Below are 60,948 nucleotides of genomic sequence, written 5' to 3'. Positions count from 1 at the left end.
AAAAAAGGAAGAAGATTATATAAAGTACAAAAGTTAGTATTAAATAGAAATATTAATGAGAGAAACCGAAGGGAAGACATAATAATGATCAGATTAAGAGCAGGTCATACTTATTTAAATGACAATTTATACTTCACATTTATACTATGATAAATGTGAAGGATGTGGAGAGATAGAAAATGTAGAACACGTATTGATGAACTGTAAAACAAATGAACCTGAAAGGGAGAAATTGAGAAGAGTAGTTGAAAGGACAGGCCAAGAATGGAGTCTTAAAAGATTATTGGGAAATAAAGGAAATATAAAGGATATTTATAGATTAAGGAAAGCATTATTTATTTATCTTCAGAATACAAAATTAAAAAATAGAATTTAATAGTAAAACAGTGTTGCTACACACTCATGAACAGTAGGTGGCGGTATGCAAGTTTAAGTTGCTTGCGATCCGCCATGATAGAAAAGAAGAAGAAGAAGTTGGTGGCCAACCACCAGAAATAAATTCTAAAAGAAGAAGAAGAGGCGCTCTGACTGGCGGGTTGGTTCGATTTACCGCGACAAACTTCCGCTCTGTTATCTAACACACAATTCCAACTCACCCACTTGGACGTTCTTAGATATTTTACGCCAATACATTCGAACTAAAAGCTTTCTGAGATGTGTGGAAGAACCGCTTGCACTCTCGCTCCTGACGAAGTGAGCCGAGCCTGCTCTTACAGGACCCGGGGCGGACAGCGGAGACAGCCCCGCTGGAGGGATGGAGACGCGGATAAATACAGACCATCTTACAACAAGAGTCCTCAGTCCATGAGCCCGGTTCTGGTATCGCAGAGACATTTCGATAAGGTGACTTAGGCTTTCATGATGGTCCATATCTGTGCAATATTGTACCAAGCGTTACACCTAACATTAGCTAATAAACAACTTGACCAATTCAGTAAGTTTGGGTTTTCCTGCTTTTAGCAGATTTACAGTCTGTGTTGTTTTTGTTTGATGCATTGAAACATGGAACTAGAAATGAAGAGATTCGAGTAATGTTCACCGAGGTCACCACTGTTGTTTTGGAGGTAACGATTGTATCATCAACTGGATCCACATGAGCTGTGTACCTCTGCAGCTCCTCCATGGGCCTGCTCCTTATCCAGCCGTATAATATAGAATATTCCGTAAGAGGCCAAAAGCTTGAAATGTTTGTGAATTAATGTCTGAGAACCCTCTGAAGCCCTCAAGAAATAAAATGTTCCATATCAAATATATATTTAAACACGTTTAAAATTACACACATACAATGGTGTCAAAAGTACACACATTTGTTACATAAGTAGAAGTAGCCTATAGATACTGCAGTTTAAAAACACTGTTAAAGTTGAAGTATCAACATGACCTCTTTACTGAAGTAAAAGTGAAAACGTATGTGCTCCAAAAACTATTTGAAGTATAAAGTTAGTGTTTGCGTTATATGACTCATCCAATGACACTAGTTTTCACTAGATGTAGATGGAGCCAATGATCTGCATTGGATGGCACACATGATGTGAAATAAATATTTATAAACATTAAACCGAAGCCAAGAGTGATGAGTAACGTTTGTTTTAAAAATATAAAGAATAGAAAGTACAGATAATTCTGTTAAAATGTAATAGTAGAAGTCAGAAGTAGGAAGAAAAATAAGTAATGGAGTAAAGTATAGATACCTAAAAAGTGTTCTTAAGTACAGTAACAAAGTATTTGTACTTCGTTACTTAACACGTCTGCACATATATCCGTTTACTATATAAGGGTGCCGTCCATGATCTGTGCAATCCTTGTGTATTTCCTCAGAGTGCTCCTGTGGATGAATGTGTTTTAGCTTCAATGCGTTGGGGTCTGATACCTGCATGGTTCAAGGAGAGCGACCCAAATAAGATGCAGTACAGTACCAACAACTGCCGGAGTGAGAATATTCTTGAGAAGAAGTCCTACAAGGTATGTGCTATTTAAGAGGTTGTCCTTTTCTGTTTATGATTTTGGTCTAACTTTGTACTTACTTTGTTGCCTCACCCTCTTTCCAAGGACCCCCTCTTAAAGGGACAGCGCTGTGTCATCCTGGCTGATGGATTTTATGAGTGGCAGAGGAGGGAAAAGCAGAAGCAACCTTTCTTCATATACTTTCCTCAGAGAACCAGCCCAAGCCAGGAGAAAGAAGAGGATCAGCAACTCTTGTCTCCAACTCACAATAAGGAAAAATCAGAATCAGGCGTAATCTCCCCCGGCTTTTCAGAGGTTTGCATTCCTTTCCTCTGTAGCAAAAGCTTAAACGTGTTATACGTGTGCTCAATTTGGAAGAAAACAGTAGGTTTTGGCCTTCATGTGAGCATCAAACTAATCCGAACAGGTTTGGTTGATGTGTTTGAAAGGAAAGTGAAGCTCCCCCTGAGTGGACAGGGTGGAAGCTGCTGACGATGGCAGGAGTCTTTGACTGTTGGTCACCACTAACAGGTGGAGATCCTCTTTACACATACAGCGTCATCACAGTGAATGCTTCCCCAAATCTGCAAAACATTCATGACAGGTAAGAGTGACCGCTTAGAAAAGAAAATATTTGTATACTTAAATAGGATTTCCTTAAAGGAATTTGTTTTTAGTTTTTTTAGAACGTTATGCTACGTTCACAGCGAGCGCAGTTTGGGCAGCAGAAAAGCGCCTACTACTTAATTTTTGAAGCTTGTACACAATAAAGTCAGACATGTGTCAAGAGCATCCTTGATGCTTCAGAAGAGCGCTCAGTTAAGTGTGTCCAGATGTATCTGGTGCTTCTGCTGCTCCTCTGTTTACTGGCACAGAGCGGCTTTGCTACATTTGCTGCCTGAAGCTGGTTAAAAGCTGGTTTTAATCAATTTTCTTCAGCAAGAAAGTCCACCTCAAAACATCACCTGTGCGGTCAGTTCATCAAGATTATGATCCTGCCTTAAAATATTATTTTGCTGAGCCTCTCAGATCCTCGCATACAGGCGGTGTGCTGTCAATGGGAATTCCCAGCAGTTACTGTTCGTCACAGCTGGAAGTCCTTTAGGTATGTGGCTCAAACTGCAGGCACCAGAATAATAAAAGCAACCATATTTTGCCTACATAAACTGTTTAATTGGAGTGGTCATATCTATCTGCATCAGCAGTGCTGTGATTGTCTCCCTGCCAGCTCTTAGATAAGATTTTCTGATTGGTTGATGTGGCGCGTCGAGCAGCAAAAGTTAAAATTCTCAAACTCCAGCATCTGCTGCTTGTGAAGCGCCATCACTACCCGATCTGTCCCGGAAGCACGATCCGTCCTGCGCATACGCAAACAGAATAACTTCCGGGTAGGCAGTACTTGGTTTTTCTTACTTTTTAAAATTCTTTTGCCTTTTTCCGGCGGGGGGTTCCTTTTGAATACTTTTGTATTTGCATAAATATTGCATCTTCTAAAAACAGAGAAAAGCAATACACTTAAATAGCCTTTCAAACATTTTTCGATGTTGTTTCTGATCCTGTTCGAAGATGACGTCACTCAATACAATAGAAAGAATGTAAAACGTATCCATTTCTTCCAGAAAAGTCTTCAATATTTTTTATACAATATAGTTTAGCATCCTTTAATGTTTTATGTATATAAATAAGTATTTTCAGTACTGTTACTACGGATCTTATTATTCTCATGGGCATGCGCAGGACGGATTGGGTAGTGACAAGCACGACATGCGCCTCAGATGCTTCAAGAATTGCTGCTCCTGCTGTTCGAGATGCGGTTCAGGAGCTTTTGATGCACCTTGATTCACTTCAACCATACAATTTGCACGTAAACCTGCTGCTTCAATTGGGGCGGTGTGAACGTAGCATTAGAAGTAGGGGAAAATAAAATGGAGTATGGAAAAGCATGTTGGCTTCATTACTAAAAGATTAAAAATAATATAAAATAAAAAGTTGACTAATTGCTTTGAATACACCAACACATTTCTTTTTAGATAATACTTCTATTTTTGATCATTTTGAAATGATCACAGATCGATTTTTACAGTAGGCGGCAAAGATCAACTTTAAATAAATCAGTCTTTTAAAGTTTGATAAGTTGGAGTTATCAAACCCACTTTGAATATTTGCTGTAATCAAAAAAGAAGTTTTCAACACCGTCACATTTACGGTAAATGTAGACTTTCCTTTATGGGATTCTTTTTTATTAATGACTATAGGAGCATCTGATGCTGATAACATATGGACTTTATCTCTGTCATTAGGTGGTTTGTCCATTGTATGGAAGCCTTTTTGCAAAAATGATCACTTATTTAATAACTATGGCTTCAAATTTTGCCATTACTTTTATTCAAAATGGTTTCATTGCTGATCATAGCAATTTATATAGCAGACATGTTTTTTTTGTTAGGATGCCAGCCATCCTTGACGGAGAAGAAGAAGTGAGAAGATGGCTTGATTTTGGAGAGGTGAAGTCTCTTGATGCCATCAAGCTGCTTCAGCCCAAAGACATCCTGACCTTTCATCCCGTTTCTTCTTTTGTCAACAACTCACGCAACAACTCCCCAGAGTGCCTTCAACCAGTGGATCTGAACAGCAAAAAGGTGGTTACAAGCTACCAACCAAGTATAGTCCAATCAATACCTCTCACCAGTTATCTTATAATTTAAAAAATGAATTCATTTCTGTTTTCACTAACTAAAAAGCATCAATATATATATGGAAGCATTCCACTCAGAGGGACATAATCTGAACATTTATTGCTATCCTATTGTGGTGATTATAATTCAGTTTCTCAAAAGATCTAAATCTACAGACCTCTTAGATCAGATGTCTCTAAATCATTATAAAAACTTCATGGGCAGGTTTAATTTTTGAGCATAAATCTTGCCCTACTGAGGCTTTGTGAAGGTAAATCTGTGTTTTGCATGGTCCTATATTGTGTTACAAACATAAAAAAATGTACCAGTTTAATCATGTAGAAGCTATTTGTCAGCTTTATTTTTTTTTAAATGCATGAAAACAATTTTCTGACAAACACCTAGAAAAAGTACACTATATTATTAGCCTGATAAACCAGACTAAATTTGAGATTAAATGTGTGATTAAGTCTGGCCCCGATGAATGAGACATCGGAAGATTGTTGATGAGAACAACCCGTTTTTAAAACCATCACTGTGCCTATGCATTGTGGCCAATGCTCTGACCAATGAGCGCAACTGACTGTGACTGAGGAAGCGCGACAGAAAGCTGGTGGGGGAGTGTAAACAAACAGCCTGTTGGTAAAACAGCGAATACGTCCTTCTAAAAAAACAAATGAGCGTAGAGCCTCTTCCTGCTCACGTTTCAACGAAAACCCCAATTCAAATCCTTCCAAAACTGATTCCAAAATCGTCATCAGAGCCAGCGGTCCTTCACACATGACTATACTGAAAGAGGGCCGCTGCAGAGGGGCTGCCGTTAGCCTCGGAGGTCCGCTGGTTGCCGCAGTCCTCCCAACTTCGGAAATTGTTCTTTTAATTACACATTAAATCTGTAAATTGAGCATTTTTTCTATGGTTAAAACTTTACATGCACAAGTTCACCCTCACAAACAACTACAGGTGCTAGGCTTCAGGTACTTAGAGATTCACTTCCAAACAGAAACCCCACATTCATATCTTCAGGTAACACAGAGTACATGTCAGACTTAATAATATTACTTTAGCGATAGTTTCAAGGTGTTTGCTTTATTGTATATCTCGTACCATGTCTTTTGGTTGTGCTGTTCTTTTTTTTTTTTTTTTCATCTCATTGCAGGTGATGAAGCAGACTGAAAATGTTTTGTCATTGTCTCCTTTCTATCTCTTCTTTCTTTCATCTTTTGTCCTTTTTTTTTTCTTTTTTCTTTTTTTTTTTCTTCTGTTTTTCTGCTCTACTTACATTGCAGTGTCCATATGAACTGTAAAACTCCCTGCATAATTCTAATAAAGCAATGTATATGCATGAAACAAGTGGAGCAGTATGGCAATTGCCATACCGCTACACTTGTGAAAGTAAAATCTGTTGGGCTCCTTTTGGCATCAAGACAATTATTCTTATTGCCACCTTGCCAGACAGGACACTGTTAAAAAAAAAAAATCTGTAAATTGACCATTTAGTGACGCTTTAAAGTATTCTTGCCTCAAATGATCTTAAAACGTACTTTTATTGAACAACAGCAACAGAAAAGAGAACTTTTACCTTTCCATGGAGCGCTCCATTGAAAGCTACTGCTGCAGTGCATGCTACTGTTCAATAGTTGTTGCCATCTTCCTTGTTGTGCTTTCTCTAGGGTCGTGCAGCTTTGTTGTCACGCCCTTAAAACCCCGCCCTCTTTGCATCCAGATATTCAAAACAAATCTCTGCGTTGTGATTGCCCCCCCAGTTCTAGGGCCTGGGGCACTGATTGAGGCTAGACAAACTCGCAGGCAAAAATGATTTTGGCCGCTGGCGTGTGGGGCTAGTTTACTAAACTATTATGTTATTTTCCATGTTTTCCAGATTGTTCATTCTTCTTTGCCTTTTCTAAAAAGTGCTTTGAATCAGTCCTACCTGTCTTAATGCATGCTGGGTAGAAGCCAAGCCTTCTTGCTAAACCAGGTCCTGGAAAAGGACGGTTCTTGCATCTCAAACTCCTGCGACTGGACCTGTCAATCACCTGCAAAAAGTCTGCCCTGTGGCAGGAGGTGGCGAACAAACACACTTCCTCTCCTATACCTTTGTATTGCAGAGGAGCTACTGCGCACGTACAGCTTGTAACACGAGTCAGTGGGCAGAGATTTTTGAGCCCTAGGGCAAAAATACTTCTCCAATCTGACCAAAAATGGAATGACACTTCACTAGTCATTAAATATTAATTATCTTACACATCTAAAAAATATATTTTGATTATATTTCAAAATATTTTACATTTTAATTTAAAATTCACCCAATGACTCTAATCAGTCATTTGGTGTAGGGTGGCGCCCTCTATTGACCAGCCACTCCTGCTCTCAATCCTTTTTTAGAAATCAGTTTTCTGTCATTAATCCATGTGTGGGTAGAATAGGATAACTGTCAATGAATGTATTAACCCCATCCTCATTATCTGGAAGAAGAATGGAGATGAAGGCCCAATCCCAAACCACCCCCAAAGCACTAACCCATATCAAAGGGTCACTGCTAATGAAGTCACATTTGCAGCTGTTGGCATGGCAACACAGTAATTCCCCATGTGCATGGCTGTAAATGGTGCAGGTGTATTTCTTAAAAATAAGTTGGTACATTCAAAACTATTTAATAGAGGACCTTCTCTTTAGGGATTAATGAAGTCTTTTTTTTTTCTTTTTCAGTAATGTCAGTGTGATGAAGATGCAGCAAACCAGCAAAATTTACATTTGAATGTCAATGTTTCCTCGGCCACTTGTTCGCTGTTACACCTGCTGCGAAATTCCAGCGAGCCTGCATTGATACAGACTTGCTATTTAAGGGTTAAACAGTCCACTCACCCTGCCTGCTACAGTATTAGCCATTCAAAATGTCCTCACTTTCCTTGATGTGCCCTTGGCTGGTCCCCTACAATTCATTTTTAAAAATCAATCTTAGTTCTAAAATATTCTTTCTGTCATGATTTGTGGACATTAAGGTCTAAAGAGAACTATTATCTTCAGGCCAGACACTAATTAATTGAAAGGGAGGAGTCAGGGTAAGAAAAATGCACACACCCAGGAGAAGGCCAGTGGCTGGAAGTTGAAGGGAATTTTGCTGGGAATTGCCAGGGAGTAGGCAGCCATTCAGCCGGCGTTGCACTGGGAAGGGCCATTTTGAATGTCTGCTACCATACTTCCATACGTGGGTTGGAGCTTTCCTTAATATGGCGGCCCCTCTGCAGGGATGTGCAAATGCAGGGTAAACTGCTGCGGAGGTATAACCAACATTGCCCAACACTGAAGCATGGTCTGCTCTTTTATTCCACGCCACAAAGGTAGAGGGACAATCAGGAACTAGCTGTGGGTCTTAATATGTCAGAGGAAAAACGCAAGAGGCTCGTTTGTGCAACAACAGAGGGACATGAGGGTGAAAAAGAGTGGGGATACAGGTGGAAAAAGGGTCACACAATGGCGGTCATACAAACAAAACAAGCCGGTTAGGTATGAAACAGGAAATATGCATGGTGTAAAGCGGATGTAGATTTGACCAATCAGAGCCCTCCTGTCTGCGGTCACCTACAATTTTGGAGAGGTGCAGCAGAGTGTCTGCAGAAGGGGTGGGGGCGTATTTGCATTGAATGCAACACACATGACAACCCGTTTCTGAGTATAAACCAGCATTTATTCTGACAATTTAGTGCCAGCTGGTGGTGCTGATCTACTCAATTTTAAAGACAGCACCACCATCTAGTAGGGAAATTCAGAGCACTTCACGCTTTCCTCTGCTCATACAAATAAACCATGTCATCAGTGTTATTTAATGGAAGCCTAACCCCATTAGATAATCTATGGGCTGCAAAGACACCAGAGCATAACAAGGCAGATGAGCTAAAGGCTGGGCTTTTACCTGAACAGTGCAGAAGACTGACTGCATCCATACAGAACCTCATTCATTAAGTCAGTGGTTCCCAAAGTGTGGGGCGCGCCCCCTAGGGGGGGCGCAATGCCATTACAGGGGGGGCGCGGGAAGCGGTATGGATGAATGAAGAAAAAAAAAAACAGTGCTTGCTTGACTGAGCATAATGGACAGTTGTGACACTGCAACCCAGATTTGAGAAGATCTGCAGCAACAAGCAGGCTCACTACAGCCACTGAAAAGATGGGAGGATTAAAGTACAAAGAAAAAAACTCTCAGGGAGCTGTTCAATGTTTTCACTCCATTTTGCACAGAGGCTTTTTTAATGTATTGATGATAGCAAAGTTAAATATTGTTACAAATAAAAAAAAAGAAATATGTTTAAAATAACACAGACAACAAAGAATCCTCTTCTAATCTACATTATAGAACTATGAAAAAAATACTGTTACACAAAAGTGTTCCACTGTAAAGGTGTAGTTTGTTTTGTTGCAACCTTAAGTGTGAAATAAAGTTCAGTGGAGTTTGAAAACAAAATATGTGTATAGGTTTATTATATCTGGTTAAACAATTTTTTTTTTTTTTTTTTTTGGGGGGGGGGGGGGGCGTGGAAGTTTTATTGTAATCCAAAGGGGGGCCCAAAAGAAAATCTTTGGGAACCACTGCATTAAGTAATTTGTACTGTCAGCTGTTTTTTGTTTTCCCCAAAAACTGGTCCAATAATCCTGAACAGTACACATACATTCCTCTCTTACATGAATATTTATTAAAACCTATTTTGTCTGAGTTCATTATTTGCCAGAATCTCAAAATGAAATTTGCACCTTGAATCTATCCTTATATGAATATTTCACTTTCATTGAGATAAAAACTGTGGTTGGACTTTTTAAGTTTTCCTCTGACTAACTAACTCTTGGTTTTTCCAGGAGCCTAAAGCCTCAGCAAGCAGTAAGATGATGATGAGCTGGCTGTCAAGCAGCAGCCCTTCAAAAAGAAAGGACCCTGATGCCAATTAGACCAAAGAAGAGGACGGCAAGGCTAAGGCACAAAGCAAGCCTGTTGGAGGACTTAGGCTGTGGCTCCAGGGAGCCAATAAGAAACCAAGAACAAAATAACCGTATGAACTGAAAACCAAAAGGAAATCCTTCCATCCTTATTTTTCTGCTATAATTGTTCAGTTACGTTTTTTAAATGCATGTTTATACTTGATTTATATCTGGAAATTTGACTCAGATTTAATAAATAAAAATACAAAAAAATTCTGTCTGCTTAATTCAAGATTTTTATTTCTTGAAACGCAAAGACATTTCAAAACAATGTAGATGTGCATTACCATGTTATAATGATGAATGCCAAATATTCCCATGTTTCTTTTAGAGTCTTTCAGTGTTACAGTATGTGTTATTTCAGACTATATTCAATTTCTAGCTCTCAGTATAATACAAACCAACAGTTAACGATCCAATCCGTTAAACAAGAAGCACTTAAACCATTAGCCGTCACAAGTTGGCAAAGTCAGAAATGGAGATTTACAACAGTTTTATCTTACCTAAACCATGACTGAAAGAATCGCAATTATACACAAAGTCTTGTAAAATAAACATGTTTGCTAATAGAGGTTATTTCAGAAAAGCTCTCCTCTAGGTCCATCTGGTAGACTGACGTGCCATATCGGTTCACTCAGTTCCTGTGTTAAATGGTCTATGAACCTTTATTCTGACAGGGAACCGTGGTTTCCATCAAAACATTTATTGTAGCTCAAAAGTGAGCCGTCTCCATAAACTGAAACTACAGGGTATGACAGTAAGGTGGCAAAGTGGAAAAAGAAAACTGTACATACTTGCCAGATGGACTATTGTTACTTGATTCGTAACTACTTGCCAATTTTTTTAATCAACCAACATTTTCATCCTCTAATCTAATTGTTAACCTTCACACAAAAGCACTGCTGAAGTAGGAACGTTTCTTTTGTGATTTAGGTTATATACAATTGTAATAAGTATTTAAAGTAAAGTATGAAGCAGCAGTATTTCCTCTGTTCGGGCTGCAGTGGTGGACTGACAGAGAACATGACCACCAAAATTACAGACATTTTTGATTTAAAAAAACAAACATTTGTCTAATCTAAGTCAAAAGTTCAAAATACAGAAGTAATGCTTCAATTTCCCACTTGAAGTATCAAAATACAAGCAGTTGGGAGCACACAGGGAGTGAACGAGAAGAAATACGAATGAAACAGAAGGAAACGTAGCCCCAACCACAATGGACCAATAAGAGGGCAAAGACTGGGAAGAAGGTAGCATCAGACAAATAAACACCTTATTCTTTCCTCAAAGTGTTCTTTGGACTAAAAGACTATTTGATAGAAAATGTATCTTCATATTTATATATATATATATTATAAGGAAGTGTGTGCAGCATTTTTTGTGTGTAGTAATATACTCTTATGAGTGGGATGCTGCTTGTATGTTGGATGTTGGGGCGTTACACAGTGGGGCGCAGGGGAGGGGATAAATAGACAAGGCAAGGCAGGGTGATGCGGGCGATGACGAGCCCCCTGATGATCCTCAGAGTCCTCAGCAGCTGCAGGGCTCTGCTGAAGGCCTGGCTCGTTCGTTCCTATCCAGCTTTATTGGCTCGGGGAACTCATTGTACAACTCCACTTCTGTCTCCTGAGGTCAGACAGAGCCAGAGGGAGGGGAGAAAACCGCATTAATACATTTAAAAAGAAAAACAACAACCTTGCTTCTAAAAATCTAGTATATGATTCAGCAGCTGCCAGACAGCTAGGGCTCGTTTACAGGTACCTGTTTAAGAGCGTTGCGTGCAATAGTCTGGAAGGCCTGCTCCACATTGATTGCCTCCTTGGCGCTGGTTTCGAAATATGGGATGTTGTTCTTGCTCTGACACCAAGCTTGTGCTCTTTTGGTTGTTACCTAAAAGCACAAAGGAGCTCAAATTAGTTGCTAAAGTTACAATTATTAGGCTTGAACCAACTACAGGAACACTGAATGTTTAATCTTTATCTGAACAGTGAATCCTCTTTGGGATGGTTAGAGGAACTGGACATGTATTACATATTTTGCCTAACGATTACTTTAGTACCCAACCTTTTCAGCTATAAAATAATGAGTTTTCTGTCAGGACCTCCCTTCTCTTACTATCCAGAAGACAGACGCGACTTCTATCAGAAATACTGATATCAATGTTTAACCTTAATCAGTCATGGAGTTGAGCTGGATTTGCAAAAAAATTTGGGTCTATTTGGGAAATCGTTGAGATAACCAAAAGGTAAACAGAAATTGATCATGAATCTTTGGGAGGAGGTTTTCTAGACACGCCCAAAATTTTTCTTCATATTCTTTAAATAAACATTTAATGTTTATCAGGCATTATGGCTTTGAAATACTACAAACAGATAAAAAAAATAATCACTTCCCGACCTGTCTGTTCTCCAGGTCAATCTTGTTTCCCAGCACCACAAAAGGGAAGTTCTCAGGGTCTCGTGGGCTAGCCTGAATCAAGAACTCATCCCTCCAGCTGTCTAAGGTCTTAAAGGTGTTGGGTGCAGTCACATCAAACACCAGAACACAGCAGTCTGCTCCACGGTAGAAAGCCACGCCTAAGGACTGGAACCGCTCTTGACCCGCCGTATCCCAAATCTGAAACACACAACCATTTAAAGCCGTTTTAAAACAAAAAAACTACGATTTTGATATTTGACTTGAACTCAATAATTATGTGGTGTGGTTTGGCGTAGTCTTAACTCCTATATACACCAAACAACCATAAAGTGTATAAAGTTGCTCCAATACCTGCATTGTGACAAGTCTGTCATCTACCATAACTTCTTTTGTCAGGAAATCGGCACCGATTGTGGCTTTGTACTGGTTGCTGAACTTCTTATTCACATATTGGTTCATTAATGAGGTCTTCCCAACTCTACAATAACAAAAAAGGCAGAAAAATACTCAGCAATGTTAACAGAAACAGGAAAAACCGGGGATCGATGAAACCCTGAAGTGGCTTTGTACTTGAGAGGAGGTAATTATAACACTTACCCAGAGTCTCCAAGGATGATGACTTTGAGTAGAACTTTCTTTCTTGACGTCATTTTTTTTCAACAGCTGTTAAAAGAAAAAAAAAAACGCTGGATTGTTAATTATACTAATGATAAATAGAACATTGCATGTCAGGGGGTCAAATATGCCTTTTCTTTAAAGGTAAAGTGAAAGATTTTTATGTAAGGGCGTCCTACATGTTCGTCCCCAGCTAGCTATATTTTTTCGCCGCATGCGCACTGTCAGGTGTAGATGTGTTGTCAGCTATATTTTCATCCAGTCAAGCTCGCCTTTCTCACCGCGGTCAGAAGAGAAAAAACGACCAGAGTATTTTTGGGATATTCTTTAACACGATCGTGTACACTAAAAGCAGAGGTCAGGCTTCCCACTAATGCCTCGGTAGCGAAGTTTCTACTCATCAGGTAAAGTTTGGGATCATATGTGGAGAAATCTATTTCACATCACTGCTAGTAAAACTTATCTACCTCTATATTGTAACTTTCCAGGGAAGATAAGTTTATTTATTTTGTAATTTGCATCATTAGTAGTTATACGGTGGCCACAGATCTTTATTTACCCCGCAAAAATGTCCAAATTTCCAGTGCAGCACACACACACAGATACTCACGTTATGATTTTTTTTAATATACCAGTAGTATCTGCAGGGAAGCTTTTTAAAATATAAATATGGATGAGATGGTATTCATCCAAGGGACCGTCTTATCATAATATCAATATTATTTTATTCTTATACACTTTTCTAAGGTCCATGTTTCTGTGACCATTTTTTCTTTTTGCTGCTGTAACACCAGAAATTCCCCATTGTGGAACAATAAAGGGATTTTCTATTCTATTCAATGGGTGCGTCCACGCAACTCCTCAAGGAGAAATTAACTCAAGCATGCTCTCGCACGCGTTTAATAGGCGTTCCCCTCCACAACACCTTGATTATTGGTAAATATTGTGATGACAAGTTGATATCTTTCTCCTACACTCCTTAGGCATTTAGGGCAATGTCATTTGGTTATAGTGGGAGCATCTGCTGCCAAAAGAGACCCTGTTCAACTTGATTGGTTTTAAACAAGTATATCTAATGTAAGCTCCTAACATATTGGCCAAAAAGTCCTTTGCTATGTGATTATGGCACAAATATTTTATGATGATGATAATAGGTAAACTGTTGGTTCTTTATTAAAGCCAGATTAAATGAAAAAAATAATTGTGGAACAAAATACTGAACCTAATTTACATCCAAGTAGCTCAACAAAACACCAGCCATTGCAGTTTTTAAGTCGCTTGAGTTCAACTTTTCTCTCATTTGTTTAGTTTAGAGCACCTTGATATGTACTTAAGAATAGCTTTGTATCCATTCAAACCCAGGTTTAAAGCCTTGCAGGGCAGCCTAAAGCCCACTTCTCTTATTAAGCCATAAAAAAGAAAGAAAGGGGGGGAAAAAAAAGAAAAAAAATGGAAATTGTCTACATAAAAAACTGAAATATTGTTGTTCTCTACTTCAAAAACAATTTAGATTTTAAAATGAAAAAAAAATTCAATTTTTTTAATATCAAATTCAATGTATAAAATTTTTGCATTAACACCTGGATTTTATTTCTGTATTAAATGCTGTTTTATGTAACAGATTATAATAATAAAAATGTCTCCGGACCTTTACTGGTTGTTAATTTTCTATATTCTGACCCAACTGATATTTAATTGGTTACCCCTGTTTAGATGAACAAACTAATTAATTGAATGCTTCCAATTTTAAAGTAGACATTCTTACCGCTTTCTAAAACATTAACTCAATGATAAATGTCATGTACAACAAAAATCCCACTAGGCAAGAAAAATCTAATTTAAATAATTCTGAAGTATTAACAGGGATATGTTGTAAAGAAAGATGCACAAATCAGGTATTTCCTGGCTGATACCAAAGATAGTTTTTTTTTTCACATTTCAAATTCAGATTTATTTTTTTCCCCAAGAACTATAGAGGTTTAAAAAAATTAAAAACCTAATGTTCTTTGACAGAGGTAGTACTTCTGACCCTAAGAGAAATTTAAGGAATATTAAAATTCACATTAATCAATGTTTCAAAGAACAGCTCATTGCAGTGTGTACTGTTGGTGGATGATTTTAGAGAGCAAAAAGCTGATTTGACTTTGATACATTTAATGATAAAGTGTTAAATAAAAAAAAAAAAACATTTTTCAAAATTTTACCTTCTCAACACAGAATCAGGCTAACCATTCTGATTAAATGTCAAAACATTTCATCTGAAGCTTGTAGAGCAATAGGCTTTAATTCAGGGCTGCAACTAAAGATGACTATTTTGCAAATCGATTATTCTATCGATTTTTTCCCCAAGTAATCGATTAATAATTGGATAACTAAAGATTCCTTAAAGAAGATTTTTATTAACTTAGGCCAGTTGAAACTAAAATGTCCAATTGAGGAGTTATGATTAGAACATACCAACAGACAATTTTTTTTTATCTTAAATGAAAAATATTTATTTATATTTTTACAGTTTTGATACAATTCCTGCTGAAAGGCATGTTTCATAATCTCTACATTGAGTTAACGATTAATCGATTCTTAAATTAGTTGACGATCATTTTAATAAGTGATTAATCACGATTAATCAGATTACTTCTTTCAGCCCTACTTTAATTTTTTGAAATTTGGGGCTCATAAAACAGAATATAGCCATCTTTAATTCCTTATTTTTAAATGTACTAAATTTTGTCCTAATATAATGTACTAACTCATGCCACTTTAGCTTAACAGCATAAAAGCTACATAAAATTCTGTGTGGAAAATGTAACACAACACGAATATAGGTGCTATAAGCTATCATCTCATCAACTCCAAAGGTTTGAAAAGGTCAGAGCAAAACCTTTTAGTCCTGGTTTTGTTTTTTCCTTGGTAACAAATAGAAAGTCTTCGGTCTAGCCAGTTGCGCAATAATATGCTCCTCATAAAGCTGTAATGCTCAAAGTCCAAACTCATAAATGGGTATTTAAAACTATCACAGCGATCAGGTGATGCAGTGAATAAGCCAAAACTGAAAGGACTCACAAATTCAAACAAATAACATCCTAATATTTGATGTGCTAAAGAATTAAATGAACATCCATCCACGAAAGGCCCGCAGGCTAAACTAGCATAGAGCTATCTGAATATAATCTGAACCCCATGACACTGTGTCAGGGACTGATCACATGGTTTAAAACAAACGAGTAACGGAAACATGACTTGCAGGCTGCGTTAAAATTAGTGTAACATTTAGAACATAATAAGTTACTGATATTAATGCCAACTAATATTTCTGATTCTATTTGTTTTGTTGTTGTGCTGATAAACTGTGTTATAAAACTGCTGACTGCACGAAGGAAAAGTTAACTTCCCACTTTCACATAGTTAGCAACTTAAAACAAAGACAATTGACTTGAAAATAAGAAAATAAAGGAAGGCAACTTAAAACTATCTCCAATTCTAAAGAAAATCCGCTTGGAGCCATTCCTTGGTCGATCGCTCAACACAAAATAACCCTCTCGTAAACAATTCGGTAAGGGCTATAACAGGGAAAGGTTAAAATTTATGACAGTTATATAAAGACAACAATGACAAACTGTCACTTACAAATTGATTTAGTTATTACAAACCAACCTCGACGAAGACCTTTTAGATTTAAAGGAAAGGAATTGTTAAAAAGAAAAAAAAAATGATGGTGGACCTTTTTCCTCCGCCTCTGATGGAAGAGCTAGCCTAACGCGCGAGACGGCTAAAAGCTAGGATACATATGTACGAAAAAAAAGGCGTTTAGAATGACGACAGCTGCCCGAAAGCTGGGTTCTACACTAAACCTACCTGTCAAAGTAAGTACTGTCAATGTGAAGGTACAATTACAAAATATGACCGGCGTTTTAGGCACTCACTTTTCCTGTCAGGCTAAGCGGCTAGCTGCTAGCTGAACGGAGATCACTTCACTTCCTCCAAAACAAGCTACGCTCGTGACGACTGACGTCATGCGCTGGTCACGCCTTGTTGCCCTGAAACCAGTAGAGCATACAGGTGCTGGTCATAAAATTAGAATATCATGAAAAAGTAGATTGATTTCAGTAATTCCATTTAAAAAGTGAAACTTGTATATTATATTCATACATTACATACAAACTCATATATTTCAGATGTTTATTTTGTTTAATTTTGATGATTACAAATGACAACAAATGAAAATCTCAAATTCATCATATCAGAAAATTAGAATATTGTGAAAAGGTTCAAAATTGATGGCCCCTGGTGCCACACTCTAATCAGCTAATTAACTCAAACCACCTGCAAAAGCCTTTAAATGGTCTTTCAGTCTAGTTCTATAGGCTACACAATCATGGGGAAGACTGCTGACTTGACAGTTGTCCAAAAGACGACCATCGACACCTTGCACAAGGAGGGCAAGACACAAAAGGTCATCGCTAAAGAGGCTGGCTGTTCACAGAGCTCAGTGTCCAAGCACATTAATAGAGAGGCGAAGGGAAGGAAAAGATGTGGTCGAAAAAAGTGTACAAGCAAGAGAGATAACCGCACCCTGGAGAGGATTGTGAAACAAAACCCCTTCAAAAATGTGGGGGAGATTCACAAAGAGTGGACTGCAGCTGGAGTGAGTGCTTCAAGAACCACCACACACAGACGTATGAAAGACATGGGTTTCTGCTGTCGCATTCCTTGTGTCAAGCCACTCTTGAACCACAGACAGCGTCAGAAGCGTCTTGCCTGGGCTAAAGAGAAACAGGACTGGACTGCTGGTGAGTGGTCCAAAGTCATGTTCTCTGATGAAAGTAAATTTTGCATTTCCTTTGGAAATCAAGGTCCCAGAGTCTGGAGGAAAAGAAGAGAGGCACTTCATCCACGTTGCTTGAAGTCCAGTGTAAAGTTTCCACAGTCAGTGATGGTTTGGGGTGCCATGTCATCTGCTGGTGTTGGTCCATTGTGTTTTCTGAGGTCCAGGGTCAACGCAGCCACATACCAGGAAGTTTTAGAGCACTTCATGCTTCCTGCAGCTGACCAACTTTTTGGAGATGCAGATTTCATTTTCCAACAGGACTTGGCACCTGCACACAGTGCCAAAGCTACCAGTACCTGGTTGAAGGACCATGGTATCCCTGTTCTTAATTGGCCAGCAAACTCTCCTGACCTTAACCCCATAGAAAATCTATGGGGTATTGTGAAGAAGAAGATGCAATACACCAGACCCAACAATTCAGAAGAGCTAAAAGCCACTATTAGAGCAACCTGGGCTATCATAACACCTGAGCAGTGCCACAGACTGATCGACTCCATGCCACGCCGCATTGCTGCAGTAATACAGGCCAAAGGAGGCCCAACTAAATACTGAGTGCTGTACATGCTCATACTTTTCATGTTCATACTTTTCAGTTGGCCAACATTTCTATAAATCCTTTGTTTTTATTGGTCTTCAGTAATATTCTAATTTTCTGATATGATGAATTTGAGATTTTCATTTGTTGTCATTTGTAATCATCAAAATTAAACAAAATAAACATCTGAAATATATGAGTTTGTATGTAATGTATGAATATAATATACAAGTTTCACTTTTTAAATGGAATTACTGAAATCAATCTACTTTTTCATGATATTCTAATTTTATGACCAGCACCTGTACACATGTTGCGTGCAAATCCTACCATACGTGAGCCAGTCAACTCCATAAAAATTAGTGTGCATATGAGCTTCTAATTTTCCATTAAATTAAAATAAATCACTAAGTTATCTATATCAAGCGTATACGAGTAGGGAAATTGTTTATCTTCAAACAGTCACATAAAATAATATTCCCAAATACGTTCTTACAGTTGTGTGTGTGCGACACACACACAACTGTACAATTGGAAAAAACAAATAACTTCTCCACAAGAAAAGTTCCCTCATTTCAAAAAATTGAAGGAAAGGAAATAAATATTTGGTGTATTATGGACTTAGTAGCCTATATCTAACCGCGGAACTTTATCTGTTATTCAATACATATATTTTTTTCAGTTTTTCTTGCGAGTAGTTAAAAAAAAAAGTTTTTCTTCATATTAGGTCTGTGTCAAGGCTTCATAATCTAGTCATACATATTAATTGGTGGGTAATGGGTGGCACAAGAACAGCTTTACTAGACAAATATGAAATAGTGATCTTTATCAAATCTACGGAAGCCTTTGCATTCACCAAAAAAAAAAAATCTGACAGCTTATTACAAGATACCGATCTCATAATTATGAGATAAAATCTCGTAAATATGAGATACCAATCTCGTAATTATGAGATCCTGAAGTCAATATTATGAGATCTTATCTCATAATTACGAGATAAAAGTATAAGATAATATGTTATATTTAAGAGATCAGGAAGGAGATTCATTGCCGAGCTACGCTGCATAAAACGTGAACAATGAGTCGCTTGTCAAATTTAATATTCTTTTATTTTCTTTTAGGTATGCGACACTGGGTAACACTGAGTTTCTTCAATTTGGATGGAATTAGTTTTAGTTTGTCAGCATTGCGCAGTAAGTCCTTAATATTGTTTAGGTGAAAAAGCCCACTCTACTCTGGCTAGCTGGAAGTCGCACTGTTCCTGCAAGAGCAATTAAGCCAGCATGGGATGCTATCTCGTAATTACGAGATTTTATCTCGTAATTATGAGAAAAGATCTTGTAATTATGAGATAATATGTCGTAATTACGAGATACAGATAAAAGATACAGATCTATATATTTATATATATATATATATACTTCTCAAAAAAATAAAGGAACACAATCAGATTATAGCATCAAGTTAATTAAACTTCTGGGATATTGATTTGGTCAGGTAAGTAGCAGAGGTGGTTGTTCATCAGTTTCAGCTGCTTTGGTGTTAATAAAATTAACAACAGGTGCACTAGAGGGGCAACAACGAGACAACCATCCAAACAGGAATGGTTTTACAGGTGGAGGCCACTCACATTTTTTCGCCTCTCATCTCTTCTGACTCTTTTTCACCAGTTTAACAATTGTCTAGGGTCACTGTCACTACTGTTAACATGAGGCGCTACCTGGACCCTACAGAGGTTGCACAGGCAGTCCAACTCCTCCAGGATGGCACATTATTACGTGCCATTGCCAGAAGGTTTGCTGTTTCTTCCAGCACAATCTCCAGAGCATGGAGGAGATTCCAGGAGACAGGCAATTACTGAGCTGGGCAGGGCCGTAGAAGCTCTACAACCCATCAACGGGACCGGTATCTGCTCCTTTGTACAAGCAGGAGCAGGAGGAGCACTGCCAGAGCCCTACAAAATGACCTCCAGCAGGCCACTGGTTTGAATGTCTCTGACCAAACAATCAGAAACAGACTTTACAAGGGTGGTCTAAGGGCCCGACTTCCTCTAGTGGGCCCTGTGCTTACTGCCCGGCACCATGGAGCTCGATTGGCATTTGCCACAGAACAGTGGAATTGGCAAGTCCGCCACTGGCACCCTGTGCTTTTCACAGATGAGAGCAGGTTCACCCTAAGCACATGTGACAGACGTGAAAGGGTCTGGGGAAGCCGTGGAGAACATTATGCTGCCTGTAACATCATTCAGGATGACCGGCTTGGTGGTGGGTCAGTGATGGTCTGGGGAGGCATATCCATGGGGGGACGCACAGACCTATACAGGCTAGACAACGGCACCCTGACTGCCATTAGGTATCGGGATAAAATCCTTGCACACATTGTCAGACCCTATGCTGGTGCAGTGGGTCATCATGGGTTAATCCAGGTGCACGACAATGCCCTGCCTCATGTGGCAAGAGTAAGCAGGCAATTACTGGAGGATGAAGGAATTGATACCATTGATTGGCCCCCACACTCGCCTGACCTAAATCCAATAGAACACCTCTGGGACATTATATTTTGATCCATCCGACGCTGCCAGTTTGCACCTCAGACTGTCCAGTGATGCCCAGGTCCAGACCTGAGAGGAGATACCCCAGGACGCCATCCGTCGTCTCATTAGGAGCATGCCCCGAAATTGTCAGGCATGCATACATACACGTGGGGGCAATACAAATTACTGAATATCATTTTGAGTTGCTGCAATGAAATTTCAGCAAAATGGACTAGCCTGCTGCATAATTTTTTCACTGTAATGTTAGGGGTGTCTTTGAATTCAGCGCTCTGTAGGTTGACTGTCTTCATTTCCATCAAATGATGTGTTTTTTTTTTTGTTTTGTTCCTAACACATCACCCAGTCCATATCGGTATAAATAAAAGCATGATTTTTTTTGCCCCATTGAGATCTGATGTGTTCAAAGTGTTCCTTTAATGTTTTTTGAGCAGTGTATATACACTGCTATGTGACTCAGTGGGAGTGGGGAGTACCAGCATGGTTGACAGTGGCTTCACTATTTTTGGCCTATCAGCAATCCAGTGAATAAGTAGAGATCAGTGATTCATAATTGTCTAGCCTTCCGCAGCGTTCTCCATGCTCTGTCGCTTAACAACTGTAACAGATGACACAAAAAGCAGGAAAAGAATGAATACTCAACTTTTCAGAAGTGTTTTTTTTTTTATTTTATTTTTATTGTAAGGTGAACACTCATGAGACTACAGAGTGGAATAAAGGTGAAGACCACCGGGAGGATGAATAAATAAACGCCAATGTAATGATATAAACCTTAGTCAGTTATATTAACAAACTGCTGTCATTTTGCACATCTCTGATGTTGCTGCTATTTTCAAATATCCATTACTGTGAAAATGTCCATAGCTGTACATTGTTTATTTATTCTCCAGGTGGACAGTTTTATATTGTTAAAACAATTTACAGTACAGTATTTTATTGTTTATTTCTTAACTATTCACTATTATGTTATTCTTATACATTTTTCTAAGGTCCACATTTGTGTTGCCATTTTTTCTCTAATCTTTTTGCTGCTGTAAACACCAGAATTTCCCCATTGTGGGACAATAAAGGGATTTTCTATTCTATTCTATTCTATTCTATTCTATTCTATTCTATAAAATGGGTAGAAAGATATAAGTAAATATTAACATTGTATGTATAAAAAATGTATCTTCAAAATCTCTTATATTCAACAACAAAAAATGCTTAATTGTGTAGAATAGTAATAAAAAATTTAAATCAAATCAGATTTATAGTCCCCACACTGCAGATCTATCAGAATCTGTCCCTAAATTTCAGCCAAACCAATTTACACAGTAACAGATAAAAACCTTTAGATGAATCAAACATTACCCGCTAAATATCTCACTCAATAACCAAGCTATTTTCATTCATTTCAGATCGAACTATCCACATTACTATTATATTCAGTATAATATTAAACTGAACTTCCAATATTCACCACTGTTCGGCAGCAAGTACCTCTTTCCTCTATGCACAGAGCAGCTGGTTTGGTTCGATTCGCAATGAATCCTGGGATAACCAAGGATACATAGAACACACCGGACTAATCCTTGAAACCGAGCTAAAATAAGGACACATCTGTAGGCCACATAGCGAGGAGTCTTGGAATCTGACCAGACCTCAGTGCCGCGCCATGATGAAGTTGTGACCTCAGTGCCTTCGAATCTAGCTTTGGGAGAACGCATCCCATAAATTTGAACACAGCCTAAGTCTAAATGAGCTGATGGTACAGATCATGCTTCCGGTACGGGTTGGGTAGTGACATTGTGACACAGAGCTGCAGCCATGTACATACATGGGAGGGAAGAGGCAGTCCCATTCATGTTTATAACCAATACTAAATCAGCGACATTAAAGATGAAGCCCAACTGGCCACCAAAATATTGACAAGCCCCAGAGATAAGATCTCAGATGGCAATGGCCACCATGTACTAACTTCAGAAAATAAAAAGTGTACCTTTTATCTCCCTGCCGAAACCCGGGATCGAACCAGGGACCTTTAGATCTTCAGTCTAACGCTCTCCCAACTGAGCTATTTCGGCGTACAAAATGCACGGGAAACACACCAATACTAGTTCCTATAGACACTTATGTTTTATTTAGCTGTGTTTTTTTTTTTGTCGGTGACAAAAATTTCCTACTGTCTTTCACTTATGCTTTAAGAGAATGGTAGTAGGTTTCTTCAACTTGACTGCTCCCTCGTTGCTAATACGACGCTGATAAGTGCGCAGTGACGCCATCACGTCCGACCGAATGTAGCGTCATCCTTTCTGATGTAGAGCCGTGCGGCGGCCTTTCTTCACCGACTCTCCGTTGTCCGCTGTAATCTCACTACCTTATCCCCAGGATTCAGGTTCAATTTTTCCCATTAACAATGACTCGAAGGTCGCCGTTGCTCGCCGCGTACTTGCTGTTTGTGCTCGCTTTGAGTTTTGAGGTTTCAGCGGACGGTTTGGTGAACGATGACGTGAAGAGGACGGTAGACCTGAGCACTCATCTCGCTAAGATCACCGCTGAGATCTTGCTGTCCAACCAAGGACAGTCCTCTGTCCAGAGCTTTATATTGGCTGTGGATGCAGAACTGGCGCCTCACATGGCATACATCGGAGCTTCGGTGAGTCCAGCGTTAGCAAAGAAACAGCGCCAAGACGCATTATGTCACCCGCTAGCTAGCGTTAGCTTCTGGTCTCTTAAAAACTAAGGATAGTGTAGATAAAAACACTTTCTACATCTCCCCACTGTTGTATTCCTTGTTTTTTAGCTGCATGCATAAGCGTGGCGACTGAAAGCATGCTAGTATAGTTTAATAACTGGCATGCAAGAAAAGCTAAGAAGCTCAAAGTGGCCAAACCAATTTGGTTATTGTTCTGCAAGTTCAAAAGTCAGTTCACCAAAAAAAAAAAAATAATATTAGTTGCAAGTGTTATGAGTTGTGTATTTACAAATGCATGCCATTTAGAGCAGTTTATTGAGTATAATGTTTTGGCTACACCCTCAGAGAATCAATGGGAGAGGAATTGCTAACAGTGTTAGCCTTTAACTTCCGCAGGGCTCCACGCGCTGTCACTGGCTGAATGACACGTATGCGCTGGGCAGGTCACTTCCGGGTGTGACTTCTCACAGCTCTGCCCCCTTCATTTGTGAATTATTTGCAAGACTTTTTTTTTTTTTATATGATACCAGGAAATTAAGCTGATGCTATTCTTCTATGTGTAATATATATTATATGTATATTTTTTATTGTATTCCAGGTGAAGGGTGATGAAGAGGAAGATGGCACGCTTGAACTCCAACAGACAACAATCCAGGGACAAAGGTATGATCACCCTCAAGTTTGATCTCCTTAAAAAAGCAGTGTGTTCTCCATTGAAGTTCAAATGTCAGATCAGATGTTTATTTACATTTATAAGGAAATATGCATTGTTAAATTCTAGCTTTAATGTTCCACTGGAAATACTGTCTTGTTTTGCGTTACTTTAACGCACAGTACTGTATGTATATATAGCTATATAATATGTTTTGTTTAATATTGTATGTAACTATAGATTCCATATTCTATATATATATATATATATATATATATATCTCAAATTTGACTGCACAATCAACACCAAGTCAAATTCCTTGTAAGTGCAAACCTATTTGGCAATAAACTGATTCTGATTTAGTTCTTGTCTAGATGAAGCATCCATTTGGTTTGCATTTCAATGTTATTGATTTGAGATGAAATTAAAGAATCAAGATAATTCTTGTTTTTATTCTTCTTTTTTTTCTTTTTAGAAAAGCTGAAATGTGATATCAAAATTTGACAGAGAAAATCTATATTAATTAAAACCCGTTTTTACAATGAGCTATAGCTTTCTTTTAGAAAAATTCAGCCGAAATGCTCAATTAAAAGTTTAAAAATTGGGATTTATGATTTGTGTATTCAAACTTAGAACTGGGTTCTAATCCAAAATGTTCTTCATCTATCTTATAACAGTGGAGAGTTCTACAAAGTGATGCTGCCCTCATCTCTGGCTGCTGGGGCTCAGCTGAAAGTGAAGACGGAGATGACATTTAGCCATGTCTTGAGGCCTTTCCCCACACAAATCACCCAGGCAGAGCGTCAGCTGGTCATCTTTCAAGGCAATCACTATATGTACTCCCCGTATCCCACCCGCAGCCAGACCACACGTGTCCGTCTGGCCTCCAAGACTGTGGAAAGCTACACCAAATTTGGCAACCCGAGCAAGACCGATGAGATCATTGAATACGGGCCATTCCGCGACGTCGCTCCATTCAGTGAGGTATGGTCCTGTCCACTTTTGGTCAGCTCCAAAAAAAAAAAAAAACATAAAAGGATGCCACAAAATGGCTGGTTAATTGTGTTTTTTTTCCCCAATCTCTTAGGATGCAATGAAGATCCATTACGAAAATAACACACCCTTCCTCACCATCACTAGCATCACTCGCACCATTGAGGTGTCTCACTGGGGAAACATTGCTGTTGAGGAAACCATCGATCTTAGGCACACAGGAGCCATTCTGAAGGGTCCCTTCTCACGTTACGATTACCAGCGTCAGTCGGACAGCGGCATCTCCTCTGTCAAATCCTTCAAGGTTTAAATAATACGATTTTTTTTGCATCTAGCTGCATAGATCAGAGTAATGTGGCCAATTTTTTATTTCTGTAAAGTGTATTTGAAATCTTTATACTTTGTAGATTTATAAAGTAGGGATTTACTATCAACTTTGCAAGTGTTTTATGTTGTCAATGAGAACAGCTACCATTATTATCAAAAATAGTATCATTAGAAGGTAGATCCTCAAATTGATTATTCATGCTAATGTATTATGGTGACTCCCATCTTTCCTCCTCCACAGACCATCCTTCCTGCCTCAGCTCAAGATGTTTACTACAGAGATGAGATCGGCAACATCTCTACCTCCCACCTGCAGATCCTTGATGACTCTGTGGAGGTGGAGGTCAGACCACGTTTCCCCCTCTTTGGAGGCTGGAAGACTCATTATATCATTGGCTACAACCTGCCAAGCTATGAATACCTCTACACCCTCGGTTGGTTCTGGAAATCATTACTTATATAAGTGCTTAAAACTGAGAAGCTAACTTTTAGTATGATTGTTTTTTCAAGGTGATCAGTATGCACTGAAAATGAGACTCATCGACCACGTGTATGATGACCAGGTCATCGACTACATGACCGTGAAAATCATTCTACCAGAAGGTGCAAAGTAAGTGTTCCTAATCAAATCTGCTTACTAGCTAATTAAGGGGGCAGGGATATGTGGTGACTCGGACGTCTTTATGTTTTTAATGTTGTGTATCATTAGAAACATCCACGTGGACACACCTTACAAAATAGATCGAATGCCGAACCAGCTGCACTACACGTATCTGGACACATTTGGTCGACCGGTTTTAGTCGCTACAAAGAACAACTTGGTGGAGCAGCATATTCAGGACTTTGTGGTAAGATTTTGGGAAGAGAGTTTGATGAGTAACGCTGTTATGGTTTATTATGGTTTAATACAGGTTATGTAAAAAGATATGGAGGGGAGGTCTTTTTAGGTGCAGCTTTGTTTAATTTAATTGATCCAAGAAATAATCCACTATTAGATTAGCTGTAATGGCAACAAGGAAGCCTTTTAACACGGTTGGATGCTTGTTAACAATTGACTAAGTTACTTAGTTAAATCATTTTATGTGTTATTTTTAATCTTAAACATGTTTGTAGATCAATCAAATTAAATAATCTTCTTTATCTGTAGGTTCATTACACTTTCAACAAGATCCTGATGCTGCAGGAGCCTCTGTTAGTTGTGGGGGCTTTCTACATACTCTTCTTCACCGTGATCATTTATGTACGACTGGACTTTGCCATCACAAAGGTATGAATGGGCCTAGAGTGATCATAAGTTATGTTAGTCAAATTCCATTGGTTTGTTTACCATTTGTTCCCAAGAGTCGATTTGATTCAAGCATAGAACCAAATGGGATTCTCACAAGGTGGTGTCATTTTGTTTAAAAAGAAAGCCCAATAGTGTTGCTGTAGTTTCGCTGCATTAAAAATAATCACATATTCATACTGTTTGTAAAAGGTTACAATATCCTCTGAGCATGATGCTGCTATCACTGTGCTCTATAATTTTAGCCGTGTCAGGGACTCGCTACTAAAGCTATAATAATAATATAATAATATTGTAAACAAATCGTTTTACTTGATGACACAAAATATTAGCAGCCTTCCTTTAGCCGGCTGACAGGCAGTGTGCAGCAGCAGGTGCAGGGCGTCACACAATCTTCATGCCGCTGCAGAAAAGTCCAGTCACTCCTGGCCTAATACTGGTATTTCATAAAGGAACTAAATAGTGGGAGCAGTTTGATGGACAAATGTGGATCCATTTACTTCCTAAAACCTCTCTTCTGTTGGACTAATTTTTATGGCCTTGCATTTATTCAGGATCCTGCAGCTGAGGTGCGGATGAAGGTAGCCTCCATCACAGAGCAGGTGCTCACTCTGGTCAACAAACGTCTGGGTCTGTACCGCCACATGGATGAGGTGGTCAACCGCTATAAACAGTCTCGCGACACGGGCGCCCTCAACAGCGGGCGCAAGACCTTGGAGGCTGACCACCGCACTCTCACCAATGAAATCAGCTCTCTGCAGGCCCGCCTCAAGACGGAGGGCTCCGACCTGGCTGAAAAGGTTGGGACCATTATTAAAACTGCCGTTTAAAAGGAAAGTTAACCCAGATCGCTGCTTTGCTTACTAGTTTGTTTTTTTAATTTCAGGTTGGGGAGATCCAGAAGCTGGACGGTCAGGTGAAGGAGCTGGTGTGCCGCTGCTGCTCAGAGGCGGAGCGTCTGGTTGCCGGTAAGGTCAAGAAGGAGACTTACATTGAGAGTGAGAAGACTCTGACCGGCAAGAGACAAGAGCTCATCAACCGCATTGACAGTCTGCTGGATGCTCTCTAAACGTTGCACACACACAGACACCCCTGCTTTTTATGAAACCGATGTGAAATGTGACACTTACTGTTTTTTTCTTTTCAACCATCATTGCATCCAGACATGGACTATCAACATCTCATTTTATGGAAGTGATGAGTTTATCTGGACATGTACCTCTGTGCCTGGGGATAAACTTGTGGTCACTGTGCTGCAGAGCAGCTGACATAACCGTGTTTGTTTCTGATCTTTATTTGAACGACCCCTTAATCTCGGTTTCATTTGCCTCAGATTTCATCTCCATATCATTCGCGGGGAAGCATGCATGGGTTAATGGACTGTATTTGAAAATGGGTCTCACATCTTTACTCACACATACTGTTTTCTGAAACTGATGCGGTGAATACAACATTTTGCCCCGGACTGACATTTTGAATTTAAAGCTCTGAAGCTGCATCAAGGCCAGCATTGTTTTTGACAGTCAACATCCAACTCATATTTTCTACATTTTGTATGATTTTCAATTCTTTTTTTTTTTTTTTTTTTTTTGACTGAGATTAAAGGCTTAAGGAGATTTGAGTGTGTAGAAGAGAACACATGGAAACTGTTATTTTGGGAAAGGGGCATTGATGTGAATCTCAGTTAAATTTGGAAATAAAGTTTGGAGAAACTCATTCTGGTTTAGCTTTTTGTCTTTTTCATTCCTTCCTCTATTGGCACAGTACCTTTGGTTCACCACAAGAGGGCATACTAGCTTCAAGAACAGAGATTTACTCTTATAAGGCCCTTTTGAAAACCTAAAAAATACCTGGAAAATTTCTATTTCCTTTTTTCTGAGAAAGGCATCTTATAGTACGATTATTCCATATTTTCATAGTTTTTTCCTGCATGTTGCAGCTTTTATTTTTTTAAGTCCAACCTCTGTTTTTGTACCTGCAGCCAATTGGGTTAAGTTTTAGGCTAAGGACAAGTGTGAAAAGGGTCAGCTAGAGGTCATTGCTTTCCCTCTGAGATCATCAAAAGTCCCAACATGTCATTTCCTCCTCCATAATAACAGTCGGGCTCCTCTCACAATGACGGAGCTCACGCATTGTGTGCACCATACAATAATCATTCTGAAAACACACGGCGGGGAGAAAACCACAGACAATGTCCGTCAGTGCTGGCCCTTGGTGGCAAAAGGTCACACAATGGCATTTTTGTGTGTGCCTTTGGAATAAGTGGAGGTTTTTAGGAGCGTGACAAGCTCCTACTTTGATAAGCTACTAAGATCACGTCTGCTCTCTATTCTGCCATGACAGAATCAGATCTCTGTAGGATGGACTAGTTCAGGTCTGAAAGGGAAATGCATCTCTCCACATTTCACTTATTTTGAGTAGGTAAATGAGTTTGTCAATGGAATGAGTATGTTTACTCTTAAAGTAGGATAATTGCATAATATGCACATGAAATAAGATAATCCAATTGTGTTTTCTTATTTTAAGTGTAAATTGTCTTTTCCATTGGCAAAGTGTCTCTCTTACCTCCTTTATCCAAGAACAAATGCACTTATTTTAAGAAAAAATTACTTATCTAGATTTCAGTTTTTTTCAGTGAATTGGCCCCTTTACAGCTTTAAGATGCAGAAAGGAACCCTTAATACTGTAACAAGACCACAATGGTGCATAAAGACACTTGAAATCCCTGCAAAAATACATAAACAGATCCAGCTCAAGCACATTAACCCAAGCAAACATGAAATGACCAAAAGAAAACATAAAAGAGAGGGTAAATGAGATGCAAAATGAAAACGGGCTGAAATTACACAAAGTCAAAACAATGTCTGCAAGGAAAATTGTATTAAAGCAACATGTTATGCTGGAAAATGGCTGGGAACAAACCAGGAACAGACTGAAGAGCAACACAGGGCTAAGTTTTGGTGGGTTTGCAGGAGATTCTAAAGCAATAATAATATGAACTACAAAAACTATCTGGCGGTTTGTCTTTTTTTTTTCTACACATATTTCTCACTGACCAGAAAAGACTTTATGCATTAACATGACCAAACATTCTGTTGCTTTACTTTGTCAAAAAGTAGAATTTGGGAAGATCAAACATATAATGTATGATGCCTCACTTATATTTAAATAATGTATTTTTTATGGTATAATGGAGCTAACTTGATAACTAAAGGGGAGACTGCTACAGTTCAGATTGAAATGACATACCCCACAATCACATTTTAGATTATTCCACAGGTTCCAAGCTCAGTTAAATAAAAGTTTGAACACACCTTTGCCCAGAATCTCGGTTTTATTTAGGACTTTACATTATCTTCCTTTAAACCATAAATAAGTAGGGCCAAAATCATCAGCCACCTTGATGCTAATAGTTGCTTATCACTCTTCAGATACGGTAGTTTGTGATAATTTCACTAACACCCCCCACAGAACTTGAGCCAATTCTTCCTTTGCAAATCTTCTATAACATGTTTTCAGGTCTTCAGTGCAAACCACAGATGTTTAATGGGATACAAGTCAGGGCTTTGTGCTGGCTAGTCAATAAAATTTACTCCAGTCGTCTTAAGGTAGCTCATCAACAGAGGTCTGTTTCACAAAATCAAGATAAGGAATTAAACTGGGATTTACAAAATATGCTCTCTTAATTAAGCCATGACTGTTTCACAAAAGCAGTGACATGGGTTACCATGGAGATGTGCAGGTGCTGGTCATAAAATTAGAATATCATGAAAAAGTAGATTGATTTCAGTAATTCCATTTAAAAAGTGAAACTTGTATATTATATTCATACATTACATACAAACTCATATATTTCAGATGTTTATTTTGTTTAATTTTGATGATTACAAATGACAACAAATGAAAATCTCAAATTCATCATATCAGAAAATTAGAATATTGTGAAAAGGTTCAAAATTGATGGCCCCTGGTGCCACACTCTAATCAGCTAATTAACTCAAACCACCTGCAAAAGCCTTTAAATGGTCTTTCAGTCTAGTTCTATAGGCTACACAATCATGGGGAAGACTGCTGACTTGACAGTTGTCCAAAAGACGACCATCGACACCTTGCACAAGGAGGGCAAGACACAAAAGGTCATCGCTAAAGAGGCTGGCTGTTCACAGAGCTCAGTGTCCAAGCACATTAATAGAGAGGCGAAGGGAAGGAAAAGATGTGGTCGAAAAAAGTGTACAAGCAAGAGAGATAACCGCACCCTGGAGAGGATTGTGAAACAAAACCCCTTCAAAAATGTGGGGGAGATTCACAAAGAGTGGACTGCAGCTGGAGTGAGTGCTTCAAGAACCACCACACACAGACGTATGAAAGACATGGGTTTCTGCTGTCGCATTCCTTGTGTCAAGCCACTCTTGAACCACAGACAGCGTCAGAAGCGTCTTGCCTGGGCTAAAGAGAAACAGGACTGGACTGCTGGTGAGTGGTCCAAAGTCATGTTCTCTGATGAAAGTAAATTTTGCATTTCCTTTGGAAATCAAGGTCCCAGAGTCTGGAGGAAAAGAAGAGAGGCACTTCATCCACGTTGCTTGAAGTCCAGTGTAAAGTTTCCACAGTCAGTGATGGTTTGGGGTGCCATGTCATCTGCTGGTGTTGGTCCATTGTGTTTTCTGAGGTCCAGGGTCAACGCAGCCACATACCAGGAAGTTTTAGAGCACTTCATGCTTCCTGCAGCTGACCAACTTTTTGGAGATGCAGATTTCATTTTCCAACAGGACTTGGCACCTGCACACAGTGCCAAAGCTACCAGTACCTGGTTGAAGGACCATGGTATCCCTGTTCTTAATTGGCCAGCAAACTCTCCTGACCTTAACCCCATAGAAAATCTATGGGGTATTGTGAAGAAGAAGATGCAATACACCAGACCCAACAATTCAGAAGAGCTAAAAGCCACTATTAGAGCAACCTGGGCTATCATAACACCTGAGCAGTGCCACAGACTGATCGACTCCATGCCACGCCGCATTGCTGCAGTAATACAGGCCAAAGGAGGCCCAACTAAATACTGAGTGCTGTACATGCTCATACTTTTCATGTTCATACTTTTCAGTTGGCCAACATTTCTATAAATCCTTTGTTTTTATTGGTCTTCAGTAATATTCTAATTTTCTGATATGATGAATTTGAGATATTCATTTGTTGTCATTTGTAATCATCAAAATTAAACAAAATAAACATCTGAAATATATGAGTTTGTATGTAATGTATGAATATAATATACAAGTTTCACTTTTTAAATGGAATTACTGAAATCAATCTACTTTTTCATGATATTCTAATTTTATGACCAGCACCTGTATATCGAGTGGAATTGTAGGAAGAGCCATTAAATGCCAAATTAAGCCTCAATATTTGCTATTTGGAAAACAGCAAAATGTGTCATCTAATAATGCTCGTTTGACAATATTACTTAGTGGTGAAGAACAGACAGAAAGATGTTAGTTGGGGGGTTGTCTGTGTACCCCTCAGAAAGTATGTAGTTGATCCCCTGATAAAATTATATAAAACACTGATCTAGCCTCAAACCGGAACTGTCGCTAGCAATGGAAGTCAAAATTTGATCATCTTATTGCACCTTGCAATTGGTTGCAATTGGCAAGAGTTTATTTTACAGTTCTTAAGCACCTTTGACTTATAATGGATAATAGAGCAGAGAGGTCGTAAAATTCCCCTTATATAATCAAATCCAAAGCTTGAAAGTTATGTTGTTATACTTCAAGTGAAATTAAACACAGTTTTGCCAATAAAGACCATGGTGAAGCCTTATGGGCTACATGACAAACTCTGGAGACTGGAGAGGTCCAGACAGAGTTTGTGAGTTAAAATAATTTGTTTATCCATTTTTGCTAGTTTTAAGTATAATGGTTTCTGTCAAATACGTTGCTGGGTCTGACATATTTGCTTTTAAATGGATGTTTAAGGTCTTTAGTCCATATGTATTTTTATACCTTGCGGTATTTAGCTCTCATGTTGACTCTAGCTAGCTAATTCAACCTGTGAGAAACCCACTGTTGACATCTTTGTGCCCTTTGCAGGCAAAGCCAGGTCTCTCACAGTATAGATCAGGTGTTTATATTAATAGCAATCCCTGGTGGTTGTGTTTTTATATTGCATCGCTAGAAGTCTGCTTGATGCTAAACTGGTACTTACCAATTATGCATTACACTCAATACAAGGAATCAGAGTAAGTTCAGAACAAAACCAACGAAGAAAAAAAGTTACAATAATAATACCAGATATATATTTCTTTATTAATATGGATGCCGTACAATAATGCAAAGGTAGCAAATCGCCTGTTGTGAGAGTTGCATAAAAACACATATTGATGAAAGTAAAAAGAGAAATGAGTGTCAGTGCGAATTACCAGGGTTTGATTATCTGATGGGGAGTTCATCGATGTTGGGTTTTTGTTATTTTCCCCATTGAGAGACAACAAATGTCATCTTTTCAACATTTTTCAGTAGTTGGAAAATGCTGTTGGTACTGGGCCACTGCCATCCATATTGACTTTGGTTAAACCACCTGCAGAGAGCCAAAGAATTAAGAATAGCAATATTCAATATATGATACCATTTTTATGGTAGATAGTTACTAAGCTATTTGATAATGTATAAGTACAGCTAAGGTTTAAATTATTACCCCCTCCCCTATGACCAATAGTTGTTTGTTTTTCTCCAAAATTTCTGAAACAGATCAAAAAATTCTTAACCAAGACTATCCAAACATTAAATTTTACTTTGGTGCTTGGATTAAGTTAGTTTCCACCTGAAAACACAATTATTTCCAAATATCCCCAAACTAGCAGGGTCAAAATTACCAGCCCCCTTAAAAAGTGACATTTTTTTACTGAGCCAAAGCAAAAAAATCTTTTGTCCAGTCAGGTTCTTTGACTGTGAAATGATCCCAGCTTCTATAATCAGTATGATGGTGGTCCTAAGGGTTTAAGACATCAAACCAGTCATGCTTGAGGAAGAGTCATACCAAAAACAAAATAATTCAGTTGGGTCACGAAGCAGGAGAAGGATATACACAGTTATCACAGCTTCTCCTAGTGTCAAGAAGCTGAGTATCACAATAACTTCAATGAGAGCCACACTGTCCACAAAAAAATCTAGCAGGGGAAGGAAGTTAAAGACTTTGGAAATAAAACTGGTAAGATATATGTTTAAAGAGCCTAGATTTTGCAAAACTCTAGTGAATGACAGTCAGGAACTTTAGTGTCAAAAAGACTAGTGTTTCTCTAGAGGCCTAAAAAAAGGACATCTTCAAGCCAGGCTACAAACTGGATCCAGATTATGCATAGGAGTGTTCTTTGGTCGGGTGACACCAAATGAAAGCTTTTTTTGCCAAAGAGATGAGATGCGCTAATGTCAGGACAAAGAAGGGAGAGGTGCAGTATAACCCAAAGAACACCATTCCCACAATAGAACATGATGGGGGAAGCATCATGATGTGGAGATGTTTCATTTCCTCAGGCACTGGAAATCTCATTTATGTCACAGTATTCCTTAAGAAAGATAGATTTTAAATATTCTGAAATAAGTTTTCGGTTTTCAGCTGCTTTCAATGAAGTTTACAGAAAAAATACTGGAGAATGTGTTTAAAAGATAGATCAACTGCCCTATGCTGCAAATGAGAGGGAGATGGCGTAGGAGAAGATTGCTGCTTGAGTTAATGTGTAAGTTATGTAGTCTGGTATGGCAGGACAATTTGACATTTATTAAAAGCACTCTCCTCTTTGTTGTTCCATTTGTAAATCATGAGTATAGGATTCTTACTCGTCAAAAAGTTTATTCCTAGTCAGAACTGTAATAATACATTTTTTAAATTATATTTTTGCCAGCAGAAAGGGAATTTAAGAATATAAAAAAAAAATTATATGATAAGTTAAATTTTCTTAACTATGTGAACACATTTTAAAGCTACAGTGTGTAATAATTACAGGGATATACAGTCAGAAATGTAATATATTATACATAACTATGTTATTTATCATCATCTACGAGCTCAGCCTCTTAACCTTAATATTTGCGTTGCCTTAGAATTCGTTATTTATAATTACATAGGAGCGGGTCTCGCAGCCATGGAGGCGGACATCTTTGCGCTACGGCAGCGCAGAGCCAACAAACTAGCGATTGCGAGATCGCCCATTACGCTCGAAAGTAACTACGGCAAGTTGAGAGAGATGAACTGAGACGGTACTGAACAATAGATGGCAGTATTAAAATTATCTATGTAAACAAACCTCATCACTTGAGAAGGTAGGTGATGCGGACGTCGTGGAAGACATTTTGTCCCGTAACACTCGCCATACTGTTGGGGGGGAGAAGCGGTGGGGGGGAGATGTTCATGTTGCTGCGGTCTGCAGTCTGGACGCTAGATGTCGCTGAAAATTACACACTGTAGCTTTAAATGAATTTGTATTTAGTATATGTGAAATAAAAGTTTTGCTTGTCAAAATAATACACATTTTGACCAATAACAATAGAATCTGAAATTCCTGTTTTAAAGAAAGTTTATTAAATATGAACTATGTAATGTTTGAAACGGTTAGTGTTGCTGCTGAAGATGCAATCAGCATCTCAGATCATCTTGAGCAGTAATATGTGTTGAGGTAATGTAATGCACATAATATATTTCTGTAGTTGACAGTAGGCCTAACCATTACATTAACATTAATACTATGGAAGGATTTTCACCTTCATGTGCTCCAGAGAGGTGTTTTATTTTATGTGTGTGTAGCCCAGCGCACCAATAGCCTTTGTGAAATCCTAGATCCACCTGTTCTAAAGCTGTTTTTTATTTTGTGATGTGTAGCCTAATATTTGTTTCCTGCAATATTGTAGACTCAATTCTTTATGTAGATCTATCTTTTATGGCCACGTAAGGTTATGAAGAGGAGCATCTACTGCCAAATACATACCTCTGATGTTGCAGAAAATAGTGGCTTTGATCAGATTTTTTAGCATCTTTTACTGCATATAAAACTCCACTTGCCAAAAGAGTCCAAAACAGTCCCTTTATTAAAACGTCACAGCATGTTAGGTTTCAGTCCTGAGTTTTGAGATGCTGCAGTCTGAATGGATAGCATAGTATATCATCCACAGAAAATGGGGATGCATGCCTTTGGAGCCAGTTATATGGCCTGACCTTATGGACACCCTCTTTGCATAAATATCAACCTTCTGTCTAATCCCCTTAACACATGCTACCTATTAATATTTATCTATTAAAGGCCTTTCTGTCAAACTTAGAACAACAGCTGTCTTCAAAAACACAAACAGTAACACAGTCCCAAAGTACTTGACTATATAACAATATGTATCAGTGGCATTTTAATGTAGGCTGATTAAGAAAAAGCCACAACACAGATAAGAAAACAGAATCACTGACAAAACCCTTGATTTTGAACCGCTTGACCGCTGACTGAACAGATAAGGCACCAGGATTATCTAAGTTGGGCTCTTAGCCTGGTCTAGAGCAGGCTAGCTGCACAGAATACAGGTGCTGGTCATAAAATTAGAATATCATGAAAAAGTAGATTGATTTCAGTAATTCCATTTAAAAAGTGAAACTTGTATATTATATTCATACATTACATACAAACTCATATATTTCAGATGTTTATTTTGTTTAATTTTGATGATTACAAATGACAACAAATGAAAATCTCAAATTCATCATATCAGAAAATTAGAATATTACTGAAGACCAATAAAAACAAAGGATTTATAGAAATGTTGGCCAACTGAAAAGTATGAACATGAAAAGTATGAGCATGTACAGCACTCAGTATTTAGTTGGGCCTCCTTTGGCCTGTATTACTGCAGCAATGCGGCGTGGCATGGAGTCGATCAGTCTGTGGCACTGCTCAGGTGTTATGATAGCCCAGGTTGCTCTAATAGTGGCTTTTAGCTCTTCTGAATTGTTGGGTCTGGTGTATTGCATCTTCTTCTTCACAATACCCCATAGATTTTCTATGGGGTTAAGGTCAGGAGAGTTTGCTGGCCAATTAAGAACAGGGATACCATGGTCCTTCAACCAGGTACTGGTAGCTTTGGCACTGTGTGCAGGTGCCAAATCCTGTTAGAAAATGAAATCTGCATCTCCAAAAAGTTGGTCAGCTGCAGGAAGCATGAAGTGCTCTAAAACTTCCTGGTATGTGGCTGCGTTGACCCTGGACCTCAGAAAACACAATGGACCAACACCAGCAGATGACATGGCACCCCAAACCATCACTGACTGTGGAAACTTTACACTGGACTTCAAGCAACGTGGATGAAGTGCCTCTCTTCTTTTCCTCCAGACTCTGGGACCTTGATTTCCAAAGGAAATGCAAAATTTACTTTCATCAGAGAACATGACTTTGGACCACTCACCAGCAGTCCAGTCCTGTTTCTCTTTAGCCCAGGCAAGATGCTTCTGACGCTGTCTGTGGTTCAAGAGTGGCTTGACACAAGGAATGCGACAGCAGAAACCCATGTCTTTCATACGTCTGTGTGTGGTGGTTCTTGAAGCACTCACTCCAGCTGCAGTCCACTCTTTGTGAATCTCCCCCACATTTTTGAATGGGTTTTGTTACACAATCCTCTCCAGGGTGCGGTTATCTCTCTTGCTTGTACACTTTTTTCGACCACATCTTTTCCTTCCCTTCGCCTCTCTATTAATGTGCTTGGACACTGAGCTCTGTGAACAGCCAGCCTCTTTAGCGATGACCTTTTGTGTCTTGCCCTCCTTGTGCAAGGTGTCGATGGTCGTCTTTTGGACAACTGTCAAGTCAGCAGTCTTCCCCATGATTGTGTAGCCTATAGAACTAGACTGAAAGACCATTTAAAGGCTTTTGCAGGTGGTTTGAGTTAATTAGCTGATTAGAGTGTGGCACCAGGGGCCATCAATTTTGAACCTTTTCACAATATTCTAATTTTCTGATATGATGAATTTGAGATTTTCATTTGTTGTCATTTGTAATCATCAAAATTAAACAAAATAAACATCTGAAATATATGAGTTTGTATGTAATGTATGAATATAATATACAAGTTTCACTTTTTAAATGGAATTACTGAAATCAATCTACTTTTTCATGATATTCTAATTTTATGACCAGCACCTGTAGACCAACCTGTTGCCTTTCCCTGTTTATCACTTACCTCCATCATCACATCTGAACAACATTGTTAAATATAGCAGTCTTAAATACATTCTTATCAGTTTTAGAAGGATGAAATACATTATGAAATGCGTCATGGTCCTATGTGGAAATAACTGATACATTTCAGACATATTTCCAGGCTTATAAGTTACATATATCACAGCAATACCACATAACAAAACAAATGAAAGGTTGAACTTGTATGGTTTAAAGGTGGAACCTATATGGTTTCAAATCTAAAGCAGTAAACCACATATAAGCATATGACATTTTAATTCAAACTATAAGTTAATGGATTGGACACTAAATCTATTACTGGACACTAAACTCTGCCTTGTAAATTATACTTAAAGAAAACTTTTTAAAAATATAATTAAAGCCTCCTCCTTATATTATAAAATTAAGTTAAAGAGGAAAATTAAATCTCTCTAGAGACTTCTCAGAAGTTATAAAAGATGCTTTATTGGACTTAAAATAATATATGTAACAATTGTCAAAGATTCAAAAATAAAAATCAGAAGAAAAAAAAAAAACAATCAGGAATCAAACAATTATATAAATTATGCTATTTCTCGAGCAGAAAATTCCCCCTATATTTCATCCATCACTCCTAAATTTGATCTATTTAATGATTCAGGGTCTAGTTAATTTGTTAATTGCCTGTTAAAAAATAACACAAACAACTTTCTTCATACTTTTTGGCATGTTCCATTATATTTTAAGTACATGATTCATTATATTTTAATAATGTGTGCCCTTACTTAGTGCACAATTGCAAGACTACAGTAACCTACGTTTTTAAGCCACCTTTAATAAGACAACAGCCTGATCCTGATCCTGAAAGTGGAGAAAACAAAGGAGATTGACTTCAGGAAAAATCAGTCAAAACATGCTCCACTGCTCATCAACAGCTCAGCTCTAGAGGTGGTCAACAGCACTAAATTCCTGGGGGTGCACATAACAGCCACCCTCACCTGGACTGTAAACAACACCTCACTTGGCAAAAGGGCACAAAAGCGCATGTACTTCCTGCAAAGGATGAGCAGAGCCCACCTATCTCCACCCATCCTCACCACCTTCTACAGAAGCACCACAGAGAGCTTTCTGACCAGCTGTCTCACTGTGTGCTGTGGAGGCAGTGCTGCAGACTGGAAGAAGGTGAGGAGAGTAGTGAGAACAGTAGGGAAGATCATCAGGGCTCCTCTTCCCTCCATTAAAGACATTTCATCCCAGTGCTACATGTCCCGAGCCCGTAACATCAACGATGACTGTTCTCCCTGCTGCCCTCTGGGAAGAGGCTTCGAAGCATCCGATGCAGGTCCAGCAGATTCTAGAACAGTTTCTTCTTCACTCCCATCAGACAGCTGAACTGTTGAGAAAACTCTAAATCATGTCACACACTCTCCATCAAACTGACAACACCAAACCAAAACACTGCATAATTGCACCACATAGATATTTAATGCTATGAATTTCCATATCAATGCATTATTTTGCACTATGTTTTTTTCTCCCACACTGTTTACATTTGATCACTGCTAGACTTTAAGAAATGGAAATGTCATGATAGCTATACAAAATTAAATCTCATTTTGCATACACTCCGTGTATAATAAATGACAATAAAAGTTGTCTAAATCTAAGTCTTTGTCATATGTACCAGCCTGCACACAGAAGCTCAGGCTACTATAGTTAATTTACCTGCCGTCATTTAGCTACTTGGAGAAGCTGCCTTTAATGGCGGCAAGATCTTTCTCCTTTTCCCTCTTTCTTTTCATATTTTGAACTAACTCCTAAAAGCTTCCTTTTATGAGACAATCATTAGCGCAACTGGACTTCCACAGCTCAAGGGAGCGCACGCTGAAGCTGCTGGAGGGAGGCAGAGAGAGGGTCAAGGAAGAAGGAGTGGGTGTGTGTGTGTGGTTGGGTGGTATGGAGTTTGATCAGTCTCAATTCTCACAAATACACATATGTGATTCATACATGCACAAGACAAGATCCACACATGCACAGCACCATTCACACAAGCACAAAAAAATCCACACACACAAAGGACAAAATTCACAGACGCACAGAAAGATTGATGCAAGCACACAAGATCCTCACATGCACAGGACCAGATTCACCAAAGTATTTCTGGTCCATAATCAATTATAAATTAAATTACAAAGTACCAGTGGTCTTTAAACTTCACAAAACTCCCTTGCATAAGCCAAACACAAGAAAGTACTACATGTGGGATGACTTCCAAAAATAACATTAGAAAATGGAAAGAGTATGGCCAAACTAAAGGGAAACTAAAGGGGTTTAATGCTTTTGAGAACCACCTTTTGCTACAGTTACAGCAGCATATGTTTGGGGGTTCTTTTAGACCTGTGGGAAAAAATACCTTAGTATGACTGCATAGAGGGAGTCTGCAAATCGATGGTCAACTCTTGCCACGGATCGATTACAATTATGTCTAAACAGTGAAACTTTGACGTTTCTTACTTACGGATAAAGGAACGAAAATGGATGAAAACTATTCTATTGCAGTTTTGGTCAACCTTTTAAAGTCAGACCTCTACCCTGATGACGAATGCTTCTGCTTCAAGAAAAACCCTGTATTCAGTTCTGGCTATCTTTGCATCAACGTATCCATGCATAACTGTCCCTGCTGAAGAAAATAAAAACATCCCACAAACTCAAGCTAATACAACAATATTCACAAGGGTAGTGTTATTTTCAGGGTGATGAAAAATCATAGATTGTTTGCAATATTTAGCTTTCTTTAAAGGTTCAAGTGTGGTCTCATCTGACTGTAGCGCCCTCTTTCCTTACATACCTTGTGGCAAACTCTTTTGGGTCCCATGATGGATTCCTGCTTTCCATAAACTTTTAAAGACTAATTTAGAGTAGAGGATGACTTTAAGTGGTTCTACCAACACATTTTTCTACCTTAGTGGTCGATCTGTTCAACTCCTCTACAGTTACCACAGAGCTCTTGTCTGTTTTTTCATGGATGGTAAGGTGTGGGTTTGTTTGCAGTTGTGCTATATTCACTTTCATTTTCAGATGGCTTGAGCTCTGTAAGATATTTAAATCTTGGCAGATAGTTTTTTACAAACAAACCCTGCTTTAAACTTCTCTTAAACATTCTCACCATCATAATACTAATATTAATTTACCTATAATTAGATTATTTTCACAAATTAGGTGACTTCTGAGAACAAATGGTCATTTAGGATTTCTTTTTTTGGTATATGGGGGAGAATAAAAGACAAAGAGTTTAAATATTTTTCCAAACCACTGTACCCGCTCCATAAACAAGCACAGCTAAATGTGGGGTCCCTCAGGGTTGTGTTATTTAGCTGAAGCCATCTCAGATGGCTCCTGCATCCCTGTCAGGCCACTGTCATGTTGTGGCTGATTGGAGGCCTTGCAGTCCTTTCAGTTCTAGCCCAGGATATGATTACCGGTCTCACAGGCACTGCGGTTTATCTGTTGCTGGAAACTGAGCAGAATACAGTTTAAACCGGAATTTGTGTGCAGCACTGTATCCTGATGTGGCAAACCGAGCGTGTGTGCGAGTCTTGAGGTGGATGCTGGGGTTTCCGCAGGGCGTGTTGGACTGGTTGGGCCATGTGGTTGAGCTACTCCTCATCCCCCTAAGGCACGGGCTCGATTATTATCTTCCTCTCCTGATAAAATGGTGTAGATGCAGACTGCGTTGAGTCTTTATTGGCCGCAAATCCTTAATATCCAAAATGAAAAGGAAATATGGCAGAGTTAAAACTAGACATCAGGTCAATGTGCACCCTATAAGTTCTGAGCCCAGTGACGCAGCAGTGATTGATTACATTCAGGGCTCACCTGCGACGCTCTTCCTCTTAATCTTTCTTGCTCTGTAGCAGACACACACAGTCACACACAGATACACACAAAGAAAGAGGCAGAAGTCACCAGTCAGGGAACAATATCCTGCTCAGAAGACCCTTCACAGCACACTCTCATAAATCACTAAGACAGAGCCACCACCCTTACTGTCAGCATGTTATTATGCACCAAGTCTTAGGTCTGCATTCTTCATAACATAATTCATTTATTCCCAATCATGCCCCTCCACCACAAATGTATCTCATGGAAAAGAAGAAATCCAAAGTATATCTGAAGACAATAAAACTCACCTGCACTGATTCCCTCTGGCTATGTTCAAACACACACCTTCACAACAGCAGCCCTGTGTGTCCCAACCCCTCCAGGGCCTTCTGCAACCGGCCATTCCTTAGTGACAGGGTGCCTGGACAAGGGGGGTGAGAGGATCTCAAGGGCGAGTCTGAGGGGTGGATGAAAGCCTCTGTGGCTTGGCGGTCTTGTGCAGGTGGCAGGTGTGATGCGGCCGGGTGCAGAAGCGCGAGGGCGAGGAAGAGTAGGACAATGAAGGCGTCTGTGGCCCTTGGAACAGCTGCAGGAGGAGGGGAGGAGCGGGGGCTGACAGATGAGACAGTCCGACAGGCAAGAGGAAGGGGAAAGGACAGCCCCGGTGAGCACAGAGGTGGAGATGGGACTTCAAACGGAGGATTGGGTTTGTGGGTGCAGAGAGACGCATTCTTGTTTGGCATCGAGTAGGTGGGCATGTGGGGGTGGGGAGGTCAAAAAGAAAGATGGGTGAACCACAAGTCTCTTTTCCTCCTATGTGGATATTCCATGCACTTTCGCCTCAAAGCCAGTGTCTCTATCAATGTGCATACTTATGTCAACCACTCTCTCTGTCTGGATTTGTATTGATGAGACATTAATCCTCTCCCCTAGCTGCCCTTCTGTACAACTGTCCACAGCTCCCACTAAGACCCACTGATCTCTGCCACATGGCGCTCCATCAAAGCATTGATGGTCATGCCTCTCAGAGCATGTTTTGCCAAAACACGCACTAAGTGGCTAATGCACGTCCTCCAGTGCAGAGGATAAGCTGCAGATGAAGGTCTAACGCCACTCCAGTATTTGTATCATCTTGGATCACACAAAGACAGTTGAAACAAGGCTCCTCTCTGTTAAAGCAGACACATTCTCGTGCTCACTTCCTACTTTCTCTATCAGAGCTGATTAGAGTGACAGGGGCACTTCCCATTGGCTGCGAGAGTGGCCCTCTCTTTTCCAGGGCAGCCAATTTCCCCTACTCCAGAGCTGATAGGAAACTTTGTCCACTCAGCTCAGGAGAGACAACGAGATTTTTCTTCCTGCAATCCACATATCTCTCCATCACATCTCTGCCTACAATACCCACTACCCCATCACTTGCCTTTTCCTCTTTCCCTCAACCATCTACCCCTCTTAGACTTTCAGGCCGTATTTCCATGAAGCCTTAGCCACTTTCTGTTGCGGGCTGCAGATGGTGAGTCCATTAAACAGGCCCTGACTACTTTGATGGGCAGGAAGTTTCACTTCATGTGGTGACATCTGCATCCTGTGACACAATCCTACCCGATGTACATGATTTACTCTCTTGGCTAACCACCGTCCACTAATAGCATTCCTGATGAGATGTGTTTGCAACCCTGCAGCAAGCGGCACACTACCATGTTCATGTTGGGGGGGGGGGGGGGAGCATAAAGTGTGTGTATGCCTTGGTTTGTGTTTTTGGGGTGGGGGGGTACAGGAAACCTCTCTCCCTATCTCCCGCCACCCCTCCACCCAGTGCTGGCACTCCATTAGAGCAAGTTTCCTGTCAGAACTTCTCAAACTTCCTGTCCAGTCACCGGGACTCCCAGCTGGAACATTCCAACTGTGCACTACTCTCCCTCCCTTTTGACAACTATTCCAGTTCTTTGTTACACAGTTCAGATGAGATTTTCAGTCCTGTAGAACAGATTCACAAAATACTTCGGCCAATTCAGCTTTTGGAAGAAATCAAGATGGAATTGTCAGTGCAAGTGTCTTCTTCCCTTTAACTATTATTGCTTTAGAGAGACGTTTCTTGCTTCCATCTACTACTCCCTGACACTGCGTTTGTGCAGTTTGCCCCACTTCTAAACTGCCAAACCTTGGCTGATTTACTTGTATGTTGTTAGTCATTTTAGTGTTGTAAGCTCCAGTTCTTCTTCATTATTAACAAGGTAGAATGCATGATAGATTCTACAGTGGCAAGCTAGCCAGGTCTTGCTGCTGTGCGGCATCCCCAATCCATGACATTTATAGCCCTATACATTTCCATTTGTTTGAGGATATTTTCCAGTATGCCGTATTTGGTTTATGCCAAACATGCCCCCTGTTTTATTAATCTAAATAATTAAGCTCTAGACTAAACCCTCCAAGAAATGAAACATTATTCAAGAAGTCCTGCTATTTGTATACATTCTGTCTGCTAAACTTTTGTGTGGAATTAATGTTTTTCTAATTGATCAGGCATCTTTTTTGTTAAACATCTCATATTGAATTTTAAACTTATAAGCCTTGAATTCCCATGTCATAGCAAGAAGAGCCTGTTATAGGTCGCCTTTTGAGATATTAGGGGTATTGGATGCCTGCTAATCCTGAGACCTCTTCAAATGCTTAATAATAAAACTGGGTGTGATTTTAGACCTTTTAATGGGAATAAACATGGGCTGTTCTGATTTATTCCACCTATCCATTGTCTATGTCGGATCTTAATACTTTGGTACTTGTCTAGCAGCACTGAGTTGGGTGACAGAAGTATTACTTGACTTTTCAGTGATTAAAAATGGATTTCATCTCCCATTAATATTTTCTTCTATTTGCTGGCATAGCTATAAATTATTCCCATAGCTCTAGCCATTCTAGGTTACTTTTTATTTCTGTTCAGAAGGAATGTTGTTGAAAAAAGCTAAAAGTCAGTGCTTTCATTTTGAACCACATGTGGCCAATTTAATAGTAATACATGCCATAATACAGAACAAAAAGTGAGAGGAACAGGTCCGCAGTAGAAGAGTTTTAGAAATCTCTGTGCATAACCAATGGATGGCTGATCTAACAGAGGTCAAGTAGGATGAAGAAAATACATCCTAGGAAGTCTCAGAATTCATTATTTACAAAAGGCTGGTATAAAGAACATAGGGTTCCTTAGGTATAATTTAAGAGCTTTTGTAAGCACAGTAAAGATCTGCAGAAATGCACCGCTTTGTTGACAGGACAATAAGTCTGGGAGTAGTAAGACAAAAGTTACTGTTAAAAGAATGCCATAAATCTTGTATTGCAAACAAAAATCCTTGTAGGAGAAATATAATTTGAAATTAGTCAAACATTTTTGTTTTACATGCAAAATCTATATGTGGAGGAAAGATTATCTTACAGCGATAGTGACAGCATAGTGCTGTGAGACTATGTACAATTTAGCAGGGACAGGCAGACTGGTCTGAGTGAGTAAAGAAATGAGAGAGCAAAACTGGAAGAACTTCTTTTTGAGTATGCAAAAGACTTGATTATTTTTTAGCAAGACAACAAACCCAAATATACAGCCGGAACTGTGCAACAACTTATTCATTTTTCAGATCTAAAATCTATTCCAAATCTGTAACAAGACTTCAAACTTGAGCTTCATTATTTCCATCCAATCTAACATGTCTACAAGCCCGCTATGGCAGGCCGTTTGACATTTATTAGAAGCGCTGTCCTCTCTATTGTTCCAATTGTTGATCTCTAAAATAAGATTCTTCCTGGTCAAAACTACATTCCTACTAGCCAGAAATGTACATATACACTGCAAAAACGATCTAGAAATAAGTAAAAATTTCTTGAATTGATCGTATTTACCCTAATTTAATAAATAAGATAATTTGCAGATGGAATTAGTGGTTTTACTATTAGAATAAGAAAATTACATAATATGCACTTGAAATGCATTTTCCCCCCTATTTTTAAGGTAAATTATTTTGTTCCACTGGCAAAGTGTCTAACTTACCTCCTCAGTTCAAGGACAATGCACTTATTCTAAGAAAAAAATTTAGATTTAAATTTTTTGCCAGCACAAATCAAATTTCAGGATTCCAAAAATATGATTATACTAGTAAGAATAAACTTTCAAATACCTAGAAATCTTTACAAATTTAACTGGCCCTTTTGATATTTATTAGCTTGACTGAATATATATTTCAGATGTCTCAAAGGTATTTCTTCTTAGTCAAAATGAACATTTCAGATACCTAAAATAACATTCTTCCTATTTATAATAAACAATCTTTCTATAAAAAAACTGAATTCTGCCAAGGATGAACTCTAATTTCACATCTAAATAATTGAGTTACTGCTAGTCATATTTACTATTTCAGATATCAAAAATGAATATAATATTCTAGATATCCAGAAATACAATTCTTGACATCTAAAATATAAAAACACATCTAGAAATATAAACTCATATAGAAATAGTAATTATGACTAGCAGTAACTCTATTATGGAGATCTGAAATTAGAATTCATCCTCGTCAGGATTCATTTTTAGATAGGAAGAAAGTTTATTTTAGATAGAAAGAATATTATTTTAGATATCTGAAAGTAAAAGCCCAATATACATGAATGGGAAACGTGACGTCATATGTACTTGTAAGAATTACATTTCAGACATCTAAAATGTTTATTTTAGATAGGAAGAATGTTATTTTAGATATCTGAAGTGTTCATTTTGACTAGGAAGAAATGCATTTGAGACATCTGGATTACATATTCAGTCAAGCTAATAAATGTCAAAACGGGCTGCCATAAGCTTCCAGCCTGGGCTACTTTAAAATAAAAAATGTCCCGCTATATGTTCAAAGCTGGTCTAAAAGACTTAAATTACCATAGATTAAAATATTCTTAAACTTTAAGAATTGCAGGTTTAAAATTGCTACTTTCAAAACAAATTAATCCCTTTTCTTTCTCTTCAAGATTTTAAACTACGTTGGTTTGACTAGCAGGGGCGGAGCTAGATGGGGGGCCAGGGGTTGCCATGGCCATCCTTAGCCAATCATTCCTACCATTTTTTCCCTCTAATTTGGAACGTGGCAGAAGTAATACTCTACAAGTGCAATATTCAATACATTTTGATTTTTCATATATTAACAATTACTTGACAACAAAAACACTGTGGTTGATTATGCACATCAATATACTAACATTAAAGATGTTAAATACAGAATTCATGATCTTTTCAGAATTAGAGTTTGTTTTTAATGGGGTAAAGAAGAAATGATGCATCACTGCAAGTCATCAAGGAGTCTTCAGTGAAATCATAGGTAAGTAACTATTTTCATAAAAACTCAATAATCAATTAGTACTTGTAAATATAAATTTTATGCAGAATGATTATTGATAAAAGTAGGTAAGTAATGACAATGGGAAAGATGTTCACCCCAGAACTAAAACCTCAAAGAATTTTATCCACTATACCTTTTAGAAATCATGGATGTTTAGATATATGCGTCTATTTGTTAGCCCAGGGTGTGGGAATGTATAGTTTGTCTTTATTTAGAAAATATGGATGTTGTGCCCGTTTATTTTCCTGTTGGAACAGTGTAGGTTGACCGTGAGGTTCTGGTGCCGATCCGCTTTCGGCCACCCCTCAGTGTGCGATGGTTAATGCCTGGCAGAGGTGTCCAGTAACGAAGTACAAATACTTCGTTACTGTACTTAAGTACACTTTTTAGGTATCTATACTTTACTCCATTACTTATTTTTCTTCCTACTTCTGACTTCTACGCATTACGTTTTCACAGAAGTATCTGTACTTTCTATTCCTTACATTTTTAAAACAAGCGTTACTCGTTACTCTTGTCTTCGATTTAATGGGTATATATATATTTGGTTCCCGTCATGTCCGCCATCCAATGCAGATCATTGGCGCCACCCACATCTAGTGAAGACTAGTGTGATTGGATGAGTCACATATAACGCAAACACTCATTGGTTAGCTAAAGGAAATCATCAGAGGCAAGCAGGGGTTCTGCAAACTGCAAACGTGAATTGTCTATGCCATGCTACAATGTCGGATTCAGAAAAAGATGATGAAATGTCTGAAAGGTCGGACACAGGCCAGAGCGTATCGGGAGACGGAGATCAACAAGGCCTCCCTCATCCTTTGCCCTATCTCAAAGAATTTTTCGAAATAGTTTAAAATGTAGCTTTCCATTCATATAGTGGAGTCTGGCTGTTTTTTAAAGGTTACTTTATACTTTAAGTAGTTTTTGGAGCACATACTTTTTCCCTTTTACTTGAGTAAATAAGTCATACTGCAACTTTTACCATTGTGTTTTTAAACTGCAGTATCTATACTTCTACTTCAGTAACAAATGTGTGTACTTTTGACACTGCTGTTGCGTGGCCACCCTTATAAAAATGTTCTGGCTACGCCCCTGTTGAGTAGCACAAGTCTAAACTAATGTCTCCACAAAGAAATTAGGTTTTACTTTTTTTCCCCTTGTCACTGCAATAAACTACTGTTTCCAAAACTACTGAGAACTAGAGCTGAATGATGAGACAAATCAGGGAACCTTTAATATTCAAGAAAATAGCTGTTATTTTCTATCTATAACTCAGCAGAAACAAAAACACACAAGAAAAAGGTCCAATAAGTTGAAGGAATCCAAGAAACTGGAGCTCGCACTACTGAAGTACTTCTATTGCTCACCAGGGGGCGCTACCTCACAGCACATCTCTGTCTCCAGCAACGAGACATCCCAGTCCCAAAGATTCCTGCTTTTTCCGAGTTGTGCAGTCTCCTCATCTATATGTGTACTTTGTGTTGGTGCAAGTTAATCTTCAGCGCCATTAGTCTAATGGCATAAAATGAAAATGGTGTCCGTATGCTTATGAATGTGCCCTGACACCAGGGGCCTCACATGACAGAGAAAAAAGAGCAGGTTTTGTGACTTTGCGTATGACCTTTTCGGAAAGAGAGCTAATCCGGAGCTATAATAGACTCTGATATGGAAAAACTGCAGGCCCGTTATCTCGGTTGCCTAGGAGACCATCGGAGCACCGGGGCCGGTGGAGGTGCGGCGGTATTAAAGTGAAGCCCGTTGGTCTGTTAGAAAAAAATATTTTCTTTCTTTTATTCCCCCCCCCCCCCCCCCCCCCCCCTAAAAACGCCACATATAAATGTACCACATAAAGATTCCCTTTTTATTTACTCCACTTTCTTATTTTTAAGGTTTTTAATTCTGTAAAGGTTCCCAGCATTGTCGTTTTCTGCCATAAAAAAAGAAAACTCGCTCTGCTGATATTAATTCTACCTTTAAAATATTTAACATGATTTAAATTGAAGCTAAAATTGGTTCAACAAAATGCCACAGTAGTTTTTATAATTGATACAATCTGTACGAAAAAAAGGGCATAACCACTCTCTCTGTTGATAAAAAAAAAAATTGTTAATATCGCCTTAATCCTGTAGCAGAGGTGTATCTATCATAATTAGATGTGTTTATTAGGGCGGAATCACTTAGGAAATTATGACTTCATCTTTTATTCTTTCCTGTTAGATAAATGAAAAGTTTTTGAATTGTCATAGACCAACATTTTGTCAAACATTAAATAAAGAGACTCACAGGGTGATCTAAAAAAATCAAAGGCCTACATCTAACCTAAATGAGATCAATCAGACCGATATGCTTCATATTAAAATGAAACATGGTAAACATTGCATGTTTGGCCAATAAGCTTCCAATGCCTCCCCAAATAGAGCCTATTGGTGTAAAAACGTGTAAATATGTCTCTTCCCTGTACGCCTGTCTGTCTGTATCAACCTACGGCATCTACCCCCCCTCCCATCCACAAATGATGCATTTGATGCATTGAATGTATTTGTTGTGCGAGTTTGAAAAGGCGGCGATAATCTGGGAAGGAGAGATAAGGAACACCAATTTATTCAGCAGCACTTTGGACCCTGCTTCCAGCCTCGGTCGGCGCTGACACCCCCAGCAGTTTGCTGATAACGATTAGGCCATTTATTATCTTCACGGAGAACAAAGATTGCGAGGTGCCGATGAAATATTACCCCTGGTAATAATCAGAAGGAGAAGGGTCTCGCCATCTGTAATGCGGTGTGCATATAATATAAAAATCACTGTGCGCGCATGCTGCACACTACAGGAGACCACGCAAGAAAAACAAAACAAAAAAATACAACAAGTAGAGATTTACAAAATATAATAATAATAATGCTGGTTTGGTTGCTGATATTTGGATGTTATATTAAGGATTTATTTAAAATGTAATTCATTTAGACTGCCCACCCCCCCAACACACACACAAAGAAAAAAGAACTCAGACCCCAGAGAGCCCGCAGTTATTCTTTCTAATCTAAGAGTCTAATTAATGATTTGATTTTAGAGGCATAACACCTAACTTGAAATGATGCTTCTAAGATAATTAGATTCATTTTGGGGAAGAAAAATAAATAAATAAACACAAATCTGAGACATATTTGACATGAGGTCAACATAAACAGACAAAAATCTAACATATCTATATAGATTAAAGAGTTAACTACATTATGATTTGAATTCTAAATTATTCTGGTTAAAACAAACAAAATTCTGTAAACGTGTAACGTATTTTGATATACCGGATTTAAAGGTTTGGTATCACTTTTCTTCCTTTCTTTTTTTATTTTTAATCTTTCTCCTTTTTGTGTGCTTGTGGACTCTGGGGAGCACCAGGCCCCTGTAGCAGAGGTCCTTGCGGCTCTTGCACCTGCCCGGCTGCGGCGTCGCGCACGAGCCCAAGTCGCGTGCCGTGGATTTTAGAAGCTTTGCATGTTTTATAAAGTTTGCTGGTGCTCTGCTGCTGTGTGGGGGGATAAAGCAGCAAAAAGGAGAAAAGGGGAGGGAAAAAGGCGTCTTTTTTCCTTATGTATTTAACAAAGTGGGTGGGGTGGGGGGGAGCAGATGAGACACATAGAGCCAAAACTAAGAAAGTTAATCAAGGCGCAGGGGGTTGACAGAATTCTCTAATTTTGGGTCATCATCACATTTGAAATAAAAGATCAAATAAATTGGAAACTATACAACAAACTGTTAGAGTTTATCTTAATTTTAGCTTAATTATAAGTATTTTTACACAACATTACGAACTGTCCTCCAATGTCTAAGGGAATTAGTCTGTTGTTCAGACAAAACTTTATTAAAAATAATTTTACAGTAAACACATGCTTTATTAACAATAGGCCACTTTACCATTTAGATAAAGCTGGTCAAAAAATGATCTAAATTTTCTTAAGCTCAAATCTTATGATTGTTCTGCTTTTAAACTAAATAGATATTTCTGTTCTTAACTCAACCCATATACCCATATTATTCTTAGAGTTTTCTGCTGGGCATCACACACATCCAATGAAAAGATCGGTTGACTGAACCAATTTCTACCAAGATCACTAAGGTATCGTTGCATAATCAATAATATCTGAAGCAAATTGTAAACTGATATGAATGAATAAAATAAAAATGTACTGGCTTGTATTTAAGGTCTTGAAAAGTTCCCTTTTTATTATGAACACAAAGCTAACTTGGGAGTCTAATAAGCCAGGAAATGTATGTTGGTACATTCATTTAAAATCTTTTTTTTTTTAATATAGCTGCAATAAGAATTGTTATTCTAAAAAGTGCTGGATAATTATGCATCACATAATAGCTGCACAGCCATTATGGTTTTTGAGTGGCTGCCCAGTTTCCTTTAGGTTGAGGTCATTTTGAAGTGAGATTGTCTATAACAGGCCTGGGTAAGTGAAAGAGTTACCCTAAAATATAAAAATAAATATAACTGTCTTATTTTCACTACAAAAAATTCCATATTTAACATTTTGATTAAAATTTAACTGAAGTTGTTACTAAGTGAACAGTTGTTACCATTCATCATGTGCTCCATGATTAATAGTAAGAATGATATGTTTATGTGTTGCATTATAAATGGATAAGAACTGTCATAATATTTCTAATTAATCATATTTACTTGCTGAGCATCACTGCTAGAGACCTGTACGAATGTTAAAATACCAACAAGTGTTGATTCTTTTGCACACGTTCATTTAAGGATTAAAACTGTGATACATCTGCTTACAATGCTGAAATAAGAAGAGTTGAATTGTTGCACTTATTTTCTTACCTGTATTCTGACTTTTTTTTTTTTATATAGGCCTATATAATATTATGGCAATTTGGCACAATAAAGATAGTAACACTGATCTTAAACGTGCCTTCATCTGATTAAAAAGGTGCATGTAAAACAAAATGACTCAAAGGGATCTTTTTTTCGCTCCACTGTGAAATGATGCAACTGTTGGATCACCTCCTTGGATTAAGTATTGCCATCTCTGCCAGTTGCTGTATTTAACCAGGACCCGGAAGACAAGCCGCTGGCTGACGTGCCACTACGTCGGGTTATGTGCCCACAGCCTCTCTCTCATCCAGCCACACAAGTTTCTGTGCTCGTATGCAGAGAGCTGCACAGTGCAGACAGGAGGCAGAGTCTGTGCGCAGCAGGCAATGCAGTGCTCAGAGTCGGCGGATCTTATTGTATAGCCTATTTTGGAGACTTATATACCTTATTAAATTCCTTTAATGGGTTTGGACACATTTTTTTGATTGAAAATTATGCGTTATTATTATTTTTGGAGAGCAGCGGATCAAAGGGACCAGGTTTGACTGGATGCGCAGTGACTCCAAACAGCAGCCTTACGTTTCTCGGCAAAGTTAGAAAGGTAAGAGCTCAATTTTTAACACTGATGCATTACAAAATATATGTTTTTAATAATTAATGACACAATAAATAGTTTGTGGAGAACCATTTATACAGGTGGCAAAAACACAACATTTAGAAACACTGGCAGTTTTATGAGCTGTAAAGATTTATGCTGGAGGGTTGCTTTTTCAAATAATGTCACAAATCTTTTTACTCTTACTGACAGTTAAATTGATAAAATAATTTATGAAAGGGGGGTTGCATTTTTGTTGTTTCTTTCGGTGTTGATAATATTATAACAAATAAAAATAAATGAAATGAGAAAAAAATATTTATGCACTTAAAATCTTAAATTTAGCTAGTCAGAATAAAAATGAAAAGGGTTCGCTTTTCTAACATTTTGCTGTATTCTCCTAGAAAGAGCCAATGAGGAGTTTTAATGCGTCTCGCCCCGCGTCGCCTGCGGGAGGGAAAAGGTGCTCCGCTCCTGAAATAAACCCCCTCGATCTCGAAATGGTCCAGTTAGTGTGTCATCAGCTTTGTATTAGCGATGACAAAAGTATTCAATTGTCACGCATTTGAAACACATAATGACTGCGGCGATCCTCTTTCATCAGCAGACAGAGCAATCACACCCGCACAATGGTGGAGCCGAGGCAGGGGCGGGCTGGGGGTCTGCAGGCATGCATGGAGCAAAGAGCTGCAGCGCGCACACATGTACGCTGTCACCTTGTTAAGATCCATTTAAATACCTGTCTGATTTGGGTCTGTTATCAAAGCAACATGCAATGGCGCCACCAGGGGGTGTGATTGGGGAGATGGGGTGAGGGGGTTTGCATACTGATCTACTGGAGAGTTTTATATGCAGGATATTTTGTCTGAGTTAATATATGTGAGAAAAGACAAAGTTGCAGAATGTTAGGTGTTATACATCTTGAGAATGCCATTGTATTCTACCATATAAACAAAATTATAATAAAGCTAATAATACTTCAGCTTTATTGACCTTACTTTGGAGGAATGTTCCTCTGCATTTAACCCATCCCCTTTGGGATGGCACACAGGAGTAGTGTAGGGTTAAGGGTCTTGCTCAGGGACCGGGAGTGGAAGCTGTGGGGATCAAACCGGGTACTTGCAACCTTCTCAGAGCACAAGCGCACTGCTCTAACCACTAGGCCAACACTCCCCCTATATTATTTCATAATAGGTCTATGTAAGGAGAGAAAAATCCCTATGTTAAAGTATTTTCTATATATTCTCCACAAAGCAAGAGTATAATAACAATCATAACATGACAAGTTAGAAGAAAAGTTTCTGGGGGCATTGCTGATTTAATGATTGATTAGTAAAGCAGCATCTCATACTTTACTATAGCATCACAGTTTGGGAGCTGGTATGTGTAGAGGCGCCTTGCAGAACAGAGCATTTTACCCTCCACGTCCTCTCCTTTAACTTCAGTTGTCTTTATTGTTTTTGCTCATTCTTAAATAAGGAGTGAGTGGTGCCCTCCAAGCTGCATCCAGGCCCTTCTCACAACAGTTTTATGGTCTTGTGCCTGGGTGCTTGTGTCCATAAAGCCCTCCCCAGTGCACTGCCTAATCTAATTAGCCGTGAGTAAAGGAGACAATAATGCTTCAGCTGGGTTGTATCATTCTCTTCTCTTTGGCTCTGTTTATCTTCACAAGCCCCACTGTGGCTCTTCACAAAAAAACAAAATAACCAAAAACTTGCAGATACACACAAACCTCCAAGCAACCAGCAGAGCAGGGCACTGCAGTCACACACCTCCTCAACCAAAAGTGATGGATGACCGTGCTCAATGGGAACAAACAGGTAGATAAAGCCTATCCCATTTAATAACAGCATGAATCGGAATGATAATCTTGTCGTTCATTAGCCTCTGATGCTACATGGTGCTGCAGGTGCTGCAGACCACCGTTTGTGCAAGAGATGTTATGAGTAGGATGTGTCCTCCGGGATAGGGCACCATCCTTGGATGAGACAATGATACTGTGTCCTTGAGAGACGGAGAAAGCAAGAGCAGCACCCCCGCATCACACCCTCTCCTCAGTCACTCTCACATCTTTTGTTCAAGCAGAGATACAAATGGGATTAATGAAGGTATAAATTACAGAGAGCTAAATCCTGCTGAGTAATCCATTTGGCAGACATACAAATAACAATGGGTATACTGCAGCCAGCAACTCCACCAAGTCTGGGCCCAGCAATGCTTAATGCTGCCCAGACAACACAGGTTGACCACTTGGCTTAGTGACACCTTACAATGTGCATATAAAGTGTCCTTTCACTGCAAAACCACAAGATCAACGGCATCAGGGTTCAGCCTCACACAGAACGAGCCATTAGATCCCTGAGGTTCAGAGATTAGTCAGCGACATTAAATTCCTGTAATTAGTGCTTTACTGATGAGAGAAATTAAAAACATTCTGTTACAGGAAAGCATACAGGGGTATGAGAAGGATCTTTCCCCTCACCTGCCAAATTCAGCTCTTTTATCCCCCTCAGGAATGCAAGTTTCTCTAGTTTACTATGCTGCAGGCTGTTGCGTTTACTTGATTTGGAAGTTTGCAAATTGTTTTTTTCACTGAGCTTAACTGATTTTGTCACGTCTTGTATTTATTCCAGTCATGTTTCTCATTTTTATTTTTTCCACAGTTTTATTGTCTTACACTGTCACAAGTACAGAGCATCAAAATTCACTATCTGCATTTAACCTATCTCCTTGGGGAGTGGGCGGCCATGGTGCTCCGCCCGGGGAGCAGTGTGGGGTTAAGTGTCTTTGCTCAGGGACCCAGAGTGGCGGGAGTGGGGCTTGAACTCAGAACCTCTGGATTCTAAAGTTCTAGGCCGCCAATTGTCCCCACCTTAAAACGAAAAACACTTATAGGAATTAGTTGGTGATTAAATTATTTAACAGTACAGTTAGTGTAACACGCTTGTACAAGATGCTGAAGCAACTACTCTCAATTTGTTAGCAGGCTATAACTAGTCTAGCAGCAACACAGCTACAACTTACTTGCTGGACACAAATGTGCATTCATGCTTTCAGTGTCGAATATTCTTTCAACACCCCAATTTCATTCTGAAAGCCTGCAAACATTCCCGTAAACATACCATTTAAAATATCTATAGCTGCAATTTGATCACATTTATCATCTTGCTGAATTAAATGATTATACTAGTGAACTAAAGAATGTTCTAATTTTAAATAAATTTTAATTAATTTTGTACATGTTAAATTTAATAGGCAGACTGTGAAAGAGCATAAATTATAGATGGTATACTTAAAAATTACACTTTCATGGTTAATATTCCTAAGGTTACACTGGAAAAAATGGAAATCTAGATGAGTCACTTTTTCTTAAAATAAGCCCTTTTGTTCTGGGATTAAGGAGGTAAAACAGACATTTTGCTAATGGAACAAGACAATTTACACTTAAAATAAGAAAACACAATTGAATTGTCTTATTTCAAGCGCATATTATCCAATTATCTTATTTTAAGAGTAAAAATACTAATTCCATTGGCAAACTCATTTACTGTCTCAAATGAAGGGTAAATGCATTTAAGACATTTTTACTTATTTCTTGATAGTTTTTCCAGTGTAGAACATATCCTTTGTAATTTAAGGCAGGGCACCAAAACTGATACTATAACCCTGGCCCAACTTCCTTCTATATCAGTCCCTGTCTGGGTATCTGGTTTCCTTTAAAATATTTTCATTAGTATCAAACTAACTAAAAAATAAATAAATAAATTTGATTAAAACTCAACCACAATTGAACATTTACATTTAGATGCGTGTACAATTTTAATGATTTTAAAAACTAATAGATACCCAAGAAAATATGTTTTTAAAAGTGTTTTCATTCCTCTGATGCAGCTGCTGCTCTCAGGCTCGCTAATGTGTTGATTTTAAGAGCTGACAAGCTCAAAGGGACCCAGCTCATCAGCCCCTGGCAACATGCCACTGATTTAACGACTGCTGACTGAGGAGCGCACTCTCAGCTGGGAATGATGGCCCCGCTTCGTTAAATGAACGGACTCATGCACCACCTGTAAGAATGTCCACAGATAACTGAAATCTCACGTCACCTACTCTCTCGCTGGTTTTCTGACGTCAGAGCAAGGCGTCTATGTGGCGGACGGTAAAACCTCCAGGCCACTTCCTGTTTTTAAATGTCAATCACAGGAGCGCACTCTCCAAACGCGCCTATTTATCATCTGAGTTAAATTCCTAATCTCTTTCTCTCACTTTTATTTAAATTTATTATTATTATTTTTTTTATTTGGTATGAATTTGAAGTTGTGACACAGGTGAGGCCTCGCACCCATCCCACGGCCTCGCGGCGCCTTGTGTTTAGGCGCATGCAGAGTCTGGCCGCTCAGTCCCTGTTTTCACAAGTGGAATGTCTCCCTCGTAATTAAAGACAATTAGGAGTCTCCTCTTTGAATGAATGGGGGCAATTTGAGGGTGGGGCAGTGTGTTTGTGTATATGGAGGGGGGGGGGCATAAATCGCCCCTCTTCTGTTTGTTTAAAAGGTGCTAAATTCGCTGTTTATTTAAGTGACAACAGTAGCCTATAAGAACATTAACAGTTATTTTTTATTATTATAATTATTGTTATTTTAAGAGGTTTATAAAACACCCAATCAGTAGCTTTAATTACATTTTGCATTAGGATGCGAATTTTAAACAGTTGAAAAGTAATGTTGCGCAGATGCAGGGGAAAGGGAATTAAAAATAACACTGGACAACCGCGTTTTGATGTCTATCTTTAAGCTGTTAAAAAGAAGGCGGGTTGGTTATGAAAATATTCGCTCCATTTCAGCTTCTACAGAGACAGCGAGAAAAAAAAGACAGCATAAAGTGTTCCGCTGATTGATAAGTCGCTTAGGCTGGGGGTTGAGGGGGTTGAGGGGGAAATAGAAAAATTTAAAAAGCAAGGAGAAAGAGAGCAAGGATGCAGCGGGCCAATTGTGGCGACGCGCTCCGTGATTGGCGCACAGCGACGCTCCACCCCGTCCTGGCTTGATATGGGAATTTACTGGCGCCAGCCGCATCAGTCTGCGCCACATCTCATTAATGAGCCCGAACACTGCACGGATCAAGAGCTTTAACACATCCAGGCTGCTGTGTGTGCGCATGTGTGTGAGTGTGTGTGTCCCGTCAGCTGATCAGAACTGCAACAGGTACCTACTATCCCGGGCGGTGGAGAACTCCCTCTTGTTTCTTTCTTGCAGAGCCGGGGTGTGTTGCTGTCTTGCAGACATATGCTCTTATTACTTTGTTTACAGCTGCAGAAATTAACATTTACTTCACGCGTCATTAGTAGATAAAACTCGGAAGGATGCTCTTTGTTTGCTATGCAGGAGAGATGCAAAAGAAGTTAACTCTTTGCTCTCATCCCTTTGCAGGTATCACCGAGGAGAAGAAAGGACGCCTTGGTATTTAAGGATTTCTATTTCTAAAGTGAACATACAGCTGGGAACTATACTGCAAAGAGGACTGATCTGAACAGGAGACGTGCTCGGAGGACAAACAGAGCCGAGCCATGGAGGTCGCAGCGGCGGATCAGTCTCGGTGGATGGCGCACCATCACGCAGTGCTGAACAGCCAGCACCCGGACTCACACCACCACAGCCTGAGCCACAACTACATGGAGCCGATGGCGCCTTTGCTGCCCCAGGACGAGGTTGACATGTTTCTGAACCACTTGGACTCTCAAGGGAACCCTTACTACACCAACTCCCGGGCGAGGGTCACATACAGCCAGGCACACGGTGAGGATGAACATTTCATGAGAACTATTAATATGTTGGATTGATTACATATTGTAAACAAAGTTGCCTGTTTATGTCTATAAAATTTATTCAAAAATATCAAATAATAGTCATGCTTAGATTTTTTTTAGATGATAACAAAATATAATAATAAAAATGAAGTCTATGAGAAATGCTCCTCCTTATGGGCCAATTCACCAACATAAAAGGGATTTCTAGCAAATGACAGCGAAAGGAAAGGGAAGTATGTCACTTAACCCCTCCGTGTTGGGGCAGGGATTCTGCAGAGAGAGAGAGGCACTTCCCGGATATAAAATAAAAACCGCAAAATTACTAATAACAATCTTTAGTCCGAGAGCTGCTGCGACGAGGAAGATATCAAATCTCTTTTTTTTTTCTCCCAGACCTGTAGCCGCTTATATCTGCAATAAGGGCTTTGTTATTTTAATAACAATGGGGATGTTGTGATTTTAAATTAACAAGTTTTGTATAACATTTCGATATACAATTTAAAACCAACTTAAAGGTTTTATTTACGCCTGGAACTAAATGTCGAATTTGAGTCATTTTGTCACTTCTACAGGTTAGATCTTCATATTCTTTAATTTGTGGAAAATGGTCTGCTAAAATGTGATGATAATAAGATGAATTAATTTGAAATGATCTTCATTATAGCTCGCTTAACTGGGAACCAGGTTTGCCGGCCACACCTAATCCACAGCCCCGGGATCCCCTGGCTGGACCCCGGGAAAGCCGCCCTGTCCGCGGCGCACCACCATAACGCATGGGCGGTCAGCCATTTTAGCAAACCCGGCCTCCACCCCGCCGGCTCCGGCTACCCGTGCAGCAGCAGCGCCGGCACTGCCTCCGTGTCCTCCCTCACCCCGGCGTCCCACTCCAGTCCGCACCTCTACAGCTTCCCCCCGACACCTCCGAAAGACGTATCCCCGGACCCGGGTCCCACCTCTCCCACATCCACCTCCAACAGGATGGAGGAGAAGGACTCGATCAAGTACCAGGTGCCGCTGACGGATGGGATGAAGATGGAGAGCTGCAGCCCTCTCCGCGGCGGTCTGGCCTCCATGAACGGCCAGGCCGCCACTCATCACCCCATCCCGACCTACCCGGCCTACTCCCTCCCTGCACCTCACGACTACAGCGGCAGTCTGTTCCACCCGGGCAGCCTGCTTGGCGGCTCCTCCTCCAGCTTTACGCCTAAATGCAAAAGCAAAGCCAGATCGAGCTCAGGTGAGTCTCTTATTTTTTTTTTTTTTTTATCATCCCACAATTTTATCAGATCATTAATCTAATTAAAACAGCTGATATCTATACTCAGCAGGCATATAGTACCCATTTCTCAGCACATACATGTTTTATTGAGCACATTAAAAATATAACATTTGTCTCTGTTGTCAAGCTGCTAATATAATTATGTATGCAATCGCCTTGAGGATATTTGCATATTTAGTTTGAGCTGAAACTAGGATTTAAAAATCCAATTTGATGTAATTTATACGTTTGTTTGCTGTTCTGGTGGAAATCCCGGACTTATCAGCAACATTTCCTCTCTGACACCTCTTATCTTTGTTCTGTTTCACTTTTTGCAACTTTAATCTGCTTCAAGCAGCAACCCATCACAGAATGAGAGACATCAAAGCATTCACAATGATTTAAGATAAAAAAAAAGGGTAATTTATGAATTAATGGATTATTCGTTGTATGCATCTGTGTTTAGGCCTTTTAAATGGAAAAAAGGCATTGTGCAATTATTAGACGAAACTAAAGAAGCTTTTACACCCCTTTGCAGCGACTCATCCGGCTCTTTAGTTTACCCCTTTACCGCAAACCGCCTAATTACTTCTTCTCTTTCGTGCCACAGACTAGTTTTTTTTTTTTTTTTTTGCTTTTGAATATGGCCTTTACTGCTCTTCGAAAATAAAACAGTCACGACGCCCTGGCTCCTGCTATATCCTGTATACCTCCAAAGTGAACAAATCACGACCTCCCCCCCCCCCCCCCCCACCGCTCTCTGCAGTCCTAACAAAGCCCAGGCGACAGAGTCGTGCTGTTTGTGTTTTTAAGCATGGCCTTGGCCCAGTCAGTCTCTCTGTAGATGACAATGCATTTTGCAGATGATTGAGTAATCATCAGCTCTTTTTTTTTTCTTTTAATAAAATGTTAAAAAAACAAAACAAAAAACATGCATGCTTAGGAGCCATTAAGGGAAAAAAATAAGACATAATCCTGCATTCTCTCCACTAATGGGCGGCCAAGTGAAAAATAATGCTTGAAAAAAAAAGTCTTTTAATGAGTCAGTAATTTCCCAGCATTGTTTAATTTGCTTTCCTTTGAATTAACAGATGAAAAAAAAAAAAAAAAAACATTAGCAGACTTTTCACTATACACCAGCCTTTCAGCAACAGATCAGGGTTGGCATTTTTTTATTCTAAAAATCTAAAATTATTTCCTAAGTCATTAAATGCATCAAAACACTGATCAGTCTTTCTTTTGTTTTGTATATTTGTGTATTTCTGTGATGTTAGGCGCTCTGACTCAGTTTTAGACAGTTTCCAGTTTCTCTTTCTATAAATAAAAGACTATAATGCTCCTTAATGGAGGGTAAAGTGAGGTGATTCAAACCTTAAAAAGTACATTAAACACATATTTCCATATCTGCCAATTTAAAATAACTAAATATCAAAGCCAAGAAATCAATTTTTGTTGGTCCTTAAACACATAATTTAACTGCATGACCTATGATGGTCAAATTACTCTTGATTGACTATGTTTGGCGTTTATTTTTTATTCTATTCATTAAATCAT

At 39.0% G+C, this 60,948-nt stretch overlaps 4 protein-coding genes and 1 non-coding gene across 12 annotated transcripts in view; 3 read left to right on the top strand and 2 right to left on the bottom strand.

The window, feature by feature from the left end:
- Positions 1–480: 480 nt before the first annotated feature.
- hmces (5-hydroxymethylcytosine binding, ES cell specific) lies at positions 481–9,817 on the top strand. Its single transcript, XM_038294661.1, has 6 exons — positions 481–843; positions 1,819–1,962; positions 2,050–2,259; positions 2,394–2,548; positions 4,391–4,583; positions 9,471–9,817. The coding sequence occupies exons 1-6, from the start codon at positions 655–657 to the stop codon at positions 9,558–9,560; spliced, it is 981 nt and encodes a 326-aa protein (XP_038150589.1). The 5' UTR covers positions 481–654; the 3' UTR covers positions 9,561–9,817.
- On the bottom strand, positions 9,804–16,671 carry LOC119789672 (ras-related protein rab7). 4 transcript variants are annotated; one of them, XM_038294674.1, is made up of 6 exons: positions 16,547–16,671; positions 12,606–12,671; positions 12,360–12,486; positions 11,988–12,206; positions 11,352–11,480; positions 9,804–11,216 (listed from the first exon to the last, which is right to left on the bottom strand). In XM_038294674.1, exons 2-6 carry the CDS (start codon positions 12,656–12,658, stop codon positions 11,121–11,123), a joined length of 624 nt encoding a protein of 207 aa, XP_038150602.1. In that variant the 5' UTR covers positions 12,659–12,671; positions 16,547–16,671; the 3' UTR covers positions 9,804–11,120. The 4 variants fall into 4 exon arrangements, with proteins under 4 accessions (XP_038150602.1, XP_038150623.1, XP_038150612.1 ...); XM_038294695.1 differs by having other exon boundaries at positions 16,479–16,613; XM_038294684.1 differs by lacking the exon at positions 16,547–16,671 and adding an exon at positions 16,251–16,459.
- A 5,859-nt stretch (positions 16,672–22,530) lies between these two features.
- On the bottom strand, positions 22,531–22,603 carry trnaf-gaa. The gene has a single exon. It is a non-coding gene; the product is annotated as a tRNA-Phe (tRNA).
- A 208-nt stretch (positions 22,604–22,811) lies between these two features.
- Positions 22,812–28,187, top strand: rpn1 (ribophorin I). Its single transcript, XM_038294649.1, has 10 exons — positions 22,812–23,175; positions 23,813–23,877; positions 24,544–24,850; positions 24,954–25,163; positions 25,428–25,620; positions 25,697–25,796; positions 25,896–26,034; positions 26,334–26,453; positions 27,026–27,271; positions 27,358–28,187. Exons 1-10 carry the CDS (start codon positions 22,936–22,938, stop codon positions 27,538–27,540), a joined length of 1,803 nt encoding a protein of 600 aa, XP_038150577.1. The 5' UTR covers positions 22,812–22,935; the 3' UTR covers positions 27,541–28,187.
- Positions 28,188–52,063: 23,876 nt separating this feature from the next.
- Positions 52,064–60,948, top strand: part of gata2a (GATA binding protein 2a) — a 15,607-nt gene continuing 6,722 nt past the window's right edge. For 2 of the 5 annotated variants that reach the window (XM_038294629.1, XM_038294607.1), the window contains exons 1-3: positions 57,398–57,592; positions 57,760–58,125; positions 58,801–59,373. In XM_038294629.1, coding sequence (XP_038150557.1) covers positions 57,897–58,125; positions 58,801–59,373 — 802 coding nt within the window. In that variant the 5' untranslated portion in view covers positions 57,398–57,592; positions 57,760–57,896. Of the gene's footprint in view, positions 52,340–57,381; positions 57,593–57,759; positions 58,126–58,549; positions 58,709–58,800; positions 59,374–60,948 lie in introns of those variants that run through there. The other 3 variants (XM_038294620.1, XM_038294614.1, XM_038294638.1) reach the window with 3 other exon arrangements.

Source organism: Cyprinodon tularosa, unplaced genomic scaffold (assembly GCF_016077235.1).
Source record: "Cyprinodon tularosa strain WSP-4 unplaced genomic scaffold, ASM1607723v1 ctg11, whole genome shotgun sequence".
Lineage (NCBI taxonomy): Eukaryota > Metazoa > Chordata > Actinopteri > Cyprinodontiformes > Cyprinodontidae > Cyprinodon > Cyprinodon tularosa.
Note: the sequence above shows the minus strand (reverse complement) of the source record. Positions and strands in the feature narration are given on the sequence as shown.

Bases quoted from the DNA above. Each gene is read 5' to 3' on its own strand.
- hmces (XM_038294661.1), top strand. From the start codon at position 655: ATGTGTGGAAGAACCGCTTGCACTCTCGCTCCTGACGAAGTGAGCCGA. The intron at 844-1,818 runs GTGACTTAGGCT...GTATTTCCTCAG, and splicing joins CGCAGAGACATTTCGATAAG to AGTGCTCCTGTGGATGAATG. The intron at 2,549-4,390 runs GTAAGAGTGACC...TTTTTTTGTTAG, and splicing joins CTGCAAAACATTCATGACAG to GATGCCAGCCATCCTTGACG.
- LOC119789672 (XM_038294674.1), bottom strand. From the start codon at position 12,658: ATGACGTCAAGAAAGAAAGTTCTACTCAAAGTCATCATCCTTGGAGAC. The intron at 11,481-11,987 runs GTCGGGAAGTGA...TTGTGCTTTTAG, and splicing joins TTGACCTGGAGAACAGACAG to GTAACAACCAAAAGAGCACA. The intron at 11,217-11,351 runs GTACCTGTAAAC...GTCTGACCTCAG, and splicing joins CACGCAACGCTCTTAAACAG to GAGACAGAAGTGGAGTTGTA.
- rpn1 (XM_038294649.1), top strand. From the start codon at position 22,936: ATGACTCGAAGGTCGCCGTTGCTCGCCGCGTACTTGCTGTTTGTGCTC. The intron at 26,035-26,333 runs GTAAGATTTTGG...CTTTATCTGTAG, and splicing joins AGCATATTCAGGACTTTGTG to GTTCATTACACTTTCAACAA. The intron at 27,272-27,357 runs GTTGGGACCATT...TTTTAATTTCAG, and splicing joins GCTCCGACCTGGCTGAAAAG to GTTGGGGAGATCCAGAAGCT.